Source organism: Tinamus guttatus, unplaced genomic scaffold (assembly GCF_059628265.1).
Source record: "Tinamus guttatus ecotype Peru unplaced genomic scaffold, ASM5962826v1 Tinamus_guttatus_pri_ptg000327l, whole genome shotgun sequence".
NCBI classification, from domain to species: domain Eukaryota; kingdom Metazoa; phylum Chordata; class Aves; order Tinamiformes; family Tinamidae; genus Tinamus; species Tinamus guttatus.
Genome location: NW_028288861.1, coordinates 4,234,667 through 4,295,614, shown reverse-complemented (window position 1 = coordinate 4,295,614; position 60,948 = coordinate 4,234,667). Strand labels below are relative to the sequence as shown.

The following is a 60,948-nucleotide window of genomic DNA, read 5'->3' as shown; positions in this document are numbered from 1 at the left end:
AGAGATGTGTAGCATTTCACATCTGTCACAGCCAGAGGGCCAGTTTTTAAGGACTGTGCTGCATAAGACTGCTGGTTCCTGAAGCCAGCTTCAAACAGGAAGATGATTCAACAGAAAACATCCAATTTCCTTTTGCAAAATGATTTCCATCTTGAACAATTACCTCTTTTGGCACGTTTTCAGGGGAACATGGGGAAGAGGCAGACAGCATGCTGTCTGAAAATGCGACAGCAAATTGCAAGCAGACATTCCCACAGAGAAACTGAAAACTTCCAGCATCCAGTTTAGTAACAAAAACATTTATTCTCTTTCTACTTTTAGTGTGTTTCTGATGGTGAACTCCATTTTGTTTTTAAACTGCTCATATGTGTTTGTTAGTGGGAGCTCTAGGCAATTATGGAGTTTGTTTCCAACAGGATACTTTACAGGCAAAAATTTAACAGTGGGTTCAGGATCAAAACCGATGGGTGGTACAGAAGAACAGCCTGTGGCAAAGAGCAGAATGTCCTCCAGTGTCACTACAGATTCGCCACCTATAAAACACAATCGTTATTTCATCATTTGCCGTTACTCATAAACTAAACTCTACATTATAGATACAAAAATAGAGGCAAAACAAAACAAACACAACTCAAAAAAGTGCCAGTGAAGCTGCCAAACCCACCTCAACGCGCTGAATGAATCTGCAGAAAAAACAGCTGAGTCAGTGCAGGAAAAACTAAAAATGAATAGAAAAATCTCTTCTGCGAGAAGGGAGACCAGTGAACCTGTTTTCTATCACTCTTTATTCTGAGACTCATTAGGAAAGAGCTTATAAGCAGAGACAAAATAAGGATATTAAAAGGATTTCTTTTTTTTTGCCACCTAACTTATTTTCTAAAAGTGACAGGAGTGCTAGTACCAATCTTTCAGGTATTTACCATGCTCAAATTTGGTCGCAACTGGGCAATAGTTTCAGAAACTTTCTGAAACTGAATTTTTGAATTCATTTCTGAATGAAAGGGAAGGAAGAGGAAAAAGGAGTATGAACTGTAGTAAAACTGTAGTAAACTCAAAAATTTATTTACTACACAAAATGCTAAAAAAAGAAAATCCCGCACATATACCAGCTCCCAAACGCCTCAAACAACACAAGAAAAAAATAAGTTACTTACTTTCCACATCCTGCAAATAACCCATCCAAAAATCAGCACCTTCAACTTTATTTATATCTGATGAGCAATGGATTGTGAAGAGATCACAAAGAGTTTCTGCTGAAAGTCTTTCAGGTTCACGACAAAATATACTGGAGAATGCATCTGGATGTGTCTGCATTTTCTCTAGCACACCAAGAGTTTTCAAACCTTGCCTAAAACTAGCAGGAAAAAAAAAAGTTATTTAAAATTATTAAATTATAAGTAGTTAACTCTACTCTGTGTTTTATGAAGTTGCAAGATGAGGTAAAGTTTCTAAATCTGTGCTGCAACGTCCAAATCTTGTCAGTAAGGTGTATGTAGACCATTTTATTTCCATCTTGGAAAACTAATTTAGATTAGTTAGCTCATATTTTAACAATCTAGTTATCACTGTGGAGTCTTTTGGGAAGTTGAGAAGCAATATGCAAAAATTAACTTTCATTTCTCTGTTGTATGAGGAACATGGCTTATTATTAGTTTTTATGGGAGAACATACTGAACTCTTCTGTTAGAAATAGCTCCTTTTAGAAAACAGTCTAAAATCTTTGTTTTCAGGCAAGACTAAGTCTCTTAAAAGCCAGACTTCACTTGTCTTCTGCAGTCTGCACGAGTTAGTATGATATTACTTACCTACATTTTTAGTAACAGCGGTGCAGATTCAAACTATTATCAATATTTATATATGCTAGATAAACTGCAGAGCCAATTTGAAAAAGTGCTCAACTACCATATTCTAAATTAAAATTTTATGTAAGCTGTCTACTCTTTATTTCTTAGATAAAAGAAATATCAAAAGCCTTATCAAAAGGCTGAAGCAGTAAAATTCAGAACAAACCCATGTGGGGATTTATACAATCAATGGTACACAACGTTAACGGTCAAATAGACTAACTTGCTCTTTACTTGAATTGAGACCTTGATAATCAAATGCAAATCTTCCCTCTACTCACCTTTGCATATTTTAAGCCCACCCCAAAAATATCTAAATCTTCTGCATAAAAAAGCTAATTATTGCATTTCTTTTTTTAAATGATTAGTTCACCATAGTGGCAATAGAGTGGTCAAGCATGCTACAAAGGTCTTCCTTGAAAGACTAATTACACTATTTACTCTCAAGTCCATTGCTAGGAATAAAAAAAAAAAAAAAAAAAGAATTAGCCTTCCTGCTCTTTGGGAGATTTAGTCAATTCAAATTTGTCCAATGTAACACCATAAATGCATGAAGAATAAATTCAATCATATTTGCTGGAAAAATTTCATTTTTTAACTGAGTCAATGATTAATTCAGATTAAAGTCAGGGCAGACAGCAAATAAATTGGTTAACAACTGCAACCTGTTTAGCTATCTGAAGTCATCACCACCTCATGAAAATGCCGATTTGAGAAAAACGGAAATAGTTGACACACTGTTTTTAAACTTTTCAGAGGAGCAAAGCAGGCCAACCTGCACCTGTGCATCAATCACTATTACAGGGGCACACACCAGCTCCATAGCTAGAACTCTGAAAAATTCAATTAATGTCTAAAAATATTTTTAACACTTAAAAGATTCTCACTTTGAGCAACTCTGAATTAAAACAAAATATGGAGACTTTTTTTTTTTTTTTTGCAAAGGTCTTTATGAGATTACAATTTACAACTGTCAGTCCTCCCCTCTTTGTAATGTTAAAAATACAATAATGTATTACAGGAAAAGATCAACTGATCAGATACCAGACACGAAAGATAAAACTTGAACAGAAAGATAGAAAAATGTTTTCTTCTTCCAGTTAAATTAACTTGAATTAAATTAACAATCACCATTTAATCCATTGAAAGTTAAAGTATTTTTCATTGGTTTAAATGCCAGATAAGTATGAATGTGTGTGATTTAGTTTTAGCAACATCTTATTTTGTATTTTAGTTCAGAAAAGTCCAGAAAATTTGAAGCTTCACAAACAAAACAAACCTTTCCAATGGTGAAATAATTCTCTTGATAACATGATAGATCAATAGGTCATTCGCCAGCATATTCTTATCACACAAAGTTGTTACAGGTCTTAAACACCCAGCAGCAGCAAGAAATTCATAGCAGTCATGTACAGTTGACTGTAGGCTGGATAGACTATTTGAATATTTTATCTGCATAAGAACATAAGAGTTATAAATGTTTATTGCATGTACATATAAAAGCAGTTTATTTTAACTGAAATTATATTGAATAAGCCATTCTTTATAGACCTGAACTACTTTTGCTCTTTCTTTGAAGTATAAAACAGAAACAAATAAACAAACAAAAAGCCAAACATTCCTTTTATTCAAAATAGCTATCAAAACAGTTTTAATACAAAAGCAGAGGTAGCTGTGAAAAAGCCCCGCTGCTGAACTAGATTATCCTACCAGGTAACGTAAGTTACGCTAACACAAAAGGTCTATGGCTGATATTACTTGTAGAATTTCCACCAAAAGCAAAACAAACTATGGAAAGAGGTGTGGCATTAGTCAGTTTTAATTACTGATCACTAATGAGATAAAAGATTTTAAAGGCTATTTATGGCCGAGGCAATTCATACAATTCTGCTCAACAGACTTAAAATTCTAAACCACGAATACTCCAAATTACAGCTATCAAACTAATATTTTAAGGTTCAAAACCAAAAATGTACTTGTAAGTTTAGCTTATGTACCGTCTTTATTGTTTGTGCTACACCAACATCAGCAACATCTTCCAAAGCTGGTTTCACATTCTCTGGACCATAGACAAGACAATCGAACAAGGTCTTAGAAAAGAAACCAAGAGATGGGCCACCATGAACCAGAGAAACTGCAATCATTCTGCCAGCTTCAAAATACAAATTTTCTTTTAGAGCTGCAAAGAAAATAAAGCACATGTAGAAAACCAGTGTGACCCTGATGAATTTGTAAACCAAAATCTCATAACACAATTAATTCTCCCTTTAGGAGAAACAACATATGAAAACTTTGCCATCTCCTGTTGGCTGAAACAATACTGATCATTTTTACCTGATAATATTTACTGATAATGGAAGTAGCAGCTATTAAGCTCTTCCAGTAATATTGAGATTTAGGAGGAGATACATCTTCCTATTGGACATGTATCCGATACACATTTTATTCTCAGGTATAAGAACTCAAAAATCCTTGCTTTGGATCTCTGGGGAGTGTGCTTTCAGATATATATATATTTTTTTAATAAATACAAGAAAACAAAATAAGTAGCAGAGAATCAGAATAGAAGAATTTGCAGAGAATAAATATATAATTTTCAAAACTAATGGTATGCTTACATTTTTCTATTGCTTATCAACTTTTCCAACATATATTTAAAGAAAAGATAGTTTAAATATGTTTGTTATAAAAAAATTAAAAATGAAAAGCAAAATGATTTACAAAAATAGCTTATATCTTTCAGAGTTATAATCTTCAACTAACAATCACAATGTAATTCTTAAAGTGATTAAAATTACATACTTACATCCATTTGTTTTTGAAAAAAGCATTTACCTTGAGAATCAAGGGTCAGATTCTTTACAGAAGAGCCCTCAAACAGTGATGAGTTCTGAAGATTAAGCATTAATAATTTGAAGAAACGGTATTTTGATCCATCAGAGGTTTCTCTCTCCAGCCTGTTTCTGCAGCCTGTGAACTTTATTTCAATGGTGTTTGTAGGACTGAAGCTGCGCTGCCTAAATCCCTTCAAAGCACTTTTCCAGATATTTTCTGTATTGATGTTAAGCCTTGTAGTTTTTGTATTAACTTGCAGCTTTAATTCCTTCAGTATATTAGACACTTCCCTCCTTTGCTGCCTTAGACACCTACAAGAAAGTTGCATATATTTCCTGATGACTCGTGATTAACAATTTATATTGACACTTAACACTAACACTGAAATTCTTTTATGAGGAAAAAAAATTGCTTGAACATGTTGGTACCTTCAGATGCTATCTAAAATATACCAATAAAACATTTCATATAGATTTTGTTTTTATTTTAAAGCTGTACTAGGAAAATAAATTATGCTAAAATGACTCTAAGAATTGGAGGGGTAGGCAGAGGGGAAGAAAATAGAATTACTTTGGTGCAACAAGAATAGCCATTTTCTTAATTGAACTATTGCCTAAGATCCCACATAATTCTTGCACTGTCATTCTACATTTGAATAATGTGAAACAAATGAAAAATGGAAGACCTCATCACGTTTGTGTTTAAGAGATGTTTTTCAACCATATTAAAATACCCTAGCAGGGCCTGCCAATTATTCAGTAATATTTCTTTGTCATAATAATCCCTAAATTTGAGTGAAGTGTTGTAGTTTGCATTTAAAAAGCAAACAAAAAAATAGGACCCACGCAAAACTGAATTTGTTCATTTTCTAACTCTCAAAAAAAGTGTTTAGAAACACTGTCTACTAGAAGTAACTCCCTCATCAGAATTAAAGAAAGAAAAAAAATATAAGTTCCAGGTTTTCGATCTTTTCACTGCCTCAAAAATTTCAACAAAGTTTCAATATTTCTTCTCATCCCCTTGGCAATTAGAAACAAAAGCATTTATAAACTTATGACTCCAGTTCTTAAGAACAGCTATTCCATTTTTCTAGTGACAAAATTATTATTTTTAGGTGCAATATGATTTTGCTACATCCTGTAGAAAACATGACATAAAAGTGCCAGAGCATTTTTCAATGTAAGAAAAATAAAATACTTTTTCCGCAGTGACAAGCTCCCGTTTGCCATCCGTGGAGACAAGGACATTGTCATTCGGTTGGATGCTGGAAATTCCAGGCGTGAGCAGGGAGTCACGTTGCTCTGGCACATTATCTTTGGTGACCTACAAGTGAAAAAAATATTTAAGAGAAGCTGCTACTGAAGAATGCATAAATGCTTCATATTTGAAGACAGAAATACATTACCATCTCTGTTTGGTATTAAATCTTATTTGCATGTTCATTTATATGTAGCTGAACAAGAGTTTTAGAGAGAGTAATTCAGAGTTTTCATTATGTCACGGGTTTGGGGTCTGCATTTAATTGCATCCTACCTAAGGAATGGAAATCCTGACCAATACAGTAAGTTTTCTACTTACTGTGTAATTAAAAAAAAAAAAGTTAAACCTAACAGAAAATACTGGTAAGCAAGCTCATCTTGAAGATTCATCATTTGTATATTCAAAGTTTCCTCTAAATATTTAGATTACTTTTTAAAAGATGTGATTTTACTTGACAGCAAAAAGCTTGTTTAGATGTAATTCAGTGTGAATTTGTTTAGCCTAGATTAAATTTACACAAAACTTTCTGCTCACTCTCAAAACTTCAATAACTAAACTCAAGTTTTACTCAATTTGCTACTCATTACAAGTAAGCTTTCCTTCACAATAAGTTATCACCTCCTTCATGATAAAATATTATTTTATGTTGTCATCTGTTTCACTTTGAAAACAAAGATTTACACACTGGAGAAGAAAGCCGTGTTGAGATCCAGATGATGGTCGAGGGCACTTGGGAGAAGGCTCTTCCAACAAACAGGTTGTCCCACCTGCCTTCTCAGAGTTAGCCAAAGAACGCTTTTGCTGCTTGCTATATTTCCCTGGACAATTAAATACACACCATTAAATGAGTTCGCTAGGAATTTAACACATTACTAAAATATACTGTTTGAAGAAGTCACTGTAACATTTATAATATTACCTGATTTTGCAAAGATACTTCTGCACTCCACGCACTCCCAGTTTTGCTCCCACGATTTCATGGATGAGCAGGCCAGGTGAGTTCCACGGGAACCGCAACACTGACAACGCTTTATTTCCCATTTACTAAAATTAAAAGACTCATGTATTTAGATTTAGACATAAAACCAATACTAATAAAATTAGAATATTTATATCGGATGCAGTCTCTAAACTTAACAAAGACATATTTTTAAAACCAAGCGAAATTTTCTTCAGATAAGATGCAGTCACCATTCCAGGCTACAGGGGTAAAAAAAAGCCACCCATGTTCTAGCACCTTGTACTGAAAGAAGCTAGAAGTCACCATGTGCCCCCAATGACAACGACTTGCAGCTAGCATCTTGTCGACATGCTGCTAACCAGCAGCATCCCTTCTCTCCAGCATTCGATTATTTTAACCACTCTCCAGCATTTCCAAGAGCAAAATTTTGTAAAGTGATAAGCAGATTATTCTGACACATTCTGAAAAAAGATTCCTTATTAATGACAGTACTTAAATATCTGTTAGATTACTTGTCTAGTTGTATTACATTTTGCTTAAGAACATTATAATAATGTGACAGATGCTAGTCCAAACACTGAAAGCCAAAGCTACAGATCTTAAATCCTGAGACAAATAAGTACCAAGAAGAATGTACCCAATGATGCTTGGCCAAATCTGTACCAAAAAAATAAGTTAACATTTCTGTCTGTGGGAAATAAGGGGGAGCAGAGGGTAGGGATAGGACTAGAAGGTCTCCAGAGGTCCCCTCCAACCTGAACCATTCTGTGATGTTGATGTACAAACTCCATTGCAGCTCTATGTCAAATGAAAACAGGGATAAGTGATAGTGGACTTGTTCTCTTGGCTTATCACAAATTAACATTTTATTTGGAAATAGTATCTTGGCTTAAAAACCTGATGTTGAGAAGCCTTACCGAATGTAGGGATACGTAACTCGGCATGGATTTTTTTTTTTTTTTAAACCAGACTGTCATACCTATCAGGTTCATTATAGTCTCTTCCTTTTTTGCAGAGACATCTTCTAACATCGCAGTGCTGATAACACTGCAGTAGCTCTTGATATGCATTCTCTTCAAGTTCCCATGACGCATCCCTATAAACAACGACAATGAGCAAGATCTGTGTAATACAACCACGTAATACAACAGTGTTCTGACTGTTCAAACATGCCACTGACAGCAACATACACATTATATAATTAGCCACATGAAGATGTTGCAACAGGAATCAAATTATGTTCATTCAAACACAATCACTGATCTCCTAGACAAATGAGAGAAAAATGAGAAAAAAAAAAAAGGAAAACTAGGAAAAAATAATCTTGCAAGACAAAAGATAATTTTAACTATCTTAACAAGATAGCCCTCAAACTAATCTCAAAGCTTTTTTTTTTTTCCCCTCAATATTCCTGGGTATCATGATAATATCTATCCTAAGAAATCACTGTGAAGGTGTGTGTTCCCCTGCCCCGCTCTCCCAATCCCACCCGCTACCAATAAGGTACATGCAAAACTCCCTTTGTTATGTCTTTGGATCCCCATATCAGCTACACGGTGTTTTTATTTCCTGCTCTCCAAGGAAGTCCTGAAGTAGGAAAGAAAATGCCACCTTAAGATGTACATTGCCAGAATTTTTATTGTATGAGTAATTTGATTAAAGCATTTATTATTTTTGCGTCATCTTATTGTTCGTTTTTCCCATCTCATCTTATGCTTTCTTTTAGCAGACTAGAATATTAATTTTGGCAATCTAATGCAATTACCACCAAAAACAGTATTTTGAAAGACAACTCATTATTTGCCATTCCAGTATGGCATAATATTGCTAGTATTTTGACTGTTTTTTTTTCCAAAATCTTGGATGGCTGTCTCAAGAGGAAATTAATCTCTGGAGAGTGATAGCTATTAAATTATAAACAGTTAAACATCACTGAATATTTTTGGTCTTATTTTGAGCACCACTAAAGAGCAGAAACTATTGTAAAATCATCTTATAATTTTGGAAGGTGTTATTAGATACATCCTTACAATCCCTTGGGAGAAGATTGAATAGATAAGTAATCAGGGAAAGGTAACAGTGGATGGACAGAAATTCAGATACGTAATTTAAAGGCGGTCATTAAAAAAAAGTATAGAGAAAAGAAATACACTGCTCATCAACTTCCTGTGTTAGTGTGAATAGATCATTATTTAAAAGGTGTTCTGATTTTTTAAATGTGTCCCTGGCTAAATAATTGCATTGAAAATGACATTTCAAAAACCTTAGTGCTTTGTGTTTGAGACGTCCAGTTTGATCTTCTACAGTCTGGATTGTTTAACCAAGAGGAAATAGGATACTTCTTACCAAAGCAAACAGTCCTACCACTAACTATAGTGCTGAAGTTTAATGCACTTGTAGATGCAACTGCATAGAATAAACAAAAAATGATTTCCTACCTTATCAAAGTCTCTCTCTCTCTCTATATATATGTATATATATATATATATATATACACACACACACATATATATGTGTGTGTGTGCACGCATAGGACATAGAAACATGGATTATTTACAAACGAATTACTTACTTTTCTGGAATGTGTATGCCCATTCTCAACATTTCCTTCTGAAATGTATCCTTGTTATTACATACTGAACACCTAAAGAAAAACACCCCAGCACTCAACGCGTGATACTGTGCCAGGAAAAGATAAAACAAAAACCAAACCAATTATTGAATTATCATTACTCTTAAGATACCAACAAATAATGCTTCCCTATCTAAGCATTACATTCACGAATGTTTTAGCTGGAGTCAACTACTTGACTTCGAAGCAAATGTTGAGTATTTTCTGTTTCCTTAGTGCATATAAGAGACTCAGTTCACACCCAAGAATCAGGTTCATAAACAAAACCATGATCCTTTTCAGACATCTTCTACGGATCTGGGAATTTACATTTATAACAAGAACTATCTATTTTTTTTTCCAATGATGGACTTGAGCAAAAAGCATTGATTATGCACAAATGACATTTTTGGCATTTAGATTTTGCACATTGGGATCTAGAAGAAAGTAGCTGCCTAGATTGGACTTTTTCTCAAGTTCCCGAGAATAACTAAAGCCATGAGGTGTATCACACATATAAAAACATGGAGAAAAAAAAAAAAAAAACCCACACCCCCCTCCACACACAAACAGGAAGACAGAATCCCCTTCTTCTGAGGCACCGCCTTACAAATCACAATTTTAACATTATCTGTCTAAGCAAGTTTATTTCCATGCCTATTGCCAAAATTATTCCCAAGTAACTTCACCTAGCTTTAAGTAGCTGTTCTATTATTTCAAGTAAGTAACAAAAATATGATCTATATGGACGCATAGAAGAAGAAAAAAAGAACCTGCATTACCTGCAAGCATTCTCGATGAAACCAAGCATTTCTACAGCAAGGACTTTTTAGTACACTGTAGAGTGGAAGGTGTTCAACCAATTCCAGGCATATTATACACTGCGAGGATTCTCTAGATTCCTTAACTGAAAACTTTTGGACTGGTTTATGTTCCCAACAGTATGACCTAAAAATAGTATTTTTTAATAAAAATTTTCATCATAAAAAAATAAGATAAAATTAATATCCTGTTATTTGCTTTTCATGAGTAAACACTTTGGGACAAAGTGGCAAGGCAAACAAGGGCAAACTACTTATGTACCTAATGGATCAAGTCAACAGAACAGCAGTAAGAAAGCAGCATGTTACCAACTGATTTATGGTGCATTGTGGAGATCATATACCTAGATTCCCTCAAATATTTCTTCTGGTCCAAATAATGTATTTCTTATTCACAGAATCTCAGGTTCTTCCTACGTTTCAATATGTGACAATGACGTTAAAAGGCCATTTTGAGTTTGCCCACTGATTCTGCAAAGTGTAGGTAGCACGATAAATTTTAAAACTGTGCACATTTTCAAAGTAAAAAAAAAAGACAAAAGGGAAATTAAGTTCAATTTTAAAAGCTCTTTTGAAAATGCATTATTTTTACATGTTTAACTCAACTATGACTCATGTTTTTATGCTAAGTGAAACAACTGCCTCCCAAACTTCCATGTACCAGCCCTTCAAACTCAACTTGTAGAAGAGAGAATAAAAATGTATTATCAAATGCACTCAAAGCTATTTTGACTACCATCAGAATGCCACAAAGATGGTAGTAAAAGAAAATAACCTCTCCTCTATGTATGATATCAAGCCCATTTTTCCTGTAATCTGTCTCTGATAAGGACTTCCAAAAGTTGTATGTTTTGAAACACAGCGGAACGGCATACAGACTGTTTTGCCTGCTCAGAGGCAGCCAGACCATGGGAAGGAAGGAGAGGAGCAAAAGGTTTTTACTTGCCATTTCAGCAAATACAGAAACACACAAATCAGGGCATGGGGGGAAATCGTAAATATTTTGCAGTTACATTCAAGATTGAACACACAGTTTTATAGACAATTTAACTATTTGTAGAGGCATGAAATTATACCTTTAAAAGCACCATTTATATATATTTGGTATGTAATGTAACTGTTTGACCATCATGACAATCCATACATCCTTTATACTTCAAATATTAAAAAAAAAAAAAAAAACAGTTTAATACAAAAAGAAGTCATGTGAAAAACAAACCATATCTTGTTTAACAAAATGGTATCACTGTTAGGAAAGTTAGAAAGTAGCAACCATTGCCCCTTCTCCCCAAAAACACTTACCTAAAGTCTTCCATGAACTGGAAGATACATTCTTTTTGGATCCCACAAGGAAAATGGTAACTTCGCTTGCACTTGGGAGCTACACATCCAATTGAAGCGCCCTTTTTCTTACAGATATTACATTTCTGTTAAATTTTTTTAAGAAATAGAAGAATTAAGACCAGATACAATTACAAGAATATAAACAAAGAAAATAGGAAAAAGCATGCAAGAAATAAAATATCAGTAACACAAACTGTTAGACAGTCAGTTGGAATGAAGATTTGCTTTGTTTGCAAAGCTTTTGGTTTGCTTTTTCATTTTGCATTTCAAACATTGAAAATATATACCTATTTTAGAGAATTTTTCATTATGAGTTACTTTTTATGCATGTAACATGACATGTAACCTGAAATGCAAAATATTGTACTGATAGCTACACTTCAATTACACCTACAACTACATCTCAGTCTGAGACTGAACATATGTCATGAGGCAATATGCACATTTAATCTGCTCTCATCCATTTTTCTGCACTATAAAGAACATTGGGAACTTTCATAGTTTTTGTTTTACTGTCCCTTGCTGCTTCACAGAAACCCAATACACATGTTATTTAACTGTTAAATTCAAGTGCTGGTATAGGTGTTCAGCACTGCCCACTGGAAAACAAAAAAACCACTTAAAGATGACAGGAATTACGAGCTACTCTTTTTTTTTTTTTTTTCGTAAAACAAAGACTTAATTCTTACCAGTTTTGCAGCTCTATTTACTTCTTTTCTTATATCTGTGATTAAAAAGCCATATACACCTTCATCTTCTTTTCCTCGTTGCCAAATGCCACTTGACATCAACTACGATAAAACATTAAATATTTTAAATAACTCAACTACATAAAGCACTAAGACTACCTGTGCCATGTATGTAAGAAACAGAAGTGTTTCAAGATAGCTTTAACCATTGAGTAGAACAGGCTCTTTCTGGCTCCAAGCACAGTAATATTAAAATCACTGCTGGAGTCTGTCATGGCTTATTTACATTCCTGAGAACTTTATAGTATCTAAGGACTCTGGAGCATAACATTACTAAATGACCATGTAATCTATTCCTATTTACAGATACATACAATTAAAAACAAAAGAAAAACAAATTTTTAAAAAAGTGGGGAGGAGGTAAAATTGGGGCAAAAAGACCCAAATTGAAGCTGTACTCCATACATTTTTCACAGAATAACAGAATCACAGACCGGTTGAGGTTGGAAGGGACCCCTAGTCCAAGCCCTCTGGTCAAGGAAGGGCAGACAGCTTTTGAAGATTTCCATGCCTGGAGACTCCACAACCTAGCTGGGCGACCTGTGCCAGGGCTTAATCATCCTCACAGTAAGAAAGCTTTTCCTTATGCTGCAACAGAACTTCCCATGTTCTATTTTGTGTCCATTGCCTCTCACCCCACCACTAGGCACCACTGAGAAGAGTCTGGCCCTGTCCCCTTTACATCCTCCCTGCAGATATTTACATGTATTGGTAACATTTCGCCCTGTCCCCTTTACATCCTCCCTGCAGATATTTACATGTATTGGTAACATTTCCCTCCCTCAATCTTCTTTTCTCTAGGCTAAATGGTCCAAGCTCTTTCCACAAAAAAATCATCTTTGTGACCCTCTATTAACCAAATTGGAGGAAAAAAATGTTTGCAAAACTTGTTTGTAAAATAATTTTGTTTTAAAGAAAAATTCAAAGCTTACAGTTTGAAGGATAGTTTAAGTAAAATGTGAACATCAGAAATCATCAAGTGTGATAATCAAAGTTCTTAGGTATAGTTTATGACCACAGATTCGCCCAACATTTATTAAATTTTCACCTATCGTAGCTGTAAGTTATCAGTAGGTCTCATATCACTAAACTGAAGAATAGGATTGCATCTATAGTTTTATGATGTACTATGTAATGTCAAAGAATACCTCACCATCAAAGAATCAACGATAAATGTGAATAAATATAAAAGCTCTTCTCTACATTTTTCCACAGAGGCAGAATTTTCCAACACAAATTGCTTGCTTTCTTTTAAGACATACCTCAGTTCCTGAGATTGGCTGGGAGTACTCCCTAAATAACTAACCTCTCTGAATAAAAGCTCACCAGGACTTATCTACTTAGTTTGCTGTACTTGACAGGTACAACCTTCAGGCCTGCAAGTTAAAGTGGACGGTTTCAAATTTCCACCAATGAACTAAATAGTAATTACTTGTCCAAACACCAAATATTGCATTTACTTTTTCCCTTGAGCAAAGCAGATGAGCTCCAGCATCAATACCAAATACATACCAGACAGTAATAATGAACAGTGAGATTGTATCCCACATAGGTACTTTTTTCTCCATATTTTTCAGGGCAATCATCTGTCCGTCCACAAAGAACACAGGCTAAAATACAGAATCATGTTTTAGGATGCTTAGTGACAGGCTTAAGCACTTTTAAAATGTATAGTAGTTTAAAAACATTCAAGGATGTGAGACAAGCTTGGAGTCAACCAAAACCTTGTGTATATCCCAATTTCTGCATGTTCTATCCCACCAACATACTTCTACAGACACTGTGTATCTATCTTCCTTTTAGAGCACACAGTGTTTTTTTTTTTTTTTTTTAAAGTCTAGAAGTATTTTCAATTCTCTAGCAGCAAGAGCAGCCATAGTTGCAAGGAGAAAAGAGATAGTGCTTTAACCTAAGAGAGTTTTGAATGTTAAATCTCACACCCAGCTATGAGCAACTGGGCAGCTGAATTCCCAAGATTAGTATTTATAAAACATCTGCAGAAAAGACTGCATAAACAAATCCAAGAAATTCACAATAATTAAGTTGTATCAACATAACTTAACTGTTGAAAATTCACCCATTCTTTGAAACCAAAATAATAATAATAATGAGCTGTAAGTTACGTAATGGTGTCTAACTGGTACTAAAGATGTAAATGAATATGATATAAGCCTTACTTACGTGGACTTTGAAGATCAAAGTGCCTGTTCTCATTCATTCTAGTGAATTCTTCTGCCTATCACAAAAGAGGAATCATATGAAATATATAAGGCTTATATTTAATATTTTCAAAACTGAAAATAATGATCCAAGAACAACCAAGGCAGTGACTTCTGATCAAATGAAAGATTTTATTAACACGAGTAATTTAACGAGAACAACAAAGTTCTCCATTGCTTGAAGAAAATCCCAGATCCTGGCCTATTTGAAGAAGCAAAGCACAGCCAGGTCTACAGAAAGTAGTGAGCAATGCAAGACAAGGAAACATAGGGGGCTGTACGCTGTTTACAACTATATTCTAAAGGGGAGAATAATCTGTTTAGAAACATCTGTCAAACCCAAATTGCTTTCCAACAATACATGCACCTAAAAATTAAATCTGCAGCACCACACTTCCCACCTAAAAAACAGCCAAACAAACCACATTTCTTCACCACAGCACCAATATGATTATCCTTTAACAGTGCAACAGAACCCTCCTAGAAACGTACCTGAAGATCTTTGGCTTGTCCTTCTTAGGACGAAAGAGGAAACATTACAAGGAGTTCAGATGACAAGAGTTATGGGATCACTGCCTGCAGATCCACGCTTGACCTTGCAAGCAGATAAACAACTTGCTTGATAAACCTTGAAAGCAGGGAAGAGGCAGCAAGCTCAGCCTCCAAATGGGAAGTCTCCCAGACTCTCTGCTATTAAAACTTCGGTGCTTACAGACTAGATGACTGTCAGGTATGGCCTCAGGAGCAGCTCTCTAGCTAACCCAAATTACTGCACATAGAGCATTACAGTCATCTGATTATAGAGTTTTAGAAAAGAGCTTTTGCCAAAGAGCAAGGAAGAGAGAGAAAAATAGAGAGACAGAACTTCCAGGCATAAGGACATCACTCTGTGCAATCGCACTTCTTTAAAGGAAATCAGAGTTGCTACATGAACAGAAGATTGTTGCCAGAAGACACTCTAAAAGAAACCAAACAATACTGCAACCAGTTCAAGTGAGGAGAATGTTAAGAACACATATTGCACGAAGTCCAATAAGACAGCGAAATGAGAATTCAGATACAAGCTTCTCCTTTTCTAAAAACAAAAACAAACAGACAAAAAAACAGACTATAAACATCCACGTAAACACAGCAGACTGAAACCTCATTTCAGCAAGTGCTGACATGAGATAGGATGGACAAAGCGCATGTTTGGCTGTGAATGACCAAACTCCCCTCCCCCCCTCTCCCAGTTCCAGCAAGACAGAAGAAAATACTACCCTCCCCCCCAGATCCATTCTCAAACTGCATCAGGATATTGGGTCCTGGAGTCCAAATTTACAAGTTAAAGAGCCTGTGAGCACCACGGCAGGGGCTGCATGCATAAGTGCTGCTGTGCTCACTGGGAGCACAGCAGTTCTCTGTCAGTCTATTTGCAAGACAAGCACACATTATCACCCAGTGTTTACTGAACTAAAGCGCAAACAGCGTTCCTGAAGAAGCTAAGCAAGTCCTCAGAGTGTGGCACGGCTTAGAAGTTCTGGAAAACTGCCATTTTACTGCCGCCAAATGCAAGCTATTTTGGGAGGTTTTATTAGGAGCATGGAGAAAAAGCGCCAACGCCGGCGGTAACCCCCGAGTAGCTGTTTCCACATCCCCGCGGACACAGGCCGCGGAGCGCCCGCACACTCCCGCCATCTCCACGCGAACGCGCCGGGCCCCCGCGCCGCTCGCGCTCTCTTCCCAGCGGGCCCGCGACCTGCACGCAAGGGAGCGGCCTGCCCAGGGGACGGCCACCCGCACGGCCGCTCGCAGCGCGGCTCCCCCGGGGGGCCACGACACCCGGAGCGCTTAAAGACCCGAGCGCGACACGCCGGGAAGGGCCGCCTGCCCAGGCGCCACCCCGCCAGGGCTGCGGCCGGAGGGACAGGGAGGCTCCGGGCCGCCGAAAGAGCCACTCACCCGACAACACCCACCGCCACCGCCGCGCGCCCGCGCCAACTGATGCGCGATTCAAACGGCAACATCCGCCGGCGTCCCGGAAGCGGCCGCATCCGCCACATCGGCGCTCGGCCATTCCTGCCGCGCTCCGCCGGGAGGAGCCGAGGGAGCTCGGCGCTCGGCTGGGGGTGCCTAGGGACAGGGCGCTGCTGCCCCTCGCGGTCGGTGCCGGTGCCGGTGTTGATGCCGGTGCCGGTGCCGGTGCCGGTGCCGATCCCCGTCCAGGTCCCCGCTCTCAGGCGTAGCCCTGCGGGCTGCCGTTGACACCCGATGCGCCTGGCTGCGTATTCAGCAAAGTTAAACTAGTCTTATTCTTTAATTGTTTATAGGAAAGAAAAAAAGCAGAAAGATGGACAACCTACTTTGTATTTTTTTAACCATCAACATTGTTACTTTCCTTTTTTTCATGTCCCTTGGAAAAGTATTAGGTCACTATTTACCGCAAAACACGGTATTCTCCCCTTCTCCCCCCAGCCCTCTCCTATTATCGCCGCGAGTGAAGTCTCTCCTGATTGTTCCCCGCGTCTTTTACACGCAAAAATCCCGAACACCCCCCGTCCCCCGGCCGCGCGAGCGCCCGCGCCAAGCGGCACTTCGAGGTGCCGGGGCCGAGCAGCCGGGTGCTGCGAGCGAAGCTGCTGCTGCTGCTGTGGCTGCTGCTGCTGCGGCCGCTGCTGCTCCTGCTCGTGCTCGTGCTGCTGCCCCGGCTGCGGCGCTGCCGGGCGCTGCGGGAGCCGTCCGGGCCGGGCTGCCCTGGCGGCTCCAGGCCATGGCGCACACCAACAGCGCTTCGTCCCGCTCCTCGTCCCGCTCTTCGGCCTTTCAGACGGGACCTTGGCTAAACGGCCTAGGATTTTCCCCTCCTGAGCCGAAAGTTTAAATGGTCCTTCTCTTTCCGTAGATCTGAACAGCGAGTAATGGTCAGCGCTCCGCTAAGGGAAGCCAACTGCACCTAGGCATGGCCCTAGACAGAAAAGCAAAAATCACATATTTACTTATCACATACTTACTTATCAATGCCCATTCTATTTAAACAAACTCTAGCCTGTAGGTGTAAATGTTCTGCTTTTCTTAATAGTTTATGTTTTGTTTTATGTTTGAAATGTCAGTGATACTTGCCTTGTAGAAAGTATTTTGTAGAGTCCTTAATTGCAGATTGTGGGCAATGCTGCTTAGTGAAGTATTTGATTAAGATGCAAACAACCAGCAGCAGTATCTTTTCAAACAGTAATTATTTTTAATGACAAGAAAACCCTGCCTGTTCTGCTCAGGCATTTTTTGTCTTTCTGAGGTACGAGTGTAATAGGAGAAGATTCCAATACACAGGTATAAGAACACAATACTAGAACTGTGTGCTGGGGGGACAGAGCATTCAGTATATCCACAAGGATCAATCTCTTGCTAGGTCACAGTCTCTTGCTAGGTCGCAGTTGGGCCATGTATGAAGACCAAGTCATCCTGTGTCTTCATCACTTTAAAATTGGCAACCTTGCACTTTTCTCACTTTTTTTCCCCCTTTTCCTTCCTTCCTTCCTTCCTTCCTTCCTTCCTTCCTTCCTTCCTTCCTTCCTTCCTTCCTTCCTTCCTTCCTTCCTTCCTTCCTTCCTTCCTTCCTTCCTTCCTTCCTTCCTTCCTTCCTTCCTTCCTTCCTTCCTTCCTTCCTTCCTTCCTTCCTTCCTTCCTTCCTTCCTTCCTCCCTTTCCTCCTTTGAAACAGATCTATGACCCTATGAAATTGCATTTTAACTGTTTATCTGCCAAGTCACTCTCAACTGTCTAAAGAATTATTTAATAATGTTGTATTCATCAACAGATAACTACAGCATGTAGAGTATTACTTTGTCCTCCTAAAAAAAATGTACTGAACACGTGGGAGAAAGAGTGCTAACTGCTAAGAAATCCAGTGAATTTTCATTAGTACTCTTGTCAAAGGAAGACAGGTTTGAGTGGGAGAGGGCTTGGCTGTACAGATTCTGTGAATCAACTGTGGTTGATTAAAACCAACAGAGAGTAAAGGAGCCTCTTATTGATGTCTACTATTTATACCTTTTTCTTTAGAAGGGCACTCTGCTTGCCAAGTTTTCTCACTCAAAATAATCTCTGGATAATTTCTCCTGTGAACACTTTCAGCATCCAAATTTTAGACAGTTTAACCAAGACTGTAAGATCTGAAAGCACAGTACAGTCCTAATTCTTTGCTCAGTGTTCCAGATTTTCATGTGAAGAGATTACAATTTACACAGTAATGATGAGTCAGATCAAGCTAGACTTGAACTGGTATTATCCTGGTTATGGAGTGATGCTTATTGCTGTCAATAATTAATAATCTTCTCCTAGCTATGGACCTGTCTTTGTTGTTAAATAAAATAAAACAGTTTCTGAGATATTTTTGTTGTCCTGTCATTGAAAATCTGAAGGTGAATATTGGATCTCCTTCCTGAGGAGTGCATGAACACTATTGTTGTGAAATAGAAATAAAAATTAAACCTTGTTTAATGTCCACATTCCCGCAAAGACCTAAACCTTCACAATGTTACAATCACTGTTGGGATAACTCACCCTGAATAAACATGCAGCAATGTGCTACATACTGCTTTCCAAGTCTCCAAAACTTCACAGGCAGGGCTTACATTCTAGCAGTCATATAAACAAGAATATCCAAAGTGACTTCGTTTGGATTAAAAGCTTTCGAAGAATGGCAGTTACTGCCCTGGAGACTTGACCTGCTTTTTTTTTTTTTTTTTTTCCCCCCCCCCCTCTATAGAATAGGGCATGACACTGGGCAGTAGCAGAGTAAATTATTTCATGCCCAGCTGCCACTTTTATTCAACTGTACCCTAGTAGGGACTGAGTTAGCATATCAAGTTCTTGTACTAGCTAAGATGCATTGATATGGCTCTATCCTCTCAGTTACAAAAAGAGAATTCATTTAATTTCATATGTCTCTACAGACCATCAGTCAACTGTTGTTCTTTGTTCTTCATTTGAGCCAAAGACCTCCAAGGAGAAGATTTCTGCCTCCCTGGCCCTGGTTCCCTGTGGTCTGAACACTGAGCTGAGCAACCTGGGAGATCTTGGTTCTTTCCCTCATTCTGGCATTGGCCAAAATTGTTTCATTTTCCTCTCGGTTTACCAATCTGCAGTGCGTGATGTTGATTTTCTTTGCAAGATATTTTGAGCACCGTTTTAAAGAGATCTGGGCATTACTATCAATGGAGTTCCATAAGAATAAAAACTAAACTCTTAAGCATAGTTTTAGAAACTGATTTAACTCATACTGTTAAAACTTCAAAAGAATTCCTACATCAATCAATTGAATTGCTGTTGTTATCTCTTGTTATTTCTTGAAGTGTAACAAATTAGAATCAAAGCTTGGAGTATAGTTGCACAATTGAAAGTGAAAATTACAATCACCACTAGATGGAGTTAATGATTTTCTAAATTATTCTTCTTAGATCTGTATATAATACAGAGTTGCAAAATGATTATGATCACTGTTTGAGTTAAGTGGAATATGATAATTTAAGTAGCTCACCTGTGTCTTGTTATAATTGCATTATCTGTTCTTCCTTAAGCTTTAAAAATCTATTAATTTTTCACCTCATTTAAAATAGTTTTTACAACTTGATGCAGACTAACAATATTTTAATGGAAATCTTTATGAAACTTACAACATTCGATCTCAATGCTCAAATTCCCTACTCAGCCTTGTAAGCTGCTGTTAAAAACAAGAGGGTTGTGATTTGCTTTATTTCTGTTATTTCAAAGGGCAATTCACCTTCTGCTGGCTTCATCCTTTTTAAAGGATAAAGAAATTAGGTGAACTATCACACTCACATTTTTCATTTCACTACTACATGAAACTATAGCTCTACTGTTATGTACTGTTCTGAAAAGCAACTTGGAAATGATCAAAAATCACGAAATCCCGGTAGTTACAAGATGTGATACGTTCACAAGCACAAAGATTCTTCTGTCAGGATCTGTAAACGTCATCTTAGACCAGGATTATCTTCAGCTCAAGTGTCATCATAAGTGAAATTCTAGTAATTTTCTTCATGATACATTACTTAGAAAAGAGTGTAGCTCCCTTTCTTCCTTATCTGAAGATAGCTACCTAGCTAGCCAGCCAAAAATATCATTCATTTTTATTCCATTAAATCTAACTTGTTTTCACCAAAGAATTCTTGAGATGTGACAGCTTTCTTCCCATGGACTTTTATTAACATGTCACTTCTGAAGTTGTGCAAAATATAAAACCATTCTCAGGCTCATCATTTTTTCTAAGCTTTCTGCCCTGCAGGCAGACCCATTATGGTTATCTTTTGTACAAAACAAAAAAGGGAGAAAAGATTTCCCTTCAACAACATTGCTCTTCTTGGACTACAAGTGCTGGACAGATTTTTAATGATTTGTTGAAGAAAACCACTTCATTTCTGGCAAAACAAACGCGTGGCAGTACTCTAAAGGGAAACTCTTTCAGTATTTAGCAAATATAATCACTAGTTCACAGCTCTGTTACCAACATTGGATCTTTCCTAACTCAGCTATTTTTTCCTTTCTTTTCTTTTTTTTTTCCCTGTCTAATAGAGTAATACAAAGAAAAATCTCGTAATATTTCAGTTAGCAAGCAAATTAAAGTTTTCAGCATATTACTTTACCGAGGTTCTTAGAACATTAACTTATACTGATAAAGTAATTATTAATGATGTTGCAAATTAAAGATAACAATCTTGGGCATGTATAATATACAGTGAAAAAGATACATAGTTTAAATATTATAGGAAAAATGTTGAGAAAATTGTAGCTTCAAAAGATATCGTTCCATGCTACCAAGATGTAGCTATCTAAAGAAAACCCATACCATGTCATTAATTATCTACTGTAAAAAGATATATTTAAAATAAATAAAGAGATTTATGTGAAACTCTTACTGCCTTACTTCATCTCGTATTTAGTGAAAAAATATAGTCAGAACTAGTGAGGAAGGAAAGAAAAACAGAGACTTCAGTCAGAAGTTTGTTGAGTATCTAAAATCTTAGCCCTGTTATTCCTGTACTGCGAGACTTAAATAGTCATATTCAAGGGAATCTATATGCAGTAAAGAGATTTTTCTATTCAAGTTGCTGAAAACTAGACTAAGAATTTACCTGTATTCTACTAATTAAATTTGGTCAAGTATTGTCCAAAGTACAATTATTTTTACACACTGAATTCATGTTCTTTTAATCAACTGCTGTTGCAGGGCTACACATTTAAAAATATACAATATAATTACTTTGATAGCTAATGATGCAGCAAAGACTTTAATAGTTTGTTGTGTCTTTTCACATCTAAACAAGCAAATGTGTTTCTGCAACAATTACACTGCATAAAGGTTACACACTAAGAAATGAAATGGAGCACATTAGGTAAGTAACTTGTACATAAGCTTAATACTGGTAAATTTACAAAGAGATTATTTTTAAACCACATGTAGGCTCAGCTAGCTATACTGTGTATATGACGACAGTCATTTCCTGGAATAGTTTGTTTCACTATTCAAAATTATACTATATGGAATTGATGTGTTTGCTTTATGCATTCATAGCTGTTATCAAGAAGTTACTAACCCCCACCTGTGAATAAAGCTTTATCCTTTTTAAAACTAGGAGGATGTGGCAGAACAGAAGCAAGTAAAATTTTTACACCTCCTCTTGTCATTCTGAATGATTCACTGCTCAGGGGAGGCTGTATGTGCTATATCAATGCAATTAAATAATCAGTACCTGTACGTTAAATCACTTCTTACACCCACTAGCAAAAATATGACAATAAGCTATTCCCATTATAGGTTTCTTTTTTCATTGAAAGTAATTATATATAGTTTAGAAACTACAGCTACAAGGCATAAAAAGATACCTAAAACTTTTTCTCTGTAGATAACAAATTACAGAAAGAGATGCATTCCTGTAGAAGTACAGTATGTAATTTTTATAGGGACGAGGCACTGAGAGATGGTAAAGAAAGAATGTTGTTTATTTAACTGTAGGTATTATAAATACCAGGATCCTGCACAAACAGTATTTTTGACTTGAAAATTAACTGCAGGATGCAGTCATCGTAAAATGACCATATCAACTTTTTTTTTAAGCGAATCATTGATTTAACACAATAAATAAGCACAACAAACAAGATTTAACACAATAAATAGCACAATAAATAAGAAGGTCCTGATTCATTTTGTGTTGCACAGCTAGATCTTTTATTACCTACATTGGGGTCTTGAAAGTCTAAAGGAGCTACTAATTCCATGTAGGACCTTTGATAACTCCAACCTTTTATGATGTTTATGTAATGAATATCTAGGGAATGCAACTTAGCTCTTTTCGGCAACATCAGCAATAGATTACAAAGCATATGAGGGAAGCTCTAGATATGACATTTAGACAGTAAATGAAGGATTAATCTGTTGATGCTGCACGTAGCCCTTAGCATAGATGAAAGCAAATATATATATCATAGTCTCTTTTGGTAACTTAAAAAGTCATATGAATGGAGGGAGGATAATGAGAATTTAGAAGCGAAGAGACTGCCCTTCAGGGAAGGAAGGCTAGAACAGGAAGCCTTCTCAAAGAATTCTTTTGAAGGAAGGTTGGAATTTTTTTGGTTGGATGTTTTTGAAAGAAGGAATTTTACCTTCCAAATTCATATCAGTGTATACCCTTGTTACCTCGGAACTCTACCTCACCAAGAGAAAAGTCTTTAAGTTTTCTTTAGCAAAAAAAATCAATTTTGGCCTTTTAGCCAGTCTGTCCTTTAGCCAGATTTAGAGGTAATACAAACGTCTAATTGAAATACATAGCATACAAGCATATCTTCTGAAGCACTCTTCTGTAACATATCTTTTGGCAAATATTACTATTGGTGAATCACAGAGAACTAGGCTGAATGTTTAATGCCTTCTGAGATTTTGGGAAGGGCAAATTCATCCAAACCCGCACTGATGGCCTAACTTACAGGATCTTCCTCCAGTCCTCCAAGCCCTTTCTAAGCTCTTAAGCCCCTCCATGCAACACCAGGTATGGAGAAGTGGCCTCTACTCTTCGATAAACACATGTTCTGCAGCAGAGATCTGTGCGGGGAGGGTAGAAAGGACAAAAGGAGATGGCTACATGACGCAGCTGGCAGGATTTCAGACCCCACTCTGTCACGTTTCACATCTGGGTTTCGATGCTGGAAATCAGCTACATGTGGGCCACTGGAGTTTTGTGTCACCTGCTGTGCACTGTCATTACAAAAAGGGTAGAAGGTGTTGTGACAAGCAGTCACACAGGAAAAGTGCCAATAGCCCAAGATGTCACCAAAGAGGCTATTCCTAAGCTGCTTCTCACTGGCTTTTCTCTTCTTGTGCATGGGGGAAAAGCACTTTTCCCATCACTGATGCTAATGGATAGGCTGCCCTTTGACACATTCTAGAAGATACGGAGCTACTCCAGTCATCACCCATTACCTTATAGAGTAACAAAACAGGGACAACACAGTACTTGGAAGGTGCACATATAGGCCTAACTGACAGGGCCTGTTGTGTTTGGCATGCGGCATTGGGGCTTAGGTCTGAGAGAGCATTAAGACGGGTTGCCATGAATTGCTGGCTAGATTTGCTGGGGCAGAGCTCCAGGGTACGAGGTGTCTTCTGCAGCCACAAGCTGCAGGAGCAGTGAGCGGGGCTCTGCTCATCCTTTCCAGGTGCAAGTCTGGCGACCCCACTGCTAGCTGTGACTGCATTTCTTCTCTCACTTGTAAAAATGGCAGTTTCTGCACTCAAGCGGTGCATTCCTCCTAACAGGTATTACACAGCTGTGGTAACCTGGGGAGTTCAGGGAATTAGTCCTCAAAAGCGAGGATTACTGGTTACCATTAGGGAATTTTGTGACTGCAGTAAGACAAGCTGGCCAAAAGGCATTGCATATCTGTTTCCTTTACATAGGCAGAGCTCTGTACTGCCCCATTTTCTGGAGTGACTTAAGTTGAACCTTGGTCTTGGAACAGTTGTTATTTTTCCAGTATTAGGTGTGAACCACATTTACAGCAATACGTGACTCATATCACTAATTAGATCCTTGTTGACTCAGCTTTTTGAAAGCTCTGCTTTTTTTTTTCTTAAGTCAACGATTTCCTTTCTGAGAAAATAAAAATAATATGAAAAATTGTGCTATGTAATCTGTGATTCTGTTATGTAGACTTTTGAAGTAATGCTTCCAATTATTTATACACTAGGAATTTCTCCTGGCAGTTGCCAGAACTCAAGGTATGTCTTTATAGGCCCGAGCCACTTTTTGTGATATATTTCTGTATCTCTTTTTGTTTATTTGACAGTTAATTTAAGCCAAAAGATACAAATTAATTTTTGTGCTGAAGTGCTCACTGATTGATCTTCCAAGAGAAACAAGTCACTGAAACTAAATATGGTTTTTAGATGCACAGCCCTGGTGATATTTATGAACACATGGTAGGTGTGCATAAATGAGTATGTTTGTGCGCATGTAAAGTGGCATTTTATTGAAGAATGTGAGGTGGGTTGTCATGGAGATTAAAAGCCTTGAAATGCTGTTCATTGGTACTAGTTGTGGTTGCTGGGCATAAGGATATTCATTCCAGTTCTTTAAACTTTTGTTGGGAAAATAGTTACGCTCTCTTGCAAAGCCTGTTTGAGTAGCATAAGGAAGCAGAGCACATTCTATTAAAAGAAAATAAACTTTGTCATCTGTTTTGGATCAACATTACAATTTTAGTTTCTAAGTCATTAAGATGCTCCTTTTTTACTGTCTTTCAGGCTATTTATAAGGTGAAAAAAAAGAGTTATCAACTCTTCCTCCCCTCAACCAAAAAAAAAAAAAAAAAACCTGGTCGTGTAAAGGCTTGTTTTAAATGGAACTGATGCAGAAAGGAAAAACATCAAATATATTTTGCTAAGCTTCTCTTCTATAATATTTACATAAAATTTCAAATTTGTCTCATAAAATGCTGTGTAACTCCTGCTTTTTGTTTTCCTCAAATCACTACAGAAAAAAATCTTTTTGACACGTTTGCCTCTGAAGAGCATTGTTTTCTGCATAAGATCATTATGTTTTGCAGTTAGTACAGTTGTTTTTTAACCAATAAATCAATGAAAATGCTGCAATAAGTGTTGCAGATGTACACAACATCACACGCACACTGAATGAGTAATACAGTTTTCATAACAGAGTTGAAGTGATGATTATTAACTAGAATTATATATATTTATATTAAAACTGACACTACAGAATTCTTTTGAGTCTTGACAGATATGTGGAATATTTAAGTGGTGTAATTGTACTTACAAGACCTCCTGGGATTAACCTACTGGAAAGAAAGTGACATTTTGCAGAGAGAAAAATGAATTTATAATGTGGAGAAATGCTAAAAATGAGGTTATGGCATGCCTGTTTATTTATAACCATTCAGGAAGAAAATATGTTTACATGGAGTTACAAATATACCGTAGCGATATATTTCACTTACAGTTCATTGTAGAGGTATTTTGAAAATAACTTTCTGGCTTCTATGTTTCCTGAAATGGAATAAGCCATACCAAAAAGAAACTTCCAGTTATTTTCCTTTTGCTGCATTCATATGTAGGAGTTATTAGTATTTATTTAGAATAATTCTACTAAATTCAATATGATCCACAATAAAATTCATACAAAAGAGAAAAATATCAGCCACTCATGGCACAAGATACATTTTGATAAATTATGCTCTTTCAGTTAAAAGAGATTTATTCTTCCAGGCATACTCAGATTTTTATTTATAGTTCTTCAGTGACAAATGTGGTCTGCTGACTGGGCTGTTGACTCTTCGCTGAATTGTAGTTCAGCAGAATCAGAGACTCATCAAATAATTTAGGCTTGAAGGGACCTCTGGAGGTCATCTGGTCTCACTCAGATCAGGACAAATTTAGGTTAATCACAAACTTGTCCACTTGGATTTTGAGTATCTGTAAATGTGTTTATTCCACATCTCTGGGAAATCTGTTCCATTTCTTTGCTACTATCATGGGCTATACCTCCGTTTATGCATCCTAGCACTATGTTTACCTTTTATGCAGCAAGATAATTTGTTCACAGCTGTTCCATTTGTAATTTCATGTGATTAAATCAAATCCAGTTTAAGATTATGTTATTTACTTGATACTTGATCTAACAATCCATACACTGAATCTTCTTGCCATCTTGTTTTACACACAGAAGTAGGTACTACTTTGTAAATGGTCTATTCATGGCTAAAGATCATTCAAAGAATTTGGAACTCTTTATGAATTATCCTTCCTAGAAGCTGTATTCTATTATAAAAAAATAATACCATTATCTTTATTTAGACTACAAGTAAAACAAAGCCTTTGGAACATATAACATTACAGCTTAAGGAGAACATTACGCTGAGGATATTGAAGTGTCCTTCAGCTCATTATCTATCTATATATTATGATGTTACCTACAGCACAAATAGAAGTGAAGCATAGACTACTCTCTCTTCAACTTACCGAATTTCTAGTTCATCACAACTTTTATCTTATGTACAATAATGCTTTTATTAATTTAACATATTTATTGTATTTCCATACCATCCTTCAACCAGTCAGAATACTGTGATATTCTTTTTCTAAATGCTCCAGACTAATAATTTGACAATAATTTGAAACTCACATATCATCTTCCTTCTATTTCTGACACTTCCCATTTATCAGCTAAAACGTACAGTTACTAACATTGCTGTTCCTGTGATAGTGGTAATTAATTAATTTTAACTGCAATTACTAGAAAAAAAGAAGTCCTGTCAGTAGTCTCTTATATCAGGAAAAAAAAAAAACACAGAAAGAAAATCTGTCCTGTCTTTCCCAAAACACGGTCATTTAGCTTTCACTGAAAGCTACTCTTGCCCAGAAATCGTACTTTCCACTATGCTGTTTGGTCTCTTTTTCCCCTTCCCCAAGAAGAAAAGGGGGATTTCAAAAATGTATCTACACTGTATATCAATGTAATGAACTGCAGCCTTTTTATTACACTTAAGTATTTCTTTGTAAAACATGGCTGTATTGTTTGGCCAAGTGTTTCCAGTTACTCCTTACCTCAGAAGTAATCATGATAAATAGAGAGATCTACGCGTCTATGCAAAGTTTCCTTTAAAACGTTTTATCCTGTTCTTACACTCTCTTCACCAGGATAATGTTAGCACCTTGTAGCTGTGCTTTAAACTAAATTCATACTGAGCGGTTCACTTCCTTAGCCTCTCCTCAGGGGTAGAATTAAATGTGCAATCATATACCCTGTTTTGGTGGAACTTTATTTTTTAATTTTTTGGAAGATGTATTCAGAAAGTGACTTAACTGCAGAAAGTTGTCAGAATGAAGGACTCGAGGGACAGAGAATTACAGAGCAGAACGTTATTATGTATCCTAGTAACTATTCATCTAATCCTGTCTCAGCCCGTACAAGCACACAGGGGCACGGGGAAGAAGAAAGGCCTCTCTTCCTTCCTGAATCTGCCTATGGTTCTGCAAAGGAAGGTAAGCCCTGACATGCACCACTCTGGGCAGCGCTGCTGGACAGTGGGACCTGCTGCCCTGTCCAGAGGAAGGTAGGAGAGAAATCCCACCCGCAAGCTGCCCTGGGGGGTTCTTTGGGCGGGCTGGCACACAGGAACCAGGTCATTTTGGAACAGGGCCTACCACACAGGTCTTTGCTAGCCAAGGAGCATGTACTACCTGGCACACAACAGGTCGCAGGTATTTCTGAGTACCTCTTGTTTGAAGCCACTTTGCTCACGCACTAATTGTTAATTGGAGAATTTAATTGGAGAATTTTAATTGGAGAACCTAGGCAGTTATTGGAGTCAAAATGCTGAAGACTGTGTATAGTTCTAGAAAATATCTGACTGCTCAGTACCTATTTTTTGAAGGTTTACTAAGACATGTATCTTTTTTGTATTCTTTTTTTTTTCCCTGAATTTTTATCTTTTGGATTGTCACTGTGAAAGAAAAGCAACATTCTAGCAAAACTGGGTAAAATCTTTATATAAAACTTAATAGATGTTTCCCTTTCCCCACTTTGAGATTTCATGTTTTGCTGAATATTGGAAGAATAAGAAGACAAGTAAGAGAGGAAAATATTTGCCTAATATGAAACAGAGAGTTGCAAAATGAGCATTCAACTTGAAGCGAATGTCAGGGAACAACAGTACCTTATACTGCACTTTGAAAAATTGTAAAAAGTACAAGGTTCGTAACATATTGTAAAGTAAATTCTTTAGAAATTGCTCTGTTATCTTGGAGGTAACAGACGCACCATATGCTGTGTCTGGCAGTTGCTATGGCAACTACTTTCAAAATTTAAGCATGGGGAAACTATTGCCTGAAATCTCCATGACTTGGGGCCAAATCTTGCGTGATGCTGAGCACCAAGGAAGAGTAAAAAGAACATAAGGAAAATCTTAAAGTATCTTTCTCATTAGCTTTTGAATTTATACCTTGAAATACATCTTCATTTTTTGGGAGATTAAAAGTGGTGGACTCTCTAGTATGCTGAAAAAGAGAAAAGGGGGTATGAGGTCTTGGCTTTTTCTGACAGGAAGATGATTGATATATTTTAAATTTAATATCGTGCAAACTTCTTAAAATGAAAAATAAGAAAAACCTATTTGTGCACTGAAGTGTTTTACATATTAATTGTGATATTTACCCAAATGACATCTTTTTGTCATTTGTATTCTAGGGAGACCCGCATAAAAGTCAAGGAATAGTAAAATTCCTGAAAGAAATAGGAAAAGAAGACATCTCAATAATCTTAACGTTGAATGATTCAAAAATAGCAGTACATATTAAAAAGTAGCATAAGTGGGTTTTGTTTCTGTAGAGGAAGTAATTTCAAGCTTTGAATTACACTTTCATTATCCCACCAGCAGTCTGCATAATACACTTCTGAGGGAAAAGCTGCTCCAGATATCAAATAAGGATGTTTTTAAAATGAAAGCATTACTGCAAATAAAATTTAAAACATTATCTTCACCCCAAAATCGCTATTAGACCAAGGTACAATGAACCCTGTTGAGAACAAGCACAGCACCTCAGTCACTAGATTTCTGTGAACAAGCTGCATCACGAACACTATCTTGTCCACACATTTTCCACAGGACCTCCCAGAAGGGTCTGCCAAGGTCGGCCCAAATTCACCCTGAAGACAAACAGCCATGTATTGTAATTCTTAACAAAAGCATCCCAGGAAGGTACACAACGTGGCATGGAGTCACTGACAGTCTGATCCAAAAGTCATTGAAATTGGTGGGATTCTCTCCAGAGACTTCAGTTCCAGGCACTGCTCATGCTGTTAAGGTTTAATTTATACATATCAGATTAATCATTGCTAAATATGTTGTTATGGGCACACATCACATAGTATCAGCTTTTTGTAAGTAAATTTTTAAAAAAGGATTAAATAAAAAGAATCTTAGATTATATAGATCCTTGAAAGAAAGCATAACTGCTCTCAAAAGGGATTTCTCATGCTGTTAGGTTACACAGTGGTGAGTACTTCCTGGAAGACTCCCTTCCCAAATTATGTATCCTGAGCGCTATTATGCTGGCTCTCATGAGCTCCCACAAAATTGTCAGCTCTATTATTCCCCAAAGAAGGAGTTTCAAACCTAGTCGAAACACCAGGGATTTCAAGGGCTCTTGGAATGAATTAAAATATTTACATTCTAAATAAGAATATATTTTTACACTGCATCCTGTTTACCTGCATGAATGATTATTCTCTTCCTCACTTCTTTCTCTGCTGCTCAATAGAGAAGGCACCATAATTTAACATTTGCAAAATTCTTCAATGGACAGAAGAAATTGTGAAGGTTAAACCAAGCTACAAATCATTTTACATTGACTAAATGACAAATATAGAAAATACAGTCCTCATCTGAAAGATTATTAATATGTAGGGTTTGGAAATAATTAGCAGAGGTTGGGAGAAAGTGAAGAAAAGGTTTAGTAGAGAGGATTGGATTTTGTCTGGCAAAACCAGCTGTTAAGATCACATCTGGTTTCTGGGCTTAATAATAAAAAGCTTTTTAGCACATTCCCCACTGCTCCACCTCTCTGGGAAAGCAGTGGACAGCTCCTTCTCCTCTTCCCTCTCCACACAGATTTGGATGGGAAGCCACTGCCAACTCTGTGAGAGAGGCCGTCCTGGACAGCTGCTTTTCCTCGCCCCTTCTAGGCCATCCCTATATTGCCTGGCCCCCTCTACAGAACTGGTCAATATTTGTTTGGTTGCTCATTTCTGTAGAGGATATAAATGATTTCACAAATCATTTGATTTCAGTTCTTCATTTGATGGAAGAGGATTTATATCTTCATATCTTTATATCTTTATATCTTCAAATGAAGAGGATATGAATGCAGATCTGACAATTCTGCATGCCACGTTAAAGAATTTGCTTGCAAAGGCTGACCTGCTGCTGAGTATACATTAAGGCACTGATGTTCACAGTATAGCTGATAGCTGGTGGAAATGAAATAATCTGTATTGACACATTTGGAAGTTTCACATCTTTTTCCACTTAACATGCTAACGTGATAATTGCTAGACTGATGATTTTTCCAGTGACACGTCTCCTTTTGTCAATATTTAGACCTGTGTATAGAAAGCTTATCTATCACACCTGGCTAATTTTCACTTAATTTAAAAATAAATGGAACATGTTTCGTTTGCAGGGTTAGCAGAACAAAAAGAGGTTTTTATAAATATTTTTCTTGAAACATTCTTTGAAGAATAAGAAATGATAATGACAAAAGGATATAAAATCTGGCTCAAATGAAATGCTCAGTCATTTAATTTAATACCTACCTACAACTGCTTGAATATCGGAGCTGAGATTTCATTTGGCTTAATTCATTTAATTTGTTTTTGAACAAAACTATACGATACGCATCTATATGTTTAGATTATTGTTTTCTATTAAGCCATATATTTCATTCCAATATCTTCTCCATTGTGCTAAGGTTGCCAGATATTAATCCTCATGCTATGCACTATTCTGCTGCCCTCACTGTGGAAGAGCTTAGTAAAAGTTCTTAGTCCTAATACACAGCAAGGGTCACTATGCACTGTCATGTTGGCTCTTACTGCCATTTCCCTTTGGAAAGGCAATTAAACATAAAACAAACATAATATCAACTTAAAATAGCAATAAATCCCAACTAGCAGTGCACCCTTGGGAGACAGACAAACTTTAAGCAGAAGTGATTCCGCATCTCACTGGACATTTGTTGATAGGGTTTAGATATTGAATCCCAGAGGTTTATTCCATAAACAATTAATTCAGCCTGGGCTCTGGCACGTCTCTGCTGTCCATGCAATGACTTCCGCTACCAGTGAGCAGGTAAGAATATGTTAGCGAAGGGCCATAGGTGCTGCTATTCCGAATATCCTGAAGGAAATGAAAAACTATCAGGCTTAGTTTTGCTTAGTTATCTTCTGTGCTTGCTGCAGAGCCAGTCCTCAGGAATGATTATGACAAGATTGATACACATGAAGAGTTATCCTTAGGACCTTTGAATGAATCATTTAACTATTACCTATGATTCAAGTAAGAAGGCAGAAGAAGGTCTTACACGCTTTCATCTAGAAGACAGCATTTGTACCTAGAAGAATTATCTGCACCTAATTAAAGTTTTTATTCCATAACAGTCCTTACGTAGTCTTGCTTGATGGTGGTAAATACTGATATTCCCGGCATATTACAGGCAATTTGATCATGGTCATTTTTCACTTAATCTCTCTGCTGAAAATCTGGATGTTATATTGCTATTCTTTCTACATATCTTAGAAAGAGATCTGTTTTAATGTCCACTTATTCTGTTTTTTTGTTTATAACACACATATTATTATTCCACATATTATCTGCCAGTAGATAATTTTAATTTACCCTTCAAAGAGTTTTGGTTGCTTATGAAATTTTCTCAGACAATCTTTGATCAGATCTCAGGTATTCCATATGTAGCTTTTGCCAGTTATTCATTTCTGTATTCTCACCATTATTGTGCAGATCTTTAAAATCAGAATTGTGGTTACATGGAAAGAAAACGTGCCTTCTGCAATCAATAGTCTTGTTAGAAGTCTTCTGAATTATTCTCTCTTGCAAGCCTTGCAAAGTGCTTTGCCAGTCTCTTTTATACGGCTCAAGGATTATGTCAGAGCCTTCTATGGCCTACAGGCATAGCTGAATATCTGATTTCTCTTTGACAGTGCTTTTGTCCACAAAATTTTGGAAATATTGCCTTTAGTACCTTTTTTTTTTTTTTTTTTTTTTTTTTTTTTTTTTTCCGGATGACTCAGATCTCACTGAGAGATTCGGTTAACTTTTTTTTTTTTTTAATTTTCCCAGAAAATAAGAAAAAATCCCCAAATCACACAGAGCCGAAGTGTTGGAACATTTGCAAAATGCATTACCCAAAAGAGTCAGAATTACAAAAAGTTTATACTCTGGCATGCAACTGTATCCATAAATTTCTGGAGCCATAAAAGTAGACTGGAAATCGTGGACCTAACATTATGAAATTTCAGATTTTATCACAGTCTTGTAATACATGGGGCATTTCTATATGTTTCAGCTGCTAGAATTATTTGGATATGCGAGAATCTTACAGTTTGTTTCAATTAAAAATACACATCCCAAGACTTCATGTTTCTCAAAGGAAAACTAAAATGTAATTGAGATTTTAAAAAATGTTTTAAAATTAAAATTAAATAAAACCCTACAATTTATTATTAGATACATTATTTAAGTTATTATACTTTTGATCTTAGGTCAAAGGATAGGGACTGATATATGATGTTTGAAAGCTTCTGGCTGATGGTGCTATGAACCAGGACATGATTTTGCAAGTTCCATGTCACTTTTGCAACTCCCAAATTTGTGTATAGGTTTGTTCTTCTCTGTGCGTATTTGCACAGAAGGGGAACATTTGGGCTCTGGTAGGGAAATACATAAAAGCAACAGAGACTAGCTTTGCCTTAAGACTAGACAGTGTTATAATCACCCTCCACAGCTTTGGGAAACAAGAGTCTTGGTTTTGCATTTAAATCTGTTTGGCAATATGCACCATGTCTCCCAGCCACTTGGCTATTTGCAGTATTCAGGGGGTTTGAAATGCTTTAAAACAAATTGAGCTGAATGGAGATCAAGTATTTCCTGATTGGTGTGTCTTCTAGCCCCTAATGTGCCTTTCTAGGTCTTAGTTATTTCCTTTTCATAAAAAAATAATTGCTCTTAAAAATGTCTGGTTGGATTTCTTTTCTAAAAAGAGCTGAACTGAGGAGTTCTAGGCAGATTAACGGGGGTGCTTCGTTTAGCAGGCTCTCTGAGCTTTGAAGAATGCTTCAAAAGTGTGGAATAAAGCTCTTTTTCTTCCCATTTTTACATGGGCTAACAACTTCCCAGTCCTTTAATTTGCTGTCCTGTTGCATTAGAGTTCATTATCTTTGTGTTACAGTTTAGTAATTCAGTTTGAGTTTCTATCCTTTCTCTCTTCTGAGTCCCTGCTGAAAACGGCAATACAAGTAACACAGCAGAAGCTTGTATACAGACAGAAGGTATAATGAGAATAACAATTCTCGTGGGAATTGAATGCTGCATCACAGGGTTTCATTTGCAAATATCTCCAGTGGAAAAGCATGTTTAAAAGTGCATTCAGATGCACTGTTTGGAGTCTCTTCTCCTCTGTACTATGCTCACACTATTCATATTATAAAACAAGGGATGCCATTTGAGGTTATTTGAGGGTTAGGCATGTAAATCTGGAGGAAACAAAGTCAGAACATGGTTTTAAGGTACGGGAAAGACAAGAGTGACTTTAAACCTACAACAGCATTGACAAAGCAATTTGCAAATATTGGTTAACAGTACCTTGGCTTTACCAACAAGAAAGTTGGCGTATAAAGGCTTCAAGGGATTGTTACTGTGCCAGACAGAGGCAAAATGCAAGTCCTCAAATGACCATTCCAATATTCTAACTTGTCTATTGGGCTATCACATTTGCTTTGAATACATAGATTATGTTTTGAGTGGAAAACCTGACCATGCTGTTTTAACAGTCCAGAAATCTTTAAATAGGTGCTGAAAATGCATATGGATAGTTCACATGTGGGGCTAACCAACAGACTGAAACAACTAGCTATTATCCTAGCTAAATATAGTTAGGAGCTTCAAAGGATCTTCCATCAAATCCAAGTTCTTTGTTAATATGTAACTTGGGAAAAGCTTAAAATGTCAATGTAAGGACTTTCATTCAATGACAAAGAATGCAAAGCTTCCAGAAAGATAATATTGACTTTCAAAGAGATCTTGTCAGTTCTGTTGATGTCAGTATCAAAAGAAGTTAATAATTATATGAAGAAAACATATTTCTCTTAGTTATTTTTCCCCCCTCGCACACAATTTTTCAAGTTAATCAGAAGCAGATCAGCAGGGGAACATACTGTGCACCTTTACTTTTGCAGCCCATTGTCTAAATGCTACCAAGATTCATACAAGCAAATTATGGCATTAAACCTCTTCTGGCGTGATTAAACTTATGCCTGATAGGCTGCAAAGAGAAATACCTGGTAGTTAACTTAAAAATATATTACTTGTACAGTATAATTATACCAAAGGAGTGGGTTGCCTTTTTGCTATCTATAGGTCACATGCTTGGCCATGTTGCATACCATTTAAAGGAGACTATAGCAGATATTAAAGACGAGCAGGTAACCTATGGAACACAGTGAGTGAATTTTACTTCTGTATGATTGCTGCTTACTTGAGACAAAAACCTCTCAGCACTGTTGTTGAAGGCCGTGAGTGCTTCAGTCAGAATGGGCTCTGTTTCCTGAAGTATTGGTCTTGATTTTGATCTGTGAAAAGACTGTGAAATCATGAAGCCAGTGGAGGAGTTTAATTTCTAAAGGAATTGCCACCAAGATCAGTTTTGAAAATCACCCAGATAATGATAGAAATAAAAATATTTGCAATGCCTTACTGCACACAATCATTCCTTCTTTTCCATAAGGAAAAAAAAAAAAAAAAAAGACAAAAGACATCACAATGCAGTAGCTCTTTTCGAAGGCTCTTTGAAATATTTTCAGCATGCAATCCCGAAACCCCCTTTTGTTGGTCTCATGCAGGATGAGTCAGGCAGACACCTTCACTCCTGCTCAGCAAGAGCTATCAGCAGAATAGTGCCCAACAACATTTATTCATTTATTTATTTAAGTTCCATTTCAGAGAAACTTTTAAGGTCTTGGAGCTTAAAACGGCATGCCTCTTGCCCATTATGTTTCTTTCAAAGCCGCATCTATGAAAAGTAAAAGGAGCTTGGAAACATTGTAAAGTCAACACTTTTCACATACTCATTTGCTCTCCTTTGGATTTTTCATAAAGACAAATCATGTAGCACATTTCTGTGCCTTAGTTTCCTCAGCTGGAAAAGGAGAGGAATGAAAAAGTTGTGCTAACTCCCACATGTGTTGGGAGGAGAAACGCATTGGATAGGCTTGAATAGAAAGCTTTATATGAGAATAACTACAATAAGCAATGTTTTATTTTGTCTGGCCCCTCATCAAAAGAAACACAGGGTTAATTCTAGAAGCTAATTCTTTGAGCTATGCTGTGGTATAAATCTAATCTTGGTATTATTCAGTGCTATGTTCTAAAAAACACCACACTTTTTTTTTTTTTTTTCCAAATAGTACCGCACCATAATTACAATTGCTGTAGAAGCCGGAGCCAGGCAATTAAATTCCCCATAGGTGTCGCATGTAATTGTTCCTAGCGAATCAAGATTAAACATGGCAACAATGCACAGCACAAGATAGCCTAAACTCAGTTTTTCCCGCAGAACTGCAAATAGTAGCAAATCAAAAGACTGTTCTCCTTAATTACCACTGTATGAGGCATCAAGCTAAAAGCAGGCTCACTCTGTAATGTTTTCTATACAACTACAGTATGTACATACAATGCAAGCCTTTATGCACCACCTAATAGACAATATTATACACACAATTATTGCTAACTTTCATTTTACAGGGAGAAATCACTGGTGAGCCTGGGACATTGGCCTCTCAGCTTCCCCAGCAAGCAATGTGTTGACTAAACTAAGGGAACAGTTTTACTTCCTGAAGCCAGGAGAGACTATTTATACTTAAACACATTTCTTCACAACTTGCATTAGGTGAGAGTGTGTGAGCTGGATGGGCTGCAATCGCTGCTCGGGAGCTTTGCCGGATGGAGCTTGTGCAGCACTTCACCGAGTTTACACATTTTCTCTCTCTCTTTATTCTGAAATCTGCTACCCTACTGATCAGACGTCCATTTGGGACTTAAACTCAAATCATCCAGTGCCAAAGAGCTGAAAGTATTAAAACGACGACGCAGGTTTTGGGGGAAAGAAATTAATGTTCGAGTATGTCAAGAACTGATTTAACAGACCGATTATAATTTTCCTTGTGTTCTGAGTCAAAATAAGCATTGGTGCAAGTAAAAATTTCTGCCATTATCATCCTTACAGCTCTTGTCAGGATTTTATGTAGTTTTATGCTATTACTTCTTTAATCAGCTTTTCAAACAGTGTAAGGCAGCAAGCTATCCCAATAATGAGTTTTTTCCCTATTGCAGGTTAACTGCTTGTTGAGATTTCCATTCAGTCAGAGAAACCATCTTGCTCTCTGACATGTTTTTACTGATTATCAGGGTTACTGGATACCCTGTGCACTGAATTTTAATTGGCCTCAAGCTATATGTTTTTAGTGAGAAAAAAGGGAAGTGCTTCTCATGAAATCCTTGGGAATTCAAGTGCTGTCTTCAAGGAGGAACTGATTCACCGGATTTACCGATTCACACGTAAGAAGAGTAGAAATCAACCTTTCTATTTATGAAATGTTCACCTGAGGCATAAACAAGGGAAAGGAAATCGTGAAAAACCTTATTTAAACATGCAATTATTCATTTTATTATATCAAATGTTATCTTAATTACTGTACAAGGTCGGCAATTGGCAAGTAGATTTTAATTTTAAACACATTAACCTGCTTTTATCTATGAATTGAAATAACTCAATTATACTAAAAAAACCCTCAAAATATCTGTATTTTATATATTTTTTAGCTATATCAGCATAGTAAATAATGATTATCTTGATTTTACCTTAATTAAATGTAATGTTGGGGAAACAAAAGTCAGAAAAATTAATTTGTCAGTAAATTATCTTACGAATGGAAAGTGAAATAAGGCTAGGTAAGCAGATCAGCAGAGATGCAGAGACTTTATAACAAATGAAGCAAAAGGAAAACTGAAATGCAACAAACAAACATTAATTATGGTAAAATAGACAATCTCATCCCTTTGAGGGATAGGTGTTATATTTCCAGTCCATAGTTATGAAATCTATTACTTCTACTTCATCTTGAAAAACAGAAATTATAGTGCATGCCCTCAAATCATCACAGTCCAACCACCTGGGGGGAAAAATATAAATTCTCTAAAGCTGCTTGTAATTCCACATATTTGCCATCAATTAATTAAAAGGTAATGTCCGTAATCCACATTTTCATTACTAAAAGGCAGGTTAATTGATAAAAGAAAAGAGAGTCATTAAAAATACTGTAGCCAAGGTAACACCATGTTTTGTGAAAAGAAGCTATATACCTTTTGAGACCTTGCAGACAGTGACGATGATCACTCTAGTACCTAACAAGCATTTCCATTACATATTTTAGCCATGAAATACATCTATATTTATTCCTCTAGAAATGATTTAAACACAGCAGAATGAAGTAGCTTAAAGATGAAGCACAAAGTAGATTTTTTTTTTCTGATTTGCATGAGGGTTTATGCTGCTGTTAAGCTACAGAGTGCTGGCAGAGGAAACTAGAAAATATATTAGTGAACATATCTGAAAGTGTCTTGGATATGCTACTCTCTCTCTCTCTTTTTTTTTTTAATAATATCTGAAAGAAAAAAAGAAGGCACTGCACCATAAATAACTCTCAGTACCTCTGTCTCTTTTCCTTCAAACATGGCCTGATTTGTGGTTTGTTTGAACAGTTATTAAGAACCTCATTTTATTTAGTTAACTGCAGAAAACCTCATTTACATCCTCACAACTGAGGAGTCTGACTCAATCAAATATTAATCTCAATTACTCTAATGTAAAACTGAAAGCAACCTCAACATATTTTTGACACTGAGATTATAAAAAACTTTCTGAAAATCCATTTTGTCAGTGTATCTGTGAGAAAAGTAAACCTCACAAGTCAAAACTTCTGTATGCTCTCTTTGAAAATGGATGGGATGACTGTATTCTGAATCCAGTGACACTAAAATTAAAGGATTTACTCTGGATTTACTCTATTGCAAATGTTATAAACACAGCCTGCAGCCATCTGAGCAGAATGATAATCTTGCAAATACAGAAGGAATATTTTAGGATGGGAAACAATCTAACTTATGTGCTGAATAGCTATGTGGGAATTTGCTGCAGTAATTACCCTCCTATCATTAGTGACAGGGAATTGCTATAGCAACCCCAGTGCCACCTGTCTCACACGCGCTCTTTCTCCCTTCCAAACACACGCACACGGGTGCACGCGCACACAAAAACTCTCACTACATTTTCACAGTAGTGAAACAAAAGCAGAAGAACCTGGGGCTGAATGTCATTTTTCGAATCACTGTTTTTTTTTTCTAATCAACAAAATATAACCTCTTCCTTCCCCACTAATGCCTCATAAATATTTATTAAAAATAAAATATTTGTGTTGTTGAAAATAGGGCTGTTCAACCAAAGTGCCTCCATTCACCACTAATTCTCTGAGGGAGAAGAAAGAGAATTCTCACAGCTTGGTTTCTGTTTGCACATTACTGCACAAACCAGGCCCAGGCCTGGTTTCACAGATCTGCCTGCAAATGCTAACAAAGGCAACCATGTAAATATGTACAACTGGCCTCATATTCAACCAAGGCAGAGGAGATTAGTTCTTTTTCTTTTAAACATGTCTTAAACACTATGTTTTCTGCCCCTTTCTGTCAGCAGCAGGTATTACCTTATCGCATTACTATATCACAAGCACTTACAGTTGGTACAATTTATTTATGTTTATCTCATCCGCAGGGAGAGGAGATTGAAGCAGACTTGGTATAAAGGTTTCCCTGTGGCATTATCTAACCCTGATTCTTGTTTTCTCTTTTCTTACCACTTTTGACAGTATCAGTGGAAACTAATTTTGAAATCTTAAAATAACCTACAAGAATATTAGTTTCTTTATACTCGAAAGCACCAGAAATTCTCTCTGCCCAGAGCTGTTGCTGATCCCTTGCTTCTGCAGCTTGCAAAATCCCAGCCTTGCACCCGGCTACCTGCGTTCTTCATCATTCTGCTACATCAGCCTGGGATTTAACATTTGCTAGCAGCTTTGTCACCACTAGATGTCATCAAAATACCAAAAACCACCACTCAGATCATGTCATTTTTAAAACACCAGCTCACTCTAACCCTATCACTCAGCATGTTCTAACGTGAAGGTGAAACAAAACAGCATTTAAAATATGAAAGAAGAGTAACAAAATGCAGAAACTGCATGCCTTGGCATCAGCTGTTTGTGTCTCCCATGCTTATCCACCCCTTTTGATCTAATGAAACGCTTCATACTCAATTCTTAATATATATTTTTTCCTTTTAAGACACAGATTTTCTCATTCTGATCCCTCCATCTAAAAATAACTGTGAACAACAGTTCTTAATGCTGCTGAGGAAGAGAAAGGAGATCCCTACAGAAGTACAGTGATATTCCATTTTTGGATGCATTAAATAACAAATCAAATATTGTTTCTGATAAAAGCTTCAGTGAACAAAGTAAGCCTGCGTAATATTTGAAATTATCACTACTGTTTTCACTTTTTTGATGAATGAAAAAAAAAAAGTTTTTTTAAAAGGTCATGTAAACTGGAGAGGAGGCATAAGCTCAAAATTACTTTACAGACTTCTTTTTAATAAGGGCACTAGAAGATAAATGTCCCTTCAAACCACAGTGCAACTCAGCACATCCGCTAGCAATCAAAATATTTTATCTATTGGATTTAGAAACTAAGAGGAAAGAAGTTATCTCTGACCAGCTTAGCTTTTAGAATAGGCTGGATGGCAAGGCATAGGAGGCATGGGTAGACTTCAGCTTCCAAGAAGAAAATTCATGTACCGCCTCTTATACTATTTGTCTCATCCATTTCTGATTGAATTATTCATTCTTCCTCTGATGTTCTATCTTGAGACAATATGGCCTGTCAAAATACAGGGTTTGCGAGCAGAAAGTAGCATTCATTTCTCAGACACTTCTAGTCTTTCCGTGCTAAATCTTTAAGCAGTGTATATTATCCCAGGGATTTGTTGATAAATTAAGTCTTACATTTTGTTACCTATACCTCTCTAATTGTTCCACATACCTGATGATTAAGACTGTACGTAAAATGTTAATTGGAAATTTGTGCCTGTGAACACTTGGAAATAATTAAAAAACAAAAGAACAATAAAGAAAGGAAACTGCAAATGTGTCTCTCACATTTTGCTGTCTCAAAGCATTATTGGAAGAGTTATAATGTTACCATTTTAATAATGTAAAGTATTTTAATAATGTAAAGAGGGACTGAGGTCCCATAGGAATGTTTTCCTTTTCTCCTGAGTATCGATAATGTCATTAAGATAAAAAGAGATTTACTGAAATGAATCCATGTTTTTTGTATGTAATTTGTGAATCCATAATAACCTTAAATGGGACACACTGGTTTAAAATCAGCTGATGCTCATTTCACTTCGGCAGCTACCCAATAACTCACGACGAACTGGAGATCAACAGATTTCCTGGACATGCAAGGGCAATAAGAGCGCGCCATGCATGAGGTGCAGGCAGCACCGCGCTCCTGCTCCTGCCCCACAGGGCAGCCGAGCGCTCAGCCAGTGCCCGCGACGGCGACGTGCTGAGGACTTCCTGCCCTCAATTCTATTGTACGTTGAGACTATCGCTTTATGGATTTAGATCCCTCTTTTGAATACTTAAGACAGTGTGTTTTTCCTGAAACTTACTCTTAAAAATCAACATTCATCCCTTATTTCTCTGCTCAGTTCAGCCAACCAAATCATTTTACTTCAAGTGATGAAGAAGCATTTATCCAATTTACCTCTTGAACATCAGTGCATAACAAAAACACACAAAGGTGAGCATCTAAATCCAGCAACTGGTCAAGACATGATCTCCTCCTTTCCATCCCTTAAATTTAGAGGCCTGCTCCCTTCCTAATAAATGTAACAAGTCCTCCCAAAGGAGGAGGCAGAGTTTCTTAGGAGGGGTTATTCTAGACGACTGGGCTCTCAGCTTGGTTGATTAGGAATGCCTTCAAGAAAACTTGTAACAATGTCTTCGTATTTGCTGACAGAATTAGTACGTGCAGCTCATAAGTCCATGGGCAGAACAGGGTGAGTATTTCTCTAATGTAACAGAAATAACAGAAGAAAATACCCAGTTCACACCTGATTGCAGGTTCTGCAGACCTCAGGATCATTCTATTAAAGTCAAAGCCCATTAGCAGTGTGTAAACAACATCTTAGACACTGACTGTTCATGTTGAATATATTTTTAAATGTTTTCAGTTCTCATTGAAGGCAGAAATGTCAACACTTTTGCCAGACAGTAAAGGGCGGACATTAAAGGGTGTCACAATCTTGAGGCTGCCATCTGGTATCTCTGAGTGCCAGTCCTGATGGAAAGGAGAGGTGATATTTAAGGAGGATGCAAACAGAGAGGCAGTGGGAGGCATACAAGGGAGAGAAGCTTTGTCAAGGATTTCTGTTGCTCTTTCACACTGACTTTTCACTGAAATCTTGCACATAAGTGACTTTTTTCCGCTCTGGATATGAAAACTGCTGACCTCTCAAAATCTGCTTGGTATCTTATGAAATCTCAGTGCCTGGTACATGTGATTCAAATACAAATAAAGGAATGATGGCATTTATAACATCTTCTACAGAAGGCATATTGATGGGGATTTGTGAGTCACAAACAAATTGCACATGTGAAAGCAAACTGTATTGGAACACATTGCACTTTCTTCCAGAGGCTGTTTCGGGAAGCTAAATACTATGACTTAGTCATTATGGGGGAAAATTGTACTTTAAATGGTAGTGAAACATATTCTCTGACACAAATGGATAAGGAAAATTCTTTTAAAATCCCTCTGTTGCCAAAAAAAAAAAAAAAAAAAAAAAGAGGGAGAATCACTGACATTCCAGTAGAATGGCAGATGTTTAAAATCCAAGAAGATGCAGATTGTGTTGTCTCCTCTCCATTGGAGTTAAGCTAATAGGAAAATCTCTCATCATCCCCAGATCAGTAGTGACAGGGAAGTCAGAATCCACTTGGTCTTTTCTGCCAAAGATTCATAGTTTTCACAGCCTGTTCCTCCCTTTCTGAACCAAGTTACTATACTCAAAACTCAAAGTCTACATTTACATCTAGGAGCACTGGATTTGGGTCAGGATAGGTATGCTAAATATTCATTCTGCTGATGAAAGTAGATGGTTGTCAAAGGACTAACCATGTTCTTGAAAGTCCATCTGTATTTGAGCCTCTATTGTCCAGTATCGACCAATATAGGGTAGACCAGATTTCAAAATAGTAGGTTGGGGCATTTAATTGAATGTACATATGTACACTGGTGTTGCTGAGAGAAAAAAATACAAGTATATGAAAAGCATCAGGCCAAGATGTTACCTCTATAACTTAGATCTAAATGATGAGACTGGAAGTTGCTGCAAAATCAGCCATTAAAGAATGACCTCCATTTGAGAATATCACTCATAATGTGAGCTAAGATACCTCCCAAGACAGGTCATGTGGATAATGATGCCCAAAATAAATGATAAGTCTGTAGCAATCTGCTGATTCTATCTCCTTGTGGACTCTCCTTATAGATATTTTTAACACGAAAAACTGGGGTGTTGTGTTCAGGGGTTCTCAGGGAAATATTCTGGCACAGGGAAAAGGAAGCTAGCCAGAAATCCAGGAAAAAAAAAAAAAGGATTCTCCATCTCAGTTTCAGTGCTAAAATAAAAAACTGGGACATTTTGTAGTAAGGACAGGTTGGGATGCATTTTTTTTTGTAACTGTGTCACCTCTTGCCTGTTTCCTCCAGTCTCAATCTCAATCATTCAAATCTAGCTCAAGTCTTACCCTCTTATATCAACATGCATGCCACCAAGTCTATTCATGATTTATTTTGCTTTTTCTGAACTGAGTTTTGACAACCACCTCTTAACCCAGAATTTCTTATAATTAACTTAAGAGCTCTAAGAGAACTGTTGATATCTCTTCAGAAATACTCCCCAGTTTAGCTTAATACTATGATTTCCTTCCTCCTCCTATTTACCATTGTGCACTCAGAACCAACATGAACATTTTGGGGTGAAAATCCCATCACCTGCCACTTTCAGGTTTAGAGTATGGCACTTTTCTTCTCCCCTTCTTTCCCTACATTCCTTTCCAAGATCAGAAACTTCTTGTGTTTGAAAACTCTTCTTCCTTTATGACAGTACGACCCTCACCATACCCTCCACCTCACCCATGCATACCCCTGATCTCCCACTACCTCCTTCTGACTAAAAAGGTCTTGACCATAGGGTTGCAAAGGTAGCAATCAATTTTGTATGCAGGGAGGTTACCTGTGTTAGAAATGGACTTTATTATCTCTTCTTTCTCCCCAGCCTTCTACTTAATGCTCACAGGATGTTCCACAATATTTCACCACAATCAGTATTTCACAGATTTGTAGGCAGAAGGACATAGTGTTTATTACCAAATTCTGGTACGGTCTTGGGCAAAAGATAACAAGCAGCAACAAAAAACTTATTCCCCAGGAAACACGACCTGAGCAATAACAGAATACACTTTTCCATACTATAACTTGGAAATTATGCTCTATTTTAAAAGAAAATAACTGACAACCTCACAGTAATGCCTTATAACTATTCAAAGATTAGGTGTTCAGAAAGAACAGATGATATTTAACAATACTGCAGAAGATATTTATTCTCAGAACACAAATACCATCTCTTTTGCAATAATAGAATAAGCCTACGTAGTGATTAAAAATGGAAATGAATTCACAGAATGTAATTCTACAGAAATAAAAATCTATTAAATTTAGGCATGCTATTACATCTTTACAGTCTCAGCACGTCAGAGAAGAAAAAGAGCAGTTTAGATCTGCACAGGAGATGAAGAGGTATAAAAACACTGCTTCCATGGGTAAAATTATTGCGACTTTCCTCCAAATTTTTAATTATTCCTTCTATTATTTGACATTAGTTAGGGTTATCACATTTGGAAGGTACTGTATCTAATTTGCATTCAAGTTAAGAAACCGGTAGTCCCAGGAGTGGGTTACAGGTCAATTAATACTAGTGAATACTCATCCTTGTTATATTATAACAGCATAACTATTTAGCAGGGAGGATTTTTAAGCAATTTGAGAAGGAAATAGCACATATGTATAAATAAATGCTAACTCAGATACAGATATTAATATAGTGATACTCCTGGGTTTCTGCTAGCTGCAGCGAGCCACAGTTTTCTGTAACAGACTGCTGCAAAATTGGAATCAAAAGTATGAAGTTGATCTTTATATATCCTGCTTATAAATATGATCCTATACGATAAGGATATAAACCTGTTAATTAATAAATGAATTAATGTAATTAATTAAAAACCAAAAAAACCCACAACTCAGATAAAACCTAGTTCAGAAGTAGTGCAGATGTCAGAAATTGAAATCCTTGATGTATGTTTGATTTTCCCAGTGTGCAACACACGTTCTTCAATGGTGCTGTGTAAAAGTTTCTGAAAATGGGGAAGACAATCTGTATTTCCAATATCTGGAAGGACAGCAAAGACAAAAGAGAAGTGAACACCCTGCATGATACAATAGCTGGTCTTTATGCCACCTGAAAGTGCTAATTTAATTAATAGGCTAAACTGCCTCATTGCAAGTGAAAACAGTATTGAGAGCATTAATGTCATGCCATTTCTGAATTTAACATTAGGTAAATTTTGTTGGAATTCAGGTCATCTGAATCTAATGCTCCACCTATGTTCGTCTACATCAAATCAACTAAAAGCTTATAAGCTAAAACTGTAAGACAACTTGTAAAATAATCCTATTGGAATTAAGAAAGTCTATAGAAGAAATAATGGTTAAAATGATGAAGAATTAACTAATATTTAGCACATTTGAAACAGTTTGGGCCTGATTTTTGAGAACATTTTAAATAACTAGCATAGATCCAACTCATTTTAGTCACAGCTGTGAACATTTGGCACTTCTACATATCTGCCAAGAATGACTCAAATAGGTACCCAGAAAATGTGGCCATTTTTAGCAGCCATTAGCAGCCATATGTGAAAAATTTGGTTTAAGTGTCTCGATTACCATCACATTAGAACTTTGTGGTAGATTCAGTTCTCACTGTCACCATTCTGATTCCTCCTCCCTCACCTATCACTTCCTGGCATTCTCTGTTCCTACAGACTTTCCTTGTTACATAATGGATGAATCAAGGTTTTTTTTTGGTCATTATTCTTCACAATTCATCCTTGATATCCTCTCAGAATACGGTGTAGTCCATTCAAAAAGGCAAAACCTGGAAAAATTCTTGTAGGAACAGGCAAATAGTCACCATAAAACATATGTATGAGGTCCGAATCAAACTTAATTTTTTATTTCCTAAATTTTGAATTTCTAACTTAGAAAAGGATTATTCTTTTCTGCACTTCTTTTTTTCAGAAAACAAACAGAAAAAAATAGATGCATTTTATACCCATGTTGGTCTTGTGCAAAATCATCAGCACGTATCTTTACTGCTATAACTAGCAAGATAGATGTCAATAAGCAGTACACTATTGTCTTTCAGTTGACATCGCTCTCATTTTCTCAGTGTACTTCAGCAGTATTTTTTCACAGCAAAAAAAAAATCTGGAGTAATTAAATGTGAAACAGTGCACCTATGTTAGCAGACTGCTGCATTTTAGCTAATGAAACAATGGAATTAGTAGGTTTATTAGAGTAGATCCAACTTGACAGTCCTATATAATTTTTGTACTTGAGCTGGTCTCTTCAAATAGCATTACATGACATTAGCAGATGTGGGGTAGAGCTGCTGAAGCATTCCCAGAGCTCATCGTCATTCAGGAAATTCTATTGTTCAAATCTAAAAAGTTCTTACTATGTTCTATGCAATATTCTTTAGAACAGGATAGACTGTTGTATCTGTGGGTTGATAACTTGGCTGCATTTGACTGGACAAAATTGAGGTCTCTTCTCCAAAGAAAAATGGATTAAGAACTCCTTATGAAATGCTATAAGGCTTTTATAATATTGGTAAATCTGTAACACAAATTCAGTACCCAAAACCTGACACAAGAATTCCGAATCAAAGTTTTAAAATGTAGCAAATGTGAATGCAAGTCAAAGTTAAAGTTGCAAAATGTTAGACAAATGGAAGTCTAGAGACTAGCTAAAATCAGTATCTTTATGTGTAGGAACATATGTAAAATGAAAAAAAAAACTACCATATTTTTCTAAGCCTACCTCTTACCTGCATTTGACCAAATTAAAAAGCACAATTTAATTTTTATGATTTTTATGATTCTTTTCCCTATCCCTTTAAAGATATGTCAGTTAGTTTTATATGGCCTCTTAAGAAAGGAAAATAGATATTTGTTTCCATCATATGTGATGGGATGTGCAATACTTGACATGTCAAGGATACAAAATCTGGTATAAATAACTTCAACAGAAGCTAAGAAAAAAGATAATACAGAAACTCTCAATATTGTATTCTCAATCAGAATGAAATATCTCTGATGTTAGTAACCTCATTGCTGCAAATTTCTCAAATGATGAATGAACCAAATATTGTGGAAGAAGTTTGGTATGGTTGTCTTTCATTATATTACTAATGTTTCATAATACATGGCAGTGATACATAACCTTTCATGTATGTTTACAAAGTAATGACATAATTGTACATGCTTACATGATAATTAATTGTGTTGATGTTTACAATTAGATATAATAACATAAAGATGGCCTGAATGTTTGCCAATGTATCCTCTATCTGTGTCTTTTAAAAAATAATATACAGTAGCAGCTAATTGGTGGCTAATCTTTATGGGAATTTATAAATGATCTGTATGATACCCACACAAACAGGCACACAAACACCCACTTACATGTTTATCTATCTAAACACAGGTGGATAAAGTCATTAAATATTTTAGTACAAATGCCTCACTTCTCTCAGGTGTACTACCACTGCAGAACCCCCTGACTGGATTTAAATTGAAATACAGTAGATGTAGTTGAAAAGTAGCTTATACAATAAACTTTACAGTATTTGACATTATGAAAATATTTTTTTCTTAGCACTGTGATTTTTCATATATTTTAGGCTAATAGTCAGAATCAATAGAGGAATGGCAGAAAGAGTCATACATACATCTCTGATAGAATTTATTTAAGAATAGATTTTTTTTTTCTATTTTGATAAAGACAAAGGTGCTTCTAGTTCACTAACACACATTTTTCTATTTTCAAATATTTGTTGGGGAAGCCTGGTTTCAGTTTTCAAGGGCTAGTAATTAATGTGGCCACCGTACATTTCTGAAGAAACAGTTTATTGGAACTGACCTATAGGCACCTTAAATGTACCAGGAACCTCACTGTAGCTTTACTTACAAAATCTAGAGAAGGGGACAGTAAGAGCTTTTTAACACATTTGATATGTTACAGTTATAAAACTGTAACAACAAGCAGCTAATCTAATTTAAAAAAAATCAAAAGTGATTATTAAGCTTCAGCAGAGCTGTGAACCTTTGTTAGTGATTGAAGAATATGTGAGACTTTTTATTCAAACAGCCAAATGAAGTGATCAGTCCCTATTTAGGAGTCTTTTCAATATATTTCATGCCCCAGGGAATCTAGATCCAACCAAGAGGCATGGCTTGTGGTTGTTCTGCCTACATTTGCAACAGCTTGAGGTATGCCATCTCACATGGCTGAGGGAAATTGCTGCCAGCATAAACCGAGTAATTCCCTCCCTCTGGTCCTCAAGAATAGCTGGAAAGTGTAATCTCTCATTATCAAACCTTCTGTTTTATTCTGTCCTGCTGTAGCTCAGTGTCACTGACCTTGTTCACAGTCATCTCATCTTTGTCACAGATACATTTTTTTTTAATGCAACAGAATTGCATTTAGTAATCATGAACTTGACAGATACATCTTTGTATAAGAAAAAAAAAACATTGAGGGTGAGTTTGGAAAGGTTTCAGCAGTTTAATACAAAAAAGTTTATGTTTTTGTTCATGTAGGTTCAAACACTTCAGTTCAACATAAAAAATAGCATTAATTATGATATAGCCTTAGGTATTCTTTATTTAAATAATAAAGACAGCCTCTACCTTGAAAATTCCTTGTAGTCACATACCCTTCATCTATTGCATATTTTCACATCTAAAACCTTTCAGATATAGAAAGCTCATAAACATTTTACCTTACTCAAATTACTTTGCCTGGTTCTAATTATCAACAGGGATGCTCTGCTGCATTAGTCTCACTCTCTGTCCAACTATAACTAGGTCTCAGGCCTTTTCTTCTCCTGCCATATAAACATGTGGTTCATATAAACCTTGTAGATGATACAGGATATTCTTCCTGGGTTTTCACCAAGTGTAATTCTAACTACTTCTTACAGTAAGGAATATTGCCCCAGACAGACTCACTGTTCGTTAGAAGAACTTTCCTTGTTCTTCTAGAAGTCACTGCTTACATTTTAAATGTTGATTAAAGCGACCCACTGAACTGATGAGGTGGAATCTTGGGAAAGTTAAACTTCAGAAGTCTGTATCCTGGCCCAGAAGCATTGATCTAAGAGATATTTCTGTGAAATGTATTTACATTATCAAGAACACAACATTCTCTCAAACAGGTGCCACCCACTTTGTTGGAGCTGTGACCTAACCTCTTTGGCGATACTGAAGTTTTGGGGTTCTGGTACCACAACAGAAGTTTTTGGTTCCACTGACAGAAAATTTAAATTTGCAACAGGAAAGGCTTGGACACTCCCGGACTCTGGCCTTTAGGAGGAGGTATCATTGCTGAAGCATAGAATACACAGTCATGCCGCCCCATGTTATTAGACTCTTGTAACAGCACGGAATTTGCCGATTGGGATCCCTCTGTCTGCTACGCTAAGGCCTGCCTCTCAGCTACTCTTTTGGACTGCTCTTACAGTGAGCGGAAACAAGCAGGGAAACAGACAAATGCGTAACAGAGCTAACAGCGCTAGCTATTTTTCTCTCTTAAGGGGAATCAGGATCATAACTTCAAATATAAGGAGTCCAAAGTCATAGCTAAATCCATCTGTACACACACAGGCATATATCAACTATATAACTAACATAAATCCTCCTTCCTGAAAGGATACACTTGGTTTAAAATGATGACCAAAAAGGACTTTTCACTTGAAATATTTCTGAGGGAGAAAGCAAATTGCCTATTATGTTTAATACTTTAAAAGGCAGCAGTAGCAAGAAACTCAGAAGACAATTATCCTTTTGATTCATGGCAGCCGGAGTTACTAGGTTCCTTGTGGACAACACACAAAACATGGTGCAGTGATGGAGATGAACTGTTTTCACGAAGTTTTGTAAGGCCAGCATTAGCAGAGAGAAGTGGCGAGAGGACCAAGCCACACTGCAGATACTGAAAAAACTGGCATGAACAAGATTTTATAGTGATCCAGTGGCAGAAAGACTGAGCTCTAAGTTTCATGAGAGCAGTTCTGTCTCGAATTCTGTCTGCCAATTCTGTATGAGGCAATTTACACACGTCATCTTCCACAGTAACTTTTTTATAAAGAGTGGTTATTAGATATTTAGAGAGAAAACAAGACAGTAAGAAAGATGTATCTGAATTTATGTAGCCCCAAATATATACCTAGAGCTGCCCCAAAAGTCTACCACAAGGGTACATTTATTCAAACTAAGTGCCTTTCTCTCTGAAATATGACAAATCATCTGTTCCAAAGCAGTTATCAGATAAAAAATAAAAATCAAAAGCTTTATGAACACAGAGTTATCAGATTCCTTGAACATAGTGCTCTCCCTTAACCAGATTCCTGAACCTGTTTTAATTTGTGCCTTCATGGCTCGCTTCCACCTCTAATTCTTCTCAACAAGCACCTCTAATAACAAATAAGGAAATCTTCTCTCTCTCTTGGCTGATTTCCAATATAGCCCTCCTTATTTTTCTCAAGAGGACACAAATTGGCACTGCAGCCAGCAATAGTTTTATTCAGTGGGGGGAGGAAGTGGAGGTGGGGAGTGAATGAGTGGACCAAACATTCTTCCATACTTCAAAAATTGCCCATGAACCCACTGGCACTCTGTATACCAATTCCTTCTGCAGGGACCCTGTCTTATGCCCCCTGGTTTTCAGACAATATTCAATTTACCAAGTTTATTCAACTATCAAGTTAATTTAGTAGACTTAGTCCACTATTCACATGCAGTTTTAGTGCAGGAAGAGACTTACAAAAAATCTAGGAAGAAATTGAAGTCAAGAAGATCCACTGGTGGGATTGCAAGGTGGGGGTTTACATATCTGGCTTGGGAAGAGTGTATAGGCCCCAAATAGGATTGATTTTGACAGTCTAGCAATATCCTGTCCAACTCTGCTCTTCAATTTATTTGACTGTCCCATGTTTAGGCTGGTATGAGCGGTTTTCCTAACCTATGAAAGTAAGAGACCAAACTGATTCCAAGTCACCCAGGATAAGATGTATGATTTGCAGGTACAGTATAAGGTTCAGCATGCTGTCCACCCTCAACTGTTGTAAAAACTTTTAATCAATGTTATTTACGATCAGAGAAAGTGATAAATGAAATAAATCTTTAAATATAGTAAACAGTGCAGCTGGTTTGGTACTACCTGTAATAACGTATCTATATGTCCTTATTGTCACCTAATTAATGCTCACTTATACAGTGGTAAAGTATCCTGAAAAGTAAAAATACCCAATGCTTTGTGTAAACTGGCAGGCTTACTAATGGTTATGATATATTTTAAAAGGACAGCTACTTTAAAAACAAAAGTTGACTACTCCGTGAAGCAGAATTACTAAGTCAGATATTCAATTAAATTTCTCAGTGATGATTACAATAGGGAGAAAAGGGATGCTTTCCTTCATGGACCCAGAGAAGTAGCCCCAGTTGCAGTTTTGGTGCTTTTGCTAAGGAACTAAGTGGTAACCACACATTAAAGGGTGAATGTATAATCAAATCCTTAATCTTAATATGAAAGACCTTTAATATGAATTGTCAGTTCAGCACAGATTTTTAAGTTGCAATAGTAATAAAAGCTATATCGTTTAAAAAGTACTAAAAGAACAAATGTAAGTAAGCATCAAATGTTTGATAATGATTTAAATATAATGAAATTTGCCATTTCAAATAGCAGAAGGAGCTGTAGTTTATATGTGGGCATAATACAAAATATTGAGATAACCAAGTACATTCCTCCTTTGGAAACCCATGATTCAGCAATATCCAAAAGACATATCAAATCCCATGTTTCATGTTTGTTTGTTTGTTTTTTAAATTACACACACATCAACAAATATAGTAAAGAACTGCCACCCACGTAGACAACATGATTAAAGCATTGCCCCCATTCTGGCATTTGCCAACTATGAGATTAATTAGTCCTGTTTGAACCTTCCCTATTATGTCAGTCATTTCAAAACCGCTATTGTGGAATTTTAGATTTTTTATATTTATGCTGAAAGTCATTTGACCAGCACATTCACCTTCCCCAGCAACTGTGTAGAAATGCACTGTGACATTTCAACACTAACAAGACTTCCTTCCAAAACAAAAATGACAGTTTCTCTTCACCATCTTTTAGGGGAAGGACACACGGGCTATTTTAATAGTGGGTTTCAGATTATGCCTGATTATGCTGAAGTGTACTGCTCCCTCTGGCCTTTGACCATGCCATATGTCTGCGTGCATGTAAGGGCAATTAAGAAATCAAGTATAAGTTGTGATATCTTTCTTTATATATATTTTTTGCTATTCCAGGAGTAATTTGGTTTCTACTACCCAAAGAGAGTGTAGTGCTCCCTCTCCCCATTCTATATTTATATAGCTCAATAGATAACCTGTACAAACAGCCGGACCACAAATGAGATTTAAGTTGTCCTGAGTGATGGACAGATTACGTTACTGCCCGTGTAATCTGGACATCTCTCAAAAACATCGTCCTTTAGTATACGATGCAGTATATGCAATAACTGTTGCTACATTTCTCAGAAGGATGCATTTCTGTTAGAGAAACTCAAGGTCTACATGAGCTAGGTTTTTGGAATGAGAAAGGGTGGTCAATGATCAATCAACCTTGGAGATGAAAGGTTTATTTGGACACTTGCAAATTCATGTTTTGGACGCAGTTTTGCTAATTGAACTGCAGCCATGTTCAGTTTTACAGCTTTTACAGTTCGTGGACATATAGTTTTGACATGTATATTTTTCTATGCAGATGTTTTAAAGGAGAAACTGAAGAGCCTAAAACCCAGACCAGTGTTGGTTTAACAGAGTCCAGTTTCACTGACATTGCTTCAGATTTATTATACACTGAAATTTAAAATTAACCTGTTTAGTCCTCATTAATTTTAAAATAACAATTTCCATTAACATTGATACAATAATTTTATTCTTAACAAACTTTCCTTTCTTTGTTTTCTTTTTTTGTGAGGCATATTTTTTTTGTGAGGCAATTCTTTTCTTGTTAGGCATACCTAGAAAGAAGTGGGGTCAGTATAAAAAAAAACCTCTCATTTTTTTCCCTTCAGTTTTATCGTCTAAATAATTATATATTACGAGCACCTCATCAGGTATTAAGAACTCTTGAGCATTTCCTTTTGGAGAATAGTAGAAAGTAAATAACATCTAGGAGCAAATAAAGGAAACTGTTCTTCAGTACTACAAGTAATTAGAATCGCATAAGCTAGGCTTCAAGGACTGATATTGGAACAACAAATTACCTTTTATAGATCTATTTAGTACTCATCACTAGTGCATTAAAAGCCTTCAGGAAAACTTTTAATGCATTTTAATGTTGTTACTGAATTCTAATAGGTTTTCTTTACCAAATGAATGATCCTGAATATGTTTTTAATTTTCAGTTAATTTTCATATTTTCAAGAAAGAATTGTAGTATGGTACTAGAAATTATATAACTTTTTGATTAAGTATTATGGACATTGTAGCACAATTTCCATATCCTCCAATTTTTTAATTATCTGACTGAATGACTCAAACTTTTAGAAGTTGCCTAGGATATCTACAGAATGGTCATCTTTTGCTTTGTTCTGAATGAGGAAGATACTAAACTCTATTTGGGCTGCAGTGAGGAGACGTTGGGGCACACAGGATTTAGAAGTACCTGCTTTGTCTAAAAATTTTTAACTTTTCTCCTTATTAGTTCACTCATAGGCCATGAAATATCTCTGAGATAAGAAATTGGAAATTTGAAGAAATTCACAGGTAATACCCTACACTTATTCCTCTGCAGTGATTCCAGGTGATATAAACATTCATAATTGTTCTTATTTTATTACTTAATACCTCTTTTTGAGGTGTTTTCATAGATATATCGTGCCATCTTTTGTATAGGTAAGCATAATTTTACTGTGGCATTTTTATAGGCAAAAGTTACATAGCCACCTAATGCAAATGCATTAATAAGATATTTGCAAACCTGACCTATTTTTGAGGCATCAGTCTGGATCATGAATTTCTTAGAGAATCATATAAATGCTCATTGATAACACAGGATTACTTCCATTGTGGAAAAATCTTTCTAGATTTATCATTGGCAAGATGTCTGTTTCATAGCCATGTTTTGGACTAGGTTTGAAGCAGTGGCAATTCACTGAGTGAATCCATGTAATGAGGAGGGATACAACTGAATTGGGCAATAATTTTCATTGCTAATTGCTTGTGCGTATGTAGAAGTTGCAGCAATATTTAGTTGATTTCATATCTAGTGCAAAGCTTTGGGTTGGCTCTCTGGCCATCAATGGTCTAAACAGCAAACACAAAGAAAATGGCTTTACCTATATATGTGAGAACAAAAACATACTCAGTTGCCAAACGACGATGATAAAAGACTGTCTATTAGATGCCTGAAGGTGGAATATCTGTCAGTCACTCTGATACTATGTTAATGAAAGAAAAAGGTTTGATAAAAGGAGTTTTCCTTCTGAACAGATTTATAAGGGAAATGTTTTTGACTGTTCAGTTTAAGATAGTGATATATTATATTTTACTGAACAAGTTACGTAGTTTTTTTTACTCAGATACCCGTAAACCACAGAAACTAGACAACAAAAGCAACAAGATTAACTGATCATCACTGAGGATCATATGCTATTTTGTTTTCTTGTCAGTAATAGTGTCACTTTGCACTGGTGTATATTTTCAGCATAAAGAAGTACATTTATATACTGGCTTTGTATATTTACTTCCACTTTACCGTGCATACTATTCATAATGGTGACATTATATCTCCTTCATTTTTTAACCAGTGAGGGAATTAAAGACATGAGAAAAATAAAACCACAACAAAAGCCAGAAAAAAAAGGAAAGAAGCCTGTCTAATCAAAATGAAAACACAAAATCAAATCCAGCCAATTTTAACATGGCAAACTGGTACTGATGCAAAGTCTGTCAGCCATTACAAGCATATTTTTCTCCTTTTTACTATGTAATGGTAGGTATATGGAGAAAGTGATGTTTCTGAAAACTAAAGAACTACATGGCACAAACTAGTGGAGAACTACCTGAGACAAATCCAGCTTGAGTTTAATAAAAGAGACAAACATAAACTCTTATAGAGGGCAAAACAGTCAAAAATGTTAAGCATGTTAACATCAGCTATTATAAATAAAGCTTTGAAACTAGATAATAAACAATAGCAGCTGTTCCAGACTGTGTTCTAAAGACAACTTAGGGTCACGATTTGGGATTTTGAATGGTAATATAGATTACAACTATGTTATGGTATTATTTATTTGGATTTGATTTTTATTCAGAGGCAAAGGTCATGATTGCTCAGGACAAACCCAGATGCATAATGTCGAGCTCCTTTCTCTACTGATATTGAATATTTACAGGGTTGGATAGCCTAACAAAGGGAATCCTGCAAGGAGGCAAAGAGCTATGTAGCAAAAGAAGTGTGAGAGAGATTTTTTTTTTTTTGAAGATAAAGCCATTTATGCAGAGAGAGAAAAGAACTGCTCAGTTATTCACTTTAATTTGCCTTTGGTGCTATACAATTCTCTCTGGAAAACAAAACATGGAATTGGAAAAAGATGCTCGATGTTGGGTAGGTACCAAAGCTGAGACTTACTGCACAGAAATCTCTTACAGCAAACGGCAAAGCACATGCTTTCTCTTTAGCAACGAGATGCCATTATCCCCAGAGACAGAGTAGCAGGAACTGTATAATCACAGAATCATAGAACGCTTAAGGTTGGAAGGGACCTCTAGAGATCATCTAGTCCAACCCCCCTGCACACGCAGGGTCACCTAGAGCACGTGGCACAGGACTGCATCCAATGTTTAGACAAGACTTGCTCTTTGACTTGGATATTCCTGCAGCTTTTTGACAGTTAGTCTGATATCTTGTTCCAGAATGTATTACTAGATTTGGTGAAAAGAAAGTAAATCAAGAAATTAGTAAATTTGTACTGAAAATTAGATCAACAGAAAAATAGCCTTAGCCTTGTCTTAAATAAAAACGATTGTTCTTTGAGTCAGTAAATGAAAGCTCATAGAAGCTCAAACTCATAAAGCAAAAACAAAAATGAAAACACAACATTCAGGAATCGGCAATAGATTTAAGTATATATAGTATTTAATATAACTTATAATATAATAGTCTTTTCCAGATATGAAGTATGCCACAAATATTAAGTACTCACTCTTAGGTCTACTGTACTGCACAGTATTTGCTTAATTTACAAATGTGGGCATGGCATCAGACCTCCCTCAGTTAGGTTATGCTCTATTAAGAATACCTTCTGTTGCTCAAGACACCCTGAATATTTTGAGACTAAATATTAACATTTCTTGTAATAGCATTTGCTACCTGGAAAACATGAAATCAGGGGACAAAGATTTACATTTCAGAGAAGAGTTTTTTTTTATCACAGTTATCTGTTCTCTCAAGATTATGGGGCTCCTAGTCAATGCATTTGAGAGCAAGAATATGTTTCAAAATGTATCGCTGTCAGAGTGAAAACTCAGAAAGTCCGTAAGAAGGAATTCTTGTTCGCCAGTTATCTGGTTTTGGAATATTGCAGGAAAAAAAAAAAAGAAAGAAAAAAAGATCAGGAGGTATTTTTCAAATACTTTTCACAGTGAGCTTCACAGATTTGAATGGGAGATGAATATCTGAGGCAATGCCAAACCCGTGACCTTACACTTCTTAAAATATGCCCCTGTCACAATAGAGATATGACTTCAAGTTTCATCTCTGAATGTGGAAATTATATATTTATACATAGAAACAAATAAATATTATCACCCTTATTATATGTATGCTTTATTATCGTTATCATCTACTGAGTTCCTTCCAGGCTATACTCAGATCTGCTCAGTCTAGCAGGAGTGAGACTCCTGGCACGCAGCAGCACTGGGGCCCTTACAGTGACCATCTGGATCACAGAAGGAAAAAAAACGCACGAATCTTCAGGCATTTAAGTGGCCACCTTTACTCTTCTCTTTATTTTTTCTCCAGAAAAAGGGAAAGATGGGCAGAAGCACAGGAGCAGCTTCACTCCTTGGGAAAAAATGACAGCTGTTGGACATGTTGGTGTCTTTCAATCTTGGCATGGAGAATTTCTTCTTCCCATTACCTACTCCGGGTATTGTAACTAGGTGCTGGGGTAGGGAACACTGGTTTGGGTGCTCAAACTATGCGTTCCTCTTACCAAGGTTGTAATTTCCTCATATAGAAGGAGTGGACTGCAGCTTTTCTTTGTTTTACAGTGTGCCAATCTTGTCAGAGGTACTCAGCAAGTGATGACTGCTGATTTCAGACACTATTATAATGTACATTCTAGCCCCTTATCCAGTGTTACTACTATTTTTAAAATCAAGCAAAATAAGCCTATTCCAGTTGTGTTCTGGTTTCCAAAAAGACTGAATTGCAATTTGATTTTTATGCAACCAGTCAATAATGATGCTATCCTAGGCTGACAATAAATAACTTTGGCTTGGCTTTTAAAAATACTGTTTTCATATTCCATAGTGAGCTGAACACGGTACAGGAATTGAACTGAACATGGCATTTACTATGCACTTATGTTATTCTTTTAATTTCCCCCCATCTGTATAAAGTATTATTCCAGCAACTACACTGTTACCAGATCATGTAATTAAATATGTGTTTATAAAGAGCATACATGTTTTCCATGCTTCTTTTTTGCCTTTGCACACAGAAATGTGGGCTAAATTTAGATAGATCTACACATGTATGCTCCTGAGTCTTTGTCAGTTTTTTTTTTCCCAAGCAAGTGACTTTTTAAACCTTGATTCCTGTTGTTTCATAGGATGCATCATTTCTTTTATTGTTTTTCTCCTGCACCCACTATCACATGACCTAAATACTCACTTACGGAGAAATATTTCCAAAGCACTGACCTTCCAGTGGAGGTTATAAATTTGATAGTAAAAGCAACCTATTGATGCTTCTCCTCTCCTTTGTTCCCTTCTCCTAAGGAAAGTAGATTGGGAATACAGCAATTATTCTGCCTACAAATTGAAAGGCATTTCTAAGCAACCTTGCACAATTGAGCTGGCACATGTAAAAATTGTTTCTGACTCACCGAGCTGGCATATACTGCTAAATCAGCATTGGAAGGGCTCCAGAAAGCCTGTAACCAGCACTGGATATTGCAATAAGTACCAGCTCCGAGCATGGTATCCAAGCTGGTTCTATTGACTTGTTTCATTCAGTGCTGCAAGATCTGGCTTGAAAAACTAAAGCCTTGGACTAAAAATTAAGAGACCACAGTGGAAGTAAATGTGTGTCAACTGAGCCATGGTAACTACATATGCTATTAATAGAAGTAGAATTAATATGCTATTAATAAGGAGACTTCGCTTAAATTCCTTTCAGTGTTCAAGTTTTTTTGTATAGACAGAGTTATAAGTCTTTTAAAAGGTATCAGTTATTTCATCTTTTTTTTTTTCATCTTTGAAACAATCTCTTCTTCTGGAAATAAATGCCTTTTACTTCTTAGTTGAAACCGTTGGAGGGTATTCCTATGGAATTGTTCTCTGTAGGTAAAAAGGTAGATCCTGGTATTATAATTAATTCACCAGTTCCTCATTTCAGTTTAAACTATGTCAAATTTCCTCTCACATTTTCCAGACTAGGAACATCATACAGAAAGCAACCACAGTTCAAATAATCATACGAATTTATTAATCTGTGATAAATGAATTGTCTCTGGGCTGTATGTTTGTTAAATAAAAAGTGACATCCACTTTTGGATATGATTTGACTCATTTAGTTTTAGGTAAATAATAAAAGAGTTCCCAATATATTTGCTCGAAAACAACTGCCAGGTCTATAGCAAGATTTGCCACCTATCTAAGCTGCAACCCCATCTTTGTGCAGTATGCAAACCCTTTCTCTAGACATTATTCTTCCAAGATGCAATCAGTTATGATGTGACAGAGCGCTGGAACAGGCTGCCCAGAGAGGTTGTGGAGTCTCCTTCTCTGGAGATCTTCCAAACCCGCTTGGACGCAGTCCTGTGCCACGTGCTCTAGGTGACCCTGCGTGTGCAGGGGGGTTGGACTAGATGACCTCTAGAGGTCCCTTCCAACCTTAAGCATTCTATGATTCTATGATTAGGAAACCACTTCTCTGAATTTCATTCCATTTTGCATTTGATGAATTTATAAATACATACTCCCTTACTATTATGGCTTTACTAGCAATGGTTGCCTTTTTGGTCTCAAGATTATGCACTTGATAAGCTTTTTTTCTTTTCTTTTTTTTTTTTTCTCCCCCCTGAAATGGGTATCAACTTCTCTGCTTTCACTGGGAAATATTTTCAGGCCAAAACAATAAAAAACTCTTAAATTTTAGTTCCTAAATTCATACATATGCATTCACACCTTGGGCATATGTACTGTATCATGTGCTGGGAAAAGCCAGAGTGCTTGATTGTCCTAGTCTGCAGGTTCCTTGAACCCCTGGAAAAGGAATAAATCTCCTCTTAAAGAGTAACTGTGAAGTTTAACTGGCTTGGGACAATAGTGAAATAAACATATTCATTTATAAAACAAAAACAAGCTTTTCCCACCCTATTCATATCCACCTGCTAAGCTAAAACATGCATTGTAGCTTCTTGCTACAGACCTGCATCTTTAAGATGCATTGATGGAAAGGAATCCGTTAGTAGGAAGTCATACTTATTTTTACAGCAGATTATCTTTGAGAACTATTCAAATTCCAAACTCCCCTTCCTCCCACTCTTTTTTTTTTTTAATTTTTTAATATTAACTCGGGGTGAAATAGTTTCTTTTCATTGCACCGTTGCCTTCTCTACCCAGTTTGGAAGATGCCAAGGTCTTTTGGGCATGGTTAGATGCCATTATCACCTACTGAAATAGTCATATTGCTTAGATGAAGCAGTAATGATTACTGCTAAATCATTAACAAACGGAGAACCAAAACACTCTTTGCTACCTGTTAAAGCAATTTTCAGTCCTTCATATTTATGAAGCAAAATTGTACTTTACATTTTGTGTAAATCTGTAAATTGACAAACTCCTGTAAATGGGATTCATGTTTGACTTTCATTAAGACTGTGTCACTATATTTATTTTTGATTAAGATCAGGTAATGACAATTGAGTTTGTGGGTGCTGTGGGGTTGTGGTGAACTTAGCCAACAGCTCTAAGGTTCCTATGACCTTAGTGGTTCTAAGTGGTTCTAAGGTTCTACAGTCTGCTTAAGTAATTTATACCTATTTGTTATTATACTTTCTATTTACATGGGTGGTTGTAATGCCTAGTATGAATGTTCTTTCCTTCAATTTTAGTCTTTTTTTTC

The 60,948-nt window shown here is 36.5% G+C and overlaps 1 protein-coding gene across 1 annotated transcript; it reads right to left on the bottom strand.

Annotated features, from left to right (window-relative positions):
* Positions 1-290: 290 nt before the first annotated feature.
* G2E3 (G2/M-phase specific E3 ubiquitin protein ligase) lies at positions 291-15,038 on the bottom strand. Its single transcript, XM_010216502.2, has 16 exons — positions 15,012-15,038; positions 14,607-14,661; positions 13,938-14,035; positions 12,366-12,467; positions 11,635-11,759; positions 10,294-10,459; positions 9,473-9,579; positions 7,880-7,996; positions 6,859-6,983; positions 6,625-6,757; positions 5,877-6,002; positions 4,680-4,990; positions 3,842-4,023; positions 3,124-3,296; positions 1,155-1,354; positions 291-533 (listed from the first exon to the last, which is right to left on the bottom strand). Exons 2-16 carry the CDS (start codon positions 14,641-14,643, stop codon positions 301-303), a joined length of 2,235 nt encoding a protein of 744 aa, XP_010214804.2. The 5' UTR covers positions 14,644-14,661; positions 15,012-15,038; the 3' UTR covers positions 291-300.
* Between the last annotated feature and the right edge of the window lie 45,910 nt (positions 15,039-60,948).

Bases quoted from the DNA above. Each gene is read 5' to 3' on its own strand.
- G2E3 (XM_010216502.2), bottom strand. From the start codon at position 14,643: ATGAATGAGAACAGGCACTTTGATCTTCAAAGTCCAC. The intron at 7,997-9,472 runs GTAAGTAATTCG...CGTTGTTTATAG, and splicing joins GGCATACACATTCCAGAAAA to GGATGCGTCATGGGAACTTG. The intron at 6,984-7,879 runs GTATGACAGTCT...TTTTAATTTTAG, and splicing joins GACTATAATGAACCTGATAG to TAAATGGGAAATAAAGCGTT.